The sequence below is a fragment of the Triticum dicoccoides genome, chromosome 3B (assembly GCF_002162155.2).
Source record: "Triticum dicoccoides isolate Atlit2015 ecotype Zavitan chromosome 3B, WEW_v2.0, whole genome shotgun sequence".
NCBI classification, from domain to species: domain Eukaryota; kingdom Viridiplantae; phylum Streptophyta; class Magnoliopsida; order Poales; family Poaceae; genus Triticum; species Triticum dicoccoides.
This window is the reverse complement of record NC_041385.1, coordinates 186,939,287-187,011,375: the sequence shown is the minus strand read 5'-3', so window position 1 is coordinate 187,011,375 and position 72,089 is coordinate 186,939,287. Positions and strand designations below refer to the sequence as shown.

Below are 72,089 nucleotides of genomic sequence, written 5' to 3'. Positions count from 1 at the left end.
TGATTAAGACTCAATGAGTTCTGGGGTTTGATCATGTTTTGCTTGTGAGAGAGTTTTTTAGTCAACGGGTCTGCAAAATTCAGATCCGTATGTACTTCACAAATCTCTAGGTCATATTGTAAATGCTGCTTCCACGCTCCACTTGGAGCTATTCCAAATGGTTGCTCCACTATACGTATCCGGTTTGCTACTCAGAGTCATTCGGATAGGTGTTAAAGCTTGCATCGACGTAACCCTTTACGCCGAACTCTTTATCACCTCCATAATCGAGAAACATGTCCTTATTTACTCCAAGGACAATTTTGACCGCTGTCCAATGATCCATTCCTGGATCATTCTTGTACCCCTTGACTGACTCATGGCAAGGCACACTTCCGGTGCGGTACACAGCATAGCATACTATAGAGCCTACGTCTGAAACATAGGGGACGACCTTCGTCCTTTCTCTCTTTTCTGCCATGGTCGAGCTTTAAGTCTTGACTTCATACCTTACATCTCAGGCAAGAACTCCTTCTTTGACTGATCCATCTTGAACACCTTCAAGATCATGTCAAGGTATATGCTCATTTGAAAGTACCATTAAGCGGTTTTTGATCTATCCTCATAGATCTTGATGCTCAATGTTCAAGTAGCTTAAACCAGGTTTTCACTTGAAAAACACTTTTCAAATAACCCTATATGCTTTACAGAAAATTCTACATCATTTCTGATCAACAATATGTTAACAACATATACTCATCAGAAATTCTATAGTGCTCCCACTCACTTCTTTGGAAATACAAGTTTATCATAAACTTTGTATAAACCCAAAATCTTTGATCATCAAAGCGCACATTCCAACTCCGAGATGCTTACTCCAGTCCTTAGAAGGATCGCTGGAGCCAGCATACCTTTTAGCATCCTTAGGATCGACAAAAACTTTCTGATTGTATCACATACAACCTTTCCTTACGAATACTGGCAAGGAAACTCGTTTTGACATCCATCTGCCAGATTTCATAAATACAGCTAATGCTAACATGATTCCGACGGACTTAAGCATCGCTACGGATGAGAAAATCTCATCGTAGTCAACTCCTTGAACTTGTGAAAAACTCTTCGCCACAAGTCGAGCTTCATAGACGGTGACATCACCGTCCACGTCCGTCTTCTTCTTAAAGATCCATTTATCTCAATGGCTTGCCGATCATCGGGCAAGTCCACCAAAGTCCATGCTTTGTTCTGATACATGGATCCTATCTCGGATTTCATGGCTTCTAACCATTTGTCAGAATTTGGGCCCACCATTGCTTCTCCATAGCTCGTAGGTTCAATGTTGTCTAGCAACATGCCCTTCAAGACAGGATTACTGTACCACTCTGAAGCAGTACGCATCCTTGTCACCCTACGAGGTACGGTAGTGACTTGATCCGAAGTTTCATGATCACTATCATAAGCTTCTACTTCAATTGGTGTAGGTGCCACAGGAACAACTTCCTGTGCCCTGCTACACACTAGTTGTAGTGACGGTTCAATAACCATATCAAGTCTCCACCATCCTCCCACTCAACTTTTCGAGACAAACTTTTCCTCGAGAAAGGACCCGATTCAAGAAACAATCCCTATTGCTTTCGGATCTGAATTAGGAGGTATACCCAACTGTTTTGGGTGTCCTATGAAGATGCATTTTATCCGCTTTGGGTTCAAGCTTATCAACCTGAAACTTTTTCACATAAGCATCGCAGTCCCAAACTTTTAAGAAACGACAACTTAGGTTTCTCAAACCATAGTTCAAACGGTGTCGTCTCAATGGAATTACGTGGTGCCCTATTTAAAGTGAATGTGGTTGTCTCTAATGCCTAACCCATAAACGATAGTGGCAATTCGATAAGAGACATCATGGTACGCACCATATCCAATAAGGTGCAACTATGATGTTCGGACACACCATCACACTATGGTGTTCCAGGCGGTATTAATTGTGAAACAATTTCCATAATGTCTTAATTGCGTGCCAAAGCTCGTAACTCAGATACTCATCTCTATGATCATATCATAGACATTTTATCCTCTTGTCACGATGATCTTCAACTTCACTCTGAAATTACTTGAACCATTCAATAATTCAGACTTGTGTTTCATCAAGTAAATATACTCAACATCTACTCGAATCATCTGTGAAGTAAGAACATAACGATATTCACTGCATGCCTCAGCACTCATTGGACTGCACACATCAAAAATGTGTTACTTCCAACAAGTTGCTTGTTCCATCTTACTGAAAACGAGGCTTTTCTATCATCTTGCCCATGTGGTATGATTTGCATATCTCAAGTGATTCAAAATCAAGTGAGTCCAAACGATCCATCTTGAATGGAGTTTCTTCATGTGTATACACCAATAGACATGTTTCGCATGTCTCAAACTTTTCAAAAACGAGTGAGTCCAAAGATCCATCAATATGGAGCTTCTTCATGCGTTTTATACCAATATGACTTACATGGCAGTGCCACAAGTAAGTGGTACTATCATTACTATCTTATATCTTTTGGCATGAAAATGTGTATCACTACGATCGGGATTCAATAAACCATTCCTTTAGGTGCAAGACCATTGAAGGTGTTATTCAAATAAATAGAGTAACCATTATTCTCCTTAAATGAATAACCGTATTGCGATAGACATAATCCAATCATGTCTACGCTCAACGCAAACACCAAATGACAATTATTCAGGTTTAATACTAATCTTGATGGTAGAGGGAGCGTTCGATGTTTGATCATATCAAACTTGGAAACACTTCCAACACATATCGTCAGCTCACCTTTAGCTAGTCTCCGTAGCTCTTTTATTTCGAGTCACTAACACTTAGCAACCGAACCGGTATCCAATACCCTGGTGCTACTAGGAGTACTAGTAAAGTACACATTAACATAATGTATATCCAATATACTTCTATCGACCTTGCCAGCCTTCTCATCTACCAAGTATCTAGGGTAATTCTGCTCCAATGATTGTTCCCCTTATTACAGAAGCACTTAGTCTCGGGTTTGGGTTCAACCTTGGGTTTCTTCACTAGAGCAGCAGCTGATTTGCCGTTTCATGGAGTATTCCGTCTTGCCCTTGCCCTTCTTGAAACTAGTGGTTTCACCAACCATCAACAATTGATGCTCCTTCTTGATTTCTACTTTCGCGGTGTCAAACATCGTGAATATCTCAAGGATCATCATATCTATCCCTGGTATGTTATAGTTCATCACGAAGCTCTAGTAGCTTGGTGGAAATGACTTTGGAGAAACATCACTATCTCATCTGGAAGATCAACTCCTACTCGATTCAAGTGATTGTCGCACTCAGACAATCTGAGCACAAGCTCAAGGATTGAGCTTTTCTCCCTTAGTTTGCAGGCTAAGAAAATCGTCGGAGGTCTCATACCTCTTGACATGGGCACGAGCCTGAAATCCCAATTTCAGCCCTCAAAACATCTCATATGTTCCGCAACATTTCGAAAACATCTTTGGTGCCTCAACTCTAAACCGTTTAACTGAACTATCACGTAGTTATCAAAACGTGTATGTACGATGTTCGCAACATCCACAAACGATGTTTGGGGTTCAGCACACTGAGCGGTGCATTAAGGACATAAGCTTTCTACTGTCCGCATAATCGCTATTATCAACTTTCAACTATATTTTCTCTAGGAACATATCTAAACAGTGGAACCTAAGCGCGAGCTTACGACATAATTTGCAAAGATCTTTTGACTATGTTCAGGATAATTAAGTTCATCTCATGAACTCCCACTCAGATAGACATCCCTCTAGTCATCTAAGTGATTACATGATCCGAGTCAACTAGGCCGTGTCCGATCATCACGTGAGACAGACTAGTCATCATCGGTGAACATCTTCATGTTGATCGTATCTACTATACGACTCATGCTCGACCTTTCGGTCTCTTGTGTTCCGAGGCCATGTCTGTACATGCTAGGCTCGTCAAGTCAACCTAAGTGTTTCGCGTGTGTAAATCTAGCTTACACCGTGAACGTAAGAATCTATCACACCCGATCATCACATGGTGCTTCGAAACGACGAACTTTCGCAACGGTGCACAGTTAGGGGGAACACTTTCTTGAAATTTTAATGAGGGATCATCTTATTTACTACCGTCGTTCTAAGCAAATAAGATGCATAAACATGATAAACATCACATGCAATCAAAAAGTGACATGATATGGCCAATATCATTTTGCTCCTTTTGATCTCCATCTTCGGGGCTCCATGATCATCATCGTCACCGGCATGACACCATGATCTCCATCATCGTGTCTCCATGAAGTTGTCATGCCAACTTATTACTTCTACTACTATGGCTACCGGTTAGCAATAAAGTAAAGTAATTACATGGCGTTGCTCAATGACACGCAGGTCATACAATAAATAAAGACAACTCCTATGGCTCCTGCCGGTTGTCATACTCATCGACATGCAAGTCGTGATTCCTATTACAAGAATATGATCAATCTCATACATCACATATCATTCATCACATTCTTCTTGGCCATATCACATCACATAGCATACCCTGCAAAAACAAGTTAGACGTCCTCTAATTGTTGTTTGCATGTTTTACGTGGCTGCTATGGGTTTCTAGCAAGAACGTTTCTTACCTACGCAAAACCACAACGTGATATGTCAATTTCTATTTACCCTTCATAAGGACCCTTTTCATCGAATCTGATCCCACTAAAGTGGGAGAGACTGGCACCCGCTAGCCACCTTATGCAACAAGTGCATGTCAATCGGTGGAACCTGTCTCACGTAAGAGTACGTGTAAGGTCGGTCCAGGCCGCTTCATCCCACGATGCCGTCGAAACAAGATTGGACTAGTAACGGTAAGCATATTGAACAAAATCAACGGCCACAACTACTTTGTGTTCTACTCGTGCAAAGAATCTACGCAATAGACCTAGCTCATGATGCCACTGTTGGGGAACGTAGCAGAAATTCAAAATTTTCCTACGTGTCACCAAGATCTATCTATGGAGAAACCAGCAATGAGGGGAAGGAGAGTGCATCTACATATCCTTGTAGATCACGGGCTTTCTTCCTCCTTCTTTATAGTCTGCAGTTCAATCTGCCAAGTCCGATTCATCTTTTTCCAATACTGCGAGCCAAAGGCACGCTGCTATTTAGTCACAGTCACATGCTCACCCTTGACAAGCGGAAGCGTTCAAGAGAACGGGGTTGAAGGAGTCGTACTCGTCGTGATCCAAATCACCGGAGATCCTAGTGCCGAACGGACGGCACCTCCGCGTTCAACACACGTACAGCCCGGTGACGTCTCCCATGCCTTGATCCAGCAAGGAGAGAGGGAGAGGTTGAGGAAGACTCCATCCAGCAGCAGCACAACAGCGCGGTGGTGGTGGAGGAGCGTGGCAATCCTGCAGGGCTTCGCCAAGCACCGCGAGAGAGGAGTACTTGGGAGAGGGGGAGGGCTGCGCCAGAACTTGGGGTGCGGCTGCCCTCCCACCCCTCCACTATTTATAGGTGGTGGGAAGAGGGGGCCGGCCCCCCTAGATCCCATCTAGGGTTGGGGGCGGCGGCCAAGGGGGGAGGAGTGCCTCCCAAGTCAAGTGGAGGCCCTCCCCTTTAGGTTTTCCCCCTTCCCATGCGCATGGGCCTTGGGGGTCTGGTGCCCCTGGCCCATTAAGGCTAGGGAGCCCCCCTACAGCCCATGCTACTTTATTGGACGTGGTGGAACAATTTCCGGACCTCCGGACCCCTCCGGGATCCTCCGGAACCTTCTGGAAGCTTCCCGGTACAATACCGGAAAAACCCAAACTTTTCCCGGAACCCAAACAACAACTTTCCATATATAAATCTTTACCTCCGGACCATTCTGGAACTCCTCGTGACGTCCGGGATCTCATCCGAGACTCCGAACAACATTCGGTAACCACATACAAACTTCCTTTATAACCCTAGAGTCATCGAACCTTAAGTGTGTAGACCCTACGGGTTCGGGAGACATGTAGACATGACCGAGACGTTCTCCGGCCAATAACCAACAGCGGGATATGGATACCCATGTTGGCTCCCACATGTTCCACGATGATCTCATCGGATGAACCACGATGTCAAGGATCCAATCGATCCCGTATACAATTCCCTTTGTCTAACGGTATAGTACTTGCCCGAGATTCGATCGTCGGTATACCGATACCTTGTTCAATCTCGTTACCGGCAAGTCTCTTTACTCGTTCCGTAACACATCATCCCGTGATCAACCCCTTGGTCACATTGTGCACATTATGATGATGTCCTATCGAGTGGGCCCAGAGATACCTCTCCGTCACACAGAGTGACAAATCCCAGTCTCGATTCGTGCCAACCCAATAGACACTTTCGGAGATACCTGTAATGCACCTTTATATACACCCAGTTATGTTGTGACATTTGGTACACCTAAAGCATTCCTACGGTATCCGGGAGTTGCACAATCTCATGGTCTAAGGAAATGATACTTGACATTAGAAAAGCTTTAGCATACGAACTATGATCTTTGTGCTAGGCTTAGGATTGGGTCTTGTCCATCACATCATTCTCCTAATGATGTGATCCCGTTATCAACGACATCCAATGTCCATGGTCAGGAAACCGTAACCATCTATTGATCAACGAGCTAGTCAATTAGAGGCTTACTAGGGACATGGTGTTGTTTATGTATCCACACATGTATCTGAGTTTCCTATCAATACAATTACAACATGGATAATAAACGATTATCATGAACAAGGAAATATAATAATAACTAATTTATTATTGCCTCTAGGGCATATTTCCAACAACATGACCGTCGAGGATGAGGGTGACGGTGTTGCCACAGCTATAGAATTTGAGAACATGGGTGATCCTATCCAACTTCCAGACCAGAATCCGGCCACATTTGAAGAGTTTATATTCAAATGCATCAACAAATTCGGCATCGACCAACTCACAAGCAGGTGGAGGAAGATGTGATTGAGCATCAGTGGGCAGTTAAAGGGGACAACAATGTTGTGATGTAATATTTGAACCTTTTAAAATTTGAACTAGCGCTGCATTCGGCTATTTGAACATCTACACTCTATGTATGCGGTTATTTGATCATGCAGACTTAAAAAAATGAGGGAGGCCATATGTATGTAGCTATGATTGATTGATGGCCTCCTGCATCCGTGTCCACGGACTGCCCCCCTGTCTGTGGACAGATGTGGGAGGAAATTGTGGGTTGCCATTGGGGATACCCTTAGGCCCCATAGGACCAGTGCAGCAGAACAACAACCGCCGCCGATGAAGAGTAGCGTAGATTGAAATGATTCAACTTGAAAACACATAAATGTAGACGAACTACGACCAGCTCCGAGCAAATCCACAAAGGAAAGATCTGCCAGAAACACACCTCCACATGCCAACCAATGATGCTAGACACACCATCGGGATTCGAACTAGGTAGGGAGAACCCTATTCCATCTTCAGGGAGCCGCCATAGTCTCATCTTCCTGAGCAGGAAACTGACCCTAATAAAATCGAAGGATCATCTAAAAACAAAGCCCTCCCGCCGGCAAGGACCAGAATCCACCATGCTACCATCGCCCTAAGGCCACCAGAGACGAAATAGACCGGTGAGAGGCAGACTTTTCTCAGGGAAGGAGATGGCTGCAGTGAAGCAGCATGCATGCTGAGAAGCAAGCTACTTGCGCAATTTGTGTCGGTTCCGAAGATGATGTTGCCAGCTATACAACTTTCCAATAGAATTTCATTTGGTTGAATCTGGATTCTAATTCCAAGTCTTATGTCTCGCTGATAATGGGATTTAACAATAGAAATTATTTTTTGTTGCAGACCGTTGCATGAAAACAATTTTTTTCCTACACCCACGCAAGATCTATTAAGGAGATGCAAAGAAACAAGAAGGGAGAGCGTGTCTACGCACTCTCGTAGACCGTAAGCGAAAGCGTTTAACAACGCGGTTGATGTAGTCGAACTTCTTCGCGCTCCAACCGATCAAGTACCGAACGTTCGACACCTCCGCGTTCTGCACACGTTCAGCTCGGTGACGTCCTCTGCCTTCTTGACCAGCAAGACAACGAGGTAGTGGATGAGTTCCGGCAGCATGACGGCATGGTGACGGTGATGGTGAAGTGATCTCCGCAGGGCTTCGCCTAAGCACTATGAAAATATGACCGGGGGTGTAAATGGTGGAGGGCGGCGCCGCACACGGCTAGGCAATTGTATGTTATGTGCTAGGCGCCCCCTCCCACATATATATAGGTGGGAGGGAGGGGTAGCCAAAGGAGGCGCCCAAGTAGGAGGAATCCTACTTGGAGTCCCTCCCAAGCTGCGCCCCCTGCCTTATATAGGTGCGGGGGAAAGGCAGGGGAGGGTGGCGCCCCCCCTTTCCTTTCTCCCATGAGATGGAAAGGCAGGAGGGGCTAGCGGTGTCCGAATACCATCGTCCTATATATCAATCTTTACCTCTCGACCATTTCGAGACTCCTCGTCATGTCCGTGATCTCATCTGGGGCTTCAAACAACATTCGATAACCAAATCATATAACTCATATAACACTATATCGTCAACGATTGTTAAGCGTGCAGACCCTATGGGTTCGAGAACTATGTAGACATGACCGAGACACCTCTCCGGTCAATAACCAATAGCGGAACCTGGATCCCATATTGGCTCCTACATATTCTACGAAGATCTTTATCGGTCGAACCTTATGACATCATACATAATTCCATTTGTCCATCGGTATGTTACTTGCCCGAGATTTGATCGTCAGTATCTTCATACCTATTTCAATCTCATTACCGGCAAGTCTTTTTACTCGTTCGGTAATACATCATCGCATAACTAACTCCTTAGTTATTTCTTGCAAGCTTATGATGTGTATTGCCGAGAGGGCCCAGAGACACCTCTCCAAAACTCGGATTGACAAATCCTAATCTTGATCTATGCCAACTCAACAAACACCTTCGGAGACACCTTAGAGCATCTTTATGATCACCCAGTTACGTTGTGACATTTGATAGCACACAAGGTATTCCTCCGGTATCCGGGAGTTGCATAATCCCGTAGTTGAAGGAATAAGTATTTGACATGAAGAAAGCAATAGCAATAAACTAAACGATCATTATGCTAAGCTAACGGGTGGGTCTTGTCCATCACATCATTCTCCTAATGATGTGATCCCGTTATCAAATGACAACACATGTCCATGGTTAGGAAACCTTAACAGCTAGTCTAGTAGAGGCTTACTAGGGACACGGTATTTGTTTATGTATCCACACATGTATTTAAGTTTCCGATCAATAAAATTCTAGCATGAACAATAAATCTTTATCATTAATAAGGAAATATAAAATAACAACTTTATTATTGCCTCTAGGGCATATTTCCTTCAGTCTCCTACTTCCACTAGAGTCAATAATCTTGTTCACATAGCCATGTGATTTAACACCACTAGTTCACATCGTCATGTGATTAACACCCATAGTTCACATCACCATGTGACCAACACCCAAAGGGTTCACTAGAGTAAATAATCTAGTTCACATCGCCATGTGATTAATACCCAAAGAGTACTAAGGTGTGATCATGTTTTGCTTGTGAGAGAAGTTTAGTCAACGGGTCTGTCACATTCAGATCCGTATGTATATTTGCAAATTTCTATGTCTACAATGCTCTGCATGGTGCTACTTTAGTTAATTGCTCCCACTATCAATCGTATCCAGATTGAGACTCTAAGTCATCCTATTTGTGTCAAAGCTTGCACCGACATAACCCTTTATGACGAACTCTTTATCACCTTCATAACCGAGAAATATTTCCTTAGTCACCGCTGTCCAGTGATCTACTCCTGGATCACTATTGTACCCCCTTGCCAAACTCATGGCAATGTACACAACAGGTCTGGTACATAGCATGGCATACTTTACAGAACCTATGGTTGAGGCATAGGGAATGACTTTCATTCTCTCTATATCTCCTGCCGTGGTCGGGTTTTGAGTCTTACTCAACTTCATACCTTGCAATGCAGGCAAGAACCCTTTCTTTGACTGATCCAGTTTAAACTTCTTAAAAACTTTGTCAAGGTATGTGCTTAGTGAAAGTCCTATAAGCATCTCGATCTATCTCTATAGATCTTGATGCCCAATACATAAGTAGCTTTACTGAGGTTTTTATTGAAAAGCTCTTATTCAAGTATCCTTTTATGCTATCCAGAAATTCTATATCATTTTCAATCAATAATATGTCATCCACATAAAATATCAGAAATGCTACAGAGCTCCCACCCACTTTATTGTAAATACAAGCCTCACCAAAAGTCTGTATAAAACCATATGCATTGATCACCTCATCAAAGCATATATTCCAACTCCGAGATGCTTGCACCAGTCCATAGATGGATCGCTGGAGCTTGCACACTTTGTTAGCATATTCAGGATCGACAAAAACCTTCTGGTTGCATCATATACAACTCTTCTTTAAGAAATCCATTAAGGAATGCAGTTTTGGCATTCATTTGCCAGATTTCATAATCATAAAATGCGCAATTGCTAACACGATTCAGACGGACTTAAGCATCGCTACGGGTGAGAAAGTCTCATCATAGTCAACCCCTTGAACTTTTCGAAAACCTTTTGTGACAAGTCAAGTTTTGTAGACAGTAACATTACCATCAACGTCAGTCTTCTTCTTGAAGATCCATTTATTCTCTATGGCTTGCCGATCATCGGGCAAATCCACCAAAATCCATACTTTGCTCTCATACATGGATCCTAACTCAGATTTCATGGCCTCAAGCCATCTGTTGGAATTGGGCTCATCACAGCTTCTTCATAGTTCGTAGGTTCGCCTTCGTCTAGTAACATGACTTCCAGGACATGATTACCGTACCACTCTGGTGCATATCGTTCTCTGGTTGACCTACGAGGTTCAGTAGTAACTTGATATGAAGTTTCATGATCGTTATCATTAGCTTCCTCTCTAGTTGGTGTAGGCATCAAAGGAACGGTTTTCTGTTATGTGCTACTTTCAAATTCGAGAGAAGGTAGAATTACCTCATCAAGTTCTACTTTCCTCCCACTCACTTCTTTCGAGAGAAACTCCTTCTCTAGAAAGGATCCATTCTTAGCAACAAAGATCTTGCCTTCGGATCTGTGGTAGAAGGTGTACCCAATTGTTTCCTTAGGGTATCCTATGAAGACGCACTTCTCCGATTTGGGTTCGAGCTTATTAGGCTGAAGCCTTTTAACATAAGTGTCGCAACCCCAAACTTTAAGAAACGACAGCTTAGATTTCTTGCCAAACCACAATTCATACGGTGTCGTCCCAATGGATTTAGAAAGTGCCCTATTTAACGTGAATGCGGCTGTCTCTAATGCATAAACTCAAAATGATAGTGGCAAATCGATAAGATACATCATAGAACGCACCATATCTAATAAAGTATGGTTATGATGTTCGGACACACCATTACGCTGTGGTGTTCCAGGTGGCGTGAGTTGTGAAACAATTCCACATTGTTTCAAATGAAGGCGAAACTCGCAACTCAAATAATCGCCTCTGCGATCAGATTGTAGAAACTTTATTTTCTGGCTACAATGATTCTCCACTTCACTCTCAAATTCTTTGAACTTTTCAAATGTTTGAAACTTGTGTTTCATCAATTAGATATACCCATACCTACTTAAGTCATCTGTGAAGATCAGAAAATAACGATACCCGTCGCTTGCTTCTACACTCATCGGACCGCATACATCAGTATGTATTATTTCCAATAAGTCATTAGCTCGCTGCATTGTTCCGGAGAACGGAGTTTTAGTCATGTTGCCCATGAGGCATGGTTCGCAAGTATCAAATGATTCACAATCAAGTGATTCCAAAAGTCCATCCGCATGGAGTTTCTTCATGTGCTTTACACTAATATGACCTAAACGGCAGTGCCACAAGTATGTTGCACTATTATTATCAACTTTGCATCTTTTGGCATCAATATTATGAATATGTGTATCATTACAATCGATATTCAATAAACCATTTACATTAGGTGTATGACCATAGAAGGTTTTATTCATGTAAATAGAATAACAATTATTCTCCGACTTAAATGAATAATCGTATTGCAATAAACATAATCTAATCATGTTCATGCTCATCGCAAACACCAAATAACATTTATGTAGGCTCAACACTAATCCCGAAGGTAGAGTGAGTGTGCGATAGTGATCATATAAATCTTGGAAACACTTCCAACACACATCGTCACCTCGCCCTTAACTAGTCTTCGTTTATTCCGCAACTCCTGTTTTGAGTTACTATTCTTAGCAACTGAACCAGTATCAAATACCTAAGGGCTACTACGAATACTAGTAAGGTACACATCAATATCTTGTATATCAAATATACTTTTGTTCAATTTGCCATCCTTCTTATCCGCCAATTCTTTGGGGTAGTTCCGCTTCTAGTGACCATTCCCTTTGTAGTGGAATCACTCAGTTTCAGGCTTAGGTCCAGTTTTGGGCTTGTTCATGGGAGTGGCAACTTGCTTGCCATTATTTTTGAAGTTCCAATTCTTTCCATTTGCCCTTTTTCTTGAAACTAGTGGTCTTGTTAACCATCAACACTTGATGCTCTTTCTTGGTTTCTACCTTCACCGATTTTAGCATTGCAAAGAGCTCAGGAATCATTTTTGTATCCCTTGCATATTATAGTTCATCACGAAGTTCTAGTAGCTTGGTGATAGTGACTAGAGAACTCTGTCAATCACTATCTTATCTGGGAGATTAACTCCCACTTGATTCAAGCGATTGTAGTCCCAGACATTATGTGCACATGCTCACTGGTTGAGCTATTCTCCTCCATCTTGTAGGCAAAGTACTTGTCAGAGGTCTCATACCTCTCAACACGGGCATGAGTCTGGAATACCAATTTCTGCTCTTGGAACATCTCATATGCTTTGTGGAGTTCAAAAACGTTTTTGAAGTCCTGGTTCTAAGCCGTAAAGCATGGTGCACTAAACTATCAAGTAGTCATCATATCGAGCTTGACGAACGTTCATAACGACTGCATCTGCTCCTGCAATAGGTCTATCACCCAGCAGTGCATCAAGGACATAATTCTTCTGTGCAGCAATGAGGATAATCCTCAGATCATGGACCCAATCTACATAATTGCTACTATCACCTTTCAACTTTATTTTTCTTTAGGAGCATATAAAAAATAGGGGAGCTATATCGCGAGCTATTGATCTACAACATAGATTTGCAAATACTATCAAGACTAAGTTCATGATAAATTAAGTTCAATTAATCAAATGACTAATGAACTCCTACTTAAATAAACATCCCTCAAGTTTAACTAAGTGATACGTGATCCAAATCAACTAACCCATGTCCGATCATTAGGTGAGATGGGGTAGTCATCAATGGTGAACATCTCTATGTTGATCATATCTACTATATGACTCACGTTCGACCTTTCTGTCTCCAGTGTTCTGAGACCATGTCTGTACATGCTAGGCTCGTCAAGTTTAACCCAAGTATTCTGCATGTGTAAAATTGTCTTACACCCGTTGTATGTGAACATAGAGTCTATCACACCCGATCATCATGTGGTGTCTCAAAACGATAAACTGTAGCAATGGTGCATACTCAAGGAGAACACTTTTATCTTGAAATTAAGTGGAGGGATCAGCTTATAATGCTACCATGGTTCTAAGCAAAATAAGATGCATAAAGGATAAGCATCACATGCAATCAAAATATGTGACATGATATGGCCATCATCATCTCGTGCTTTTGATCTCCATCTCCAAAGCATCATCATGATCTCCATTGTCACCGGCTCGACACCTTGATCTCCATTGTTGCGTCGTGGTCGTCTCGCCAACTATTGCTTCTACAACTATTTGCTAACGCACAGCGATAAAGTAAAGCAATTACATGGCGTTCGCATTTCATACATTAAAGAGACAACCATAAGGCTCCTGCCGGTTGCCGATAATTTACAAAACATGATCATCTCATACAATAACGTATATCACATCATGTCTTGACCATATCACATCACAACATACCCTGCAAAAACAAGTTAGACGTCCTCTACTTTGTTGTTGCAAGTTTTACGTGGCTTCTATGGGCTTCTAGCAAGAACCGTTCTTACCTACGCAAAAACCACAATGAATGTTTCATCAAGTTTGCTGTTTTAACCTTCTTCAAGGACCAGCCATAGTCAAATTAGATTCAACTAAAGTAGGAGAAACAGACACCCGCCATCCATCTTTATGCAAAACTAGTTGCATGTCAGTCGGTGGAACCGGTCTCATGTACCTGGACATGTAAGGTTGGTCCGGGTCGCTTCATCCCACAATACCGCCGAATAAAAATAAGACCTTGGTAGTAGGCAACATGACTATCACCGCCCACAACTCTTTGTGTTGTACTCGTGCATATCATCTACGCATAGACCCGGCTCTGATGCCACTGTCGGGGAACGTTGCATAAAAACAAAAAATCCTACGCCCACGCAAGATCTATCAAGGAGATGCAAAGCAACGAGAGAGGAGAGTGTGTCTACGTACCCTTGTATACCATAAGCGGAAGCGTTTAAGAACACGGTTAATGTAGTCGAACTTCTTCGCTCTCCAACCGATCAAGTACCGAACGTACGACACCTCCGCGTTCTGCACATGCTCAGCTCGGTGACATCCTCCACCTTCTTGATCCAGCAAGACGACAAGGTAGTAGATGAGTTCCGGAAGCACGACGACTTGGTGAGAGTGATGGTGAAGTGATCTCTACAGGGCTTTGCCTAAGCACTATGAAAATATGACCGGGGGTGTAAACGGTGGAGGGGGGCGCCGCAGATGACTAGGCAATTGTTTGATATGTGCTAGGCGCCTCCCTCCCACATATATATAGGTGGGAGGGAGGGAGGAGCAGCCAAAGGAGGCGCCCAAGTAGGAGGAATCCTACTTGGAGTCCCTCCCAAGCCGCGCTCCCCCTGCCTTATATAGGTGCGAGGGAAAGGCAGGGGAGGGTGGCGCCCCCCTTTCCTTTCTCCCATGAGAGGGAAAGGCAGGAGGGGCTATCCCTCCCCCTTTCCTTCCCTTAGGGCCTGCTATCCAAAGAAGGGGTGCACCAGGGGCTGGTCTATCCCCCCTTGGCCCATTAGGCCCATACACTTACCGGGGGTGTCCAGAACCCCTTCCGGTGGCCCGATGACTACCCGGTGCACTCCGAAACTCTTCCTGTGTACGAATACCATCGTCCTATATATCAATATTTACCTCTCAACCATTTAAAGACTCCTCATCATGTTCGTGATCTCATCCGGGGCTCCAAACAACATTCGGTCACCAAATCATATAACTCATATAACATTATATCGTCAACAAACGTTAAGCGTGCGGACCCTACGGGTTCGAGAACTATGTAGACATGACCGAGACACCTCTCTGTTCAATAACCAATAGCGGAACCTGGATGCCCATATTGGATCCTACATATTCTAAGAAGATCTTTAATGGTCGAACCTTATGACAACATACGTAATTCCCTTTGTCCATCTTTATGTTACTTGCCCGAGATTCGATCGCCATTATCTTCATACCTAGTTCAATGTCGTTACTGACAAGTCTCTTTACTCGTCCCGTAATACATCACCTCGTAAGTAACTCCTTACTTATTTGCTTGGAAGATTATGATGTGTATTACCGAGAGGGCCTAGAGATACCTCTCTGAAACTCGGATTGACAAATCCTAATCTCGATCTATGCCAACTCAACAAACACCTTTAGAGATACCTATAGAGCATCTTTATGATCACCCATTTACGTTGTGATGTTTCATAGCACACAAGGTATTCCTCCGGTATCCGGGAGTTGCATAATCTCATAGTTGAAGGAATAATTATTTGACATGAAGAAAGCAATAACAATAAACTGAACGATCATTATGCTAAGCTAACGGGTGGGTCTTGTCCATCACATCATTCTCCTAATGTGATCCTGTTATCAAATGACAACACATGTCCATGGTTAGGAAACCTTAACCATCTTTGATCAATGAGCTAGTCTAGTAGAGGCTTACTAGGGACACAATATTTGTTTATGTATTCACACATGTATTTAAGTTTCCGATCAATACAATTCTAGCATGAATAATAAACCTTTATCATGAATAAGGAAATATAAAATAACAACTTTAGTATTGCCTCTAGGGCATATTTCCTTCATTTCTACCCCGCTATAATTTTGAAATGTAATAATTATTAAGGGCGTGTTTGGTTACCTGTTTGAGCATGAATTTCGGCCTTCTTGCATGTGTGGCCTTGATGAGCCTGGCTGAGTGAATATAGGAGCCTGCCTGAGCAGAAACACATTCACGGGTGTTTGGTTCCAAGCCTATGCTACTCAGATGCAAACTTTTGATGTCTAGTTACATACAAGACATGCGGTGTTGTAATATCTTGTTGTAGTGGTGAGGTCTAGCACACACACACACTCATCGTAGGCCTAACATAGCAATTTCAACAAGCGTTAGCCAAACAATTTAACAACCATAGTCATGATAACGACAGTCTTAAACAAACATGCCCCTAGGGGTTAATCACACATACTCTTGAACAAAAAATCACAACTAAGAAAACACATTAACAAACTGGCACAAGTGCCTCGTCGTGCTTCTTGCACATGACCACCACCTCGCTATCGAAAAGGTCGAAGGCATCTGATCTACAGGAGTCAGCATCTTCAAGGTGATGAGGTATCTGATCTACAGCTGGTGAGCTACGGTGAAACCAACCGACCCTTTATTAAGGGTGAGCCTATCATTGACCGTCCAAAGTGTGATTCTGCTGGCACAACCGATGTTCGCCCTCATAACGACTTCTGGTGGGATGATGTGCATGTACTTGCTGAAGTCATAGGGGATCGGCAGACACTCCAACTTAGTTTCTTGAATGACCTTGCAGAAGTGTGATGGATTTGACTCCTCGTGGAAATGACTGTAATTCCTTGACCTGACAGAAGCCTCTCAGCAGCGCAACCCTCCAACACCTACTTTTCCTTTGATCAGTTGCCTTGTACCGCCACCTTGCTCTTTGAGTAGTTGTCCTCAGCAATATTGCCGAGGACAAGCTTCTCAGTAGAGTACTGCATTGAACAACTGAACAAGATCAATGGATATTTTATAGAACAATCTAACCCTAAATTGACATGGTAATCGACCAAAATCTGACCCTATATCGACATGGTAACTCACCAAGATCTGATCCTATATTGACTACATATGTACATGGGTAGTCAACAAAATCTATATGTATGTCAACACCCAAATCTGACGGGACTTAAACACCGAAATGGATCCGTGGACTCCCAAATCAATCCCGTAACTGACACCATAAATGGACACCGATTTGTCATAGACTTAAACTTCCAAAACCTCTTGATGCATCTCAGTCTGACCGATTCATTCCTTTCGGTCACACCGAGTTCATTAAGTTGATCTAGGTTTCAATCTTGGTGCAACCGATTTGAACACTTCGGTCTCACCGAGTTGCAGTAACCGCTTGTGATTCTACATCTCGGTGCCACCAAGTTGTTCCACTCGGTCTCACCGACAGGGTCTGGATATATGTACGGACGGGTCCAATTTTTGGAAACTTCTCCGAAAACCCTTCGCCCGCGCTATCTAGCTCTGCCGACCCAGGTCTCCGGATCGTCGCCTCCATCGCCAGCGTCCTCCTGCCGCTAGTCTCCGCCGCCATCAACGAGATCTCCTCTGCAATTGTCGCTGTAGCGAAGTCACAACCAAGTTAGGGTATGAGTTCAATCCTTTGTTCTTTCTTACTCCAATTCTTAGCACAAAGATAATGCCATGATTCTTGCCACGATCGAAACTATTCTATCCAACAGAAACTCCCTTTAGATTAGTTTTGATTCAAAAATTTAGGGTTAGGTTTCCGCCGAGCTCATCTCGGACCGACCGAGTTGTAGAAATCGGTCCCACCGATTTGGCCTAGGCCATTGCACTGTGATTTTCGTTCTGACTGAAACTCGCAAATAGGTGTGATCGAGTTCAAAACTTTGTGAAACCCTAGCAATATTGGTGTCACCGAACTGCGCCTCGGTCTGACCGAGTTCACCAGTTTAGAAACTGAATGTTGCTTCGGTGTCACCGAGTTCAGCAAATCGGTAGCTCGGAAATGACTTCAGTAGAAAATTAAAACTAAGTTTTTGGGTCATTTGTTTTGCAAAAACTCTGCACTTTGTGATGCTCATCCACTCTATCTCATCTATATCTATTCACAGGGTCAACTTTCAGTTTGCAGCATGTCTGACAACAGTGACAACTAGAATATGTCAGAGGAACAGGTTCAGATGAGTGAGGGCACTAGTCCCTTTGAGAGTAGTCAAGATGATGGGAGCAGAAGCACTCCTAGTAACATGCCCAAAGCTGCAACTAGGCAGAGGAAGAAGAAGACATCTGAGTCTGAGGATGAAGATTTTGATTGATGAAGAAGTCTCTTCCAAGAGGAAAGGAGACAAGAAGGAAACTCACACTGCTACTAAGCCAGGGTTGAAGACAAAAGCTCCTGCTAAAAGAGTCCCCATGTCCAAAGCCAGAGCCTCAACCCAAGAGACCATGGTGTTCACTCTTGAACCTAAAGAGGACAGTGAGGGCAAGAAAAGGAAGGAGAGGGTCAAGAAGATAACGGCCAGAGTCATTGGGAGATCTGCCATGATCAGAGACCAGGAAGAAGATGAAGAGAAAGAGGCACCTCCTGCCAAATCACAGAAACTGATGGGGGATGCAATCAGATCAGGGTCTGCTCCTTCAAAGCCCAAACCTGCCCCCAAGGCTGCTACTCAAGCTCCAAAGAGATCCACCAAAAACATATCTGCTGCTGAGAAGAACAAGGCCCGAGTGCCTGAAAGGGAAGAAGAAGAAGATGAGAAAGTGCTCAGAAAGTTGAAGCCAAAGATTCCTGATCATGATGACACTCACCCTGTTGCTGAAAACATGAAGCTCAGGAAGGATGCAGGTCTCAGGCTATGGAGGAAAAATGACCCATATGCCATCAGAAGGAGAACAACTGTTGACTACATGTTCCACACAAAGGAACAACAAGACTTCTATGAGATTGTGCTGCTTGACAAGAAGCCAATAGTTAGTGACATGAGATGGGACGACTGGGAATACATTGATAGCAACGAAGATCACTTCCCAGGAGTCCATGAGAGCTTCAGATTGACAAGTGTTGATGCATTTGTTGGCCAGAAGTTAACTGAATGGAATGATCAGTTGATCATATAGTTCTACTCCACATCACACTTTTACCCTGATGGTAAAATTGTGTGGATGGGTACCAAGTACCAATCAACTGTGGCTGAGTGGGCAAAGCTGATAAATGCCCCAAAAGAGCGTGATGATGATACAGATGTGTATGCTAAGCCAAGGAAGGGACATGACTCCATGGCTCATATGTACAAGGAAATCCCAGCCGCTGCCTTGGACACCCACAAGTTTGGGTCTGTCTATTATCTGTTGTCAGGTCTACCAACAATCAACACAATTCTCAGACACACCTTGCTGCCCAAGTCTGGAGATGACAAGATGATTAGAGGGCATTCAATTAATCTGCTGCATATGTTTGATGTGCCTGAAAAGTTCAAGGTGATGACATTGATTGTTGAGACAATCAAGAGGTCTGCTGCAGACCAGAATAGATCATGTGGCTATGCTCCACAAATTCAGATGCTCATTAACTCCAAGATGGGCAAGAGCACGTATCTTCTGGATAAGGAACATCTTCCCCTGCTGCCAGAGATTGAAGATTATGTGGTTGTCATGGATCCATCCCATCCCACATCTATGCAGGCTCAAGAGAAGAAAGAGAAAGCTAGAGCTGAGAAGGCCGCCAAGATTCCAAGTGAAGAAGAAGCCTCTCAAGTATTCCTGAAATCCCAACAAGATCAACTAGGCTATCTCATTCAAGAAACATTGAGGATTGAGAAAGGGTTGGAAACCCTGACTCAGAACCAGGAGAGTCTAGAGAGGATCTTTGAGACTGAAATTCATGACTTAGATGTGAAGGTCACAGAAATTCAGTCTACAGTGGAGAAGATCCAAGAAGAGCTTGAAGACAGGGATGAGGGATCTACTACAGATGCTTTTCAGCAAGTCCCAAGGGGACCTAGGTCATCATCTATGCCAGTTGTAATAGATCCTAGACCCACAGTGTGAGCACCTGCAGCTACAACTTCAGTTGCTCCTCCAGTTGCAACTCCACCAGCTCCTCGGACCTCTTCAGATGCATTCATCACAGGACTCCTCTCCACGCCACCTTCAAACTCCGGCGCTCCCGGAGATCGTGCTTAGAGCCGCATAGCACTATGCATTTTCAAGCTTTTTGGTAACTTGTTGCCAAAGGGGGAGAAAGTGTATAGATCATAGGCTTCGAGAGAGAGAGAGAGAGAGAGTGCTTGCTTCTTTTGCCTCTTTTTGCTACTCCATTTGCTTTGCTTGTTTAAACAATGTTTTATTCTTGTGTGTGAGATACCTCTATGATCATATCATACTTTAATGCTTGTGCTTAATGATGATATCCTTATCTTATCTATGATCATTCATATCTTATTTTGGTGATGAGTGCATATTCCATATTCTATCATTTTGAGTGCTCCACCAAGATGTATGTGACATGGAAGAGTGACCCATAATCCTAATTGGTTGTGCATTTGCATTCAAAAGAAAATTTAAATAATGCACAAATTTAGGGGGAGCTCTTTCTTATCACACACTTCTCAAAGCAACGATGTACTTCATTTATATTATCATTTGTCGAAGCTTTGATCTATATGTTGTCATCAATTAACAAAAAGGGGGAAATAAAAAGTGCAACTAATCCTCGGGTGGTTTTGGCAATTCATAACAACATATAGCTCATTGAACTAATATCTTTTGAGATCAACATTTCAGAAAGTTCAATGATTGGTATGGCATGGACTAGAGATGTGCACCCCTCAAAATGCTAAGGACACATATTGGCAAAAGCTCAAGACTCTACATTTTCATTTTAGTGATCCAAGATCACATTGAGTCTATAGGAAGGCCAATACTATTAAGAGGGGATGAGGTGTTGCTTAATGGCTTGCTTGCTCAAAATGCTTAGTGTTATGCTCCAAAACCCCTCAACCACTTTCTCATTTCCACAGATGTCCTAAACCTAAAGTCAAACTCGGCCCCACTGATTTGATCTATCCGGTGGAGGAAATATGCCCTAGAGACAATAATAAAGTTATTATTTATTTCCTTATTTCATGATAAATGTTTATTATTCATGCTAGAATTGTATTAACCGGAAACATAATACATGTGTGAATACATAGACAAACATAGTGTCACTAGTATCCCTCTACTTGACTAGCTCGTTAATCAAAGATGGTTAAGTTTCCTAACCATAGACATGAGTTGTCATTTGATTAACGGGATCACATCATTAGGAGAATAATGTGATTGACTTGACCCATTCCGTTAACTTAGATCTTGATCATTTAGTATGTTGCTATTGCTTTCTTCATGACTTATACATGTTCCTATGACTATGAGATTATGCAACTCCCGTTTACCGGAGGAACACTTTGTGTGCTACCAAACGTCACAACGTAACTGGGTGATTATAAAGGAGCTCTACAGGTGTCACTGAAGGTACATGTTGGGTTGGCGTATTTCGAGATTAGGATTTGTCACTCCGATCGTCGGAGAGGTATCTCTGGGCCCTCTCGGTAATGCACATCATTATAAGCCTTGCAAGCAATGTAGCTAATGAGTTAGTTACGGGATGATGCATTACATAAAGAGTAAAGAGACTTGCCGGTAACGAGATTGAACTAGGTATTGAGATACCGACGATCGAATCTCGGACAAGTAACATACCGATGACAAAGGGAACAACGTATGTTGTTATGCCGTTTGACCGATAAAGGTCTTCGTAGAATATGTAGGAGCCAATATGAGCATCCAGGTTCCGCTATTGGTTATTGACCGAAAACGAGTCTCGGTCATGTCTACATTGTTCTCGAACCCGTAGGGTCCGCATGCTTAAGGTTTCGATGACAGTTATATTATGAGTTTATGAGTTTTGATGTACCGAAGGAGTTCGGAGTCCCGGATGAGACCGGGAACATGACTAGGAGTCTCCAAATGGTCGAGACGTAAAGATCGATATATTGGACGACTATATTCGGACATCGGAAAGGTTCCGAGTGATTCAGGTATTTTTCGGAGTACCGGAGAGTTATGGGAATACGTATTGGGCCTTATTGGGCCATACGGGAAAGAAGGAAAAGGGCCTCAAGGGTGGCTGTGCCCCTCCCCTTGGTCTGGTCCGAATTGGACTAGGGAAGGGGGGCGCCCCCTTCCTTCCTTCTCCTTTTCCCTTCCTCTTTTCCTATTCCATATGGGAGGTGGAATCCCACTAGGACTAGGGAGTCCTAGTAGGACTCCACACTTGGCGCGCCCCCTCCTAGGGCCGGCCTCCTCCCCCCTTGCTCCTTTATATACGGGGGCAGGGGGACACCCCATGACACACAAGTTGATCTTCGTGATCGTTCCTTAGCCGTGTGCGGTGCCCCCCTCCACCATATTCCACCTCGGTCATATCGTTGCGGTGCTTAGGCGAAGCCCTGCGTCGGTAGAACATCATCATCGTCACCACGCCGTCATGCTGACGGAACTCATCCCCGACACCCTGCTGGATCGGAGTCCGGTGATCGTCATCGAACTGAACGTGTGCTGAACTCGGAGGTGCCGTACGTTCGGTACTTGGATCGGTCGGATCGTGAAGGCGTACGACTACATCAACCGCGTTGTCATAACGCTTCCGCTTACGGTCTACGAGGGTACGTGGACAACACTCTCCCCTCTCGTTGCTATGCATCACCATGATCTTGCGTGTGCATAGGAATTTTTTTGAAATTACTACGTTCCCCAACAGTGGCATCAGAGCCAGGTTTTATGCGTTGATGTTATATGCACGAGTAGAACACAAGTGAGTTGTGGGCGATACAAGTCATACTGCTTACCAGCATGTCATACTTTGGTTCAGCGGTATTGTTGGATGAAGTGGCCCGGACCGACATTACGCGTACGCTTACGCGAGACTGGTTTTACCGCCGTGCTTTGCACACAGGTGACTAGCGGGTGTCTGTTTCTCCAACTTTAGTTGAACCGAGTGTGGCTACGCCCGGTCCTTGGGAAGGTTAAAACAGCACTAACTTGACGAACTATCGTTGTGGTTTTGATGCGTAGGTAAGAACGGTTCTTGCTCAGCCCGTAGCAGCCACGTAAAATTTGCGACAACAAAGTAGAGGACGTCTAACTTGTTTTTGTAGGGCATGTTGTGATGTGATATGGTCAAGATGTGATGCTATATTTTATTGTATGAGATGATCATGTTTTGTAACCGAAGTTATCGGCAACTGGCAGGAGCCATATGGTTGTCGCTTTATTGTATGAAATGCAAACGCCCTGTAATTGCTTTACTTTATCACTAAGCGGTAGCGATAGTCGTAGAAGCAATAGATGGCGTAACGACAATGATGCTACGATGGAGATCAAGGTGTCGCACCGGTGACGATGGTGATCACGACGATGCTTCGGAGATGGAGATCACAAGCACAAGATGATGATGGCCATATCATATCACTTATATTGATTGCATGTGATGTTTATCCTTTATGCATCTTATCTTGCTTTGATTGACGGTAGCATTTTAAGATGATCTCTCACTAATTATCAAGAAGTGTTCTCCCTGAGTATGCACCGTTGCGAAAGTTCTTCGTGCTGAGACATTACATGATGATCGGGTGTGATAGGCTCTACGTTCAAATACAACGTGTGCAAAACAGTTGCACACACGAAATACTCAGGTTAAACTTGACGAGCCTAGCATATACAGATATGGCCTCGGAACACGGAGACCGAAAGGTCGAGCGTAAATCATGATCAACATAGTGATGTTCACCATTGAAAACTACTCCATCTCACGTGATGATCGGACATGGTTTAGTTGATTTGGATCACGTGATCACTTAGATGACTAGAGAGATGTCTGTCTAAGTGGGAGTTCTTAAGTAATATGATTAATTGAACTTAAATTTATCATGAACTTAGTCCTGGTAGTATTTTGCAAATTATGTTGTAGACCAATTGCTCGCGTTGTTGCTTTCATATGTTCATTTTGATATGTTCCTAGAGAAAACTGTGTTGAAAGATGTTAGTAGCAATGATGCGGATTGGATCCGTGATATGAGGTTTATCCTCATTGCTGCACAGAAGAATTATGTCCTTGATGCACCGCTAGGTGACAGACCTATTGCAGGAGCAGATGCAGACGTTATGAACGTTTGGCTAGCTCAATATGATGACTACTTGATAGTTTAGTGCACCATGCTTAACGGCTTAGAATCGGGACTTCAAGGACGTTTTGAACGTCATGGACCATATGAGATGTTCCAGAAATTGAAGTTGATATTTCAAGCAAATACCCGAGTTGAGAGATATGAAGTCTCCGACAAGTTCTATAGCTAAAAGATGGAGGAGAATCGCTCAACTAGTGAGCATGTGCTCAGGTTGTCTGTGTACTTCAATCGCTTGAATCAAGTGGGAGTTAATCTTCCAGATAAGATAGTGATTGACAGAATTCTCTAATCACCATCACTAAGTTACTAGAACTTTGTGATGAACTATAGTATGCAAGGGATGACGTAAACGATTCCCGAGCTCTTCATGATTTTGAAATCGACGAAGGTAGAAATCAAGAAAGAGCATCAAGTGTTGATGATTGACAAAGATCACTAGTTTCAAGAAAAGGGCAAAGGGAAAGAAAGGGAAACTTCAAGTAGAATGGCAATTAAGTTGTCACTCCCGTGAAGAAGACCAAAGTTGGACCAAAGCCTGAAACTGAGTGCCTACACTGCAAAGGAAATGGTCACTGGAAGCGGAAATGCCCTAAATATTTGGTGGATAAGAAGGATGGCAAAGTGAACAAAGGGTATATTTGATATACAGGTGTTTGATGTGTGCCTTACTAGTGTTTATAGTAGCCCCTGAGTATTTGATATTTGTTCGGTTGCTAAGATTAGTAACTCGAAACAGGAGTTACATAATAAACAGAGACTAGTTGAGGGGAAGTGACGATGAGTGTTGGAAATAGTTCCAAGATTGATATGATCATCATCACACACTCCCTATATTTTCGAGATTAGTGTTAAACCTAAATAAATGTTATTTAGCGTTTGCATTGAGCATGAATATGATTTGACCATGTTTATTGCGATACGGTTATTCATTTGAAGTTAAAGAATAATTGTTATTCTGTTTACATGAATAAGACCTTCGATGGTTATACACCCAATGAAAATAGTTTGTTGGATCTCGATCGTAGTGATACACATATTCATAATATTGATGCAAAAAGATGCAAAGTTAATAATGATAGTGCAACTTATTTGTGGCACTGCCGTTTGGGTCATATCGGTGTAAAGCGCATGAAGAAACTCCATAAAGATGGATTTTCGGAATCACTTGGTTATGAATCATTTGATGCTTGCGAACCATGCCTTTTGGGTTCTCCGGAACAATGGAACAAGCTACTGACTTATTGGAAATAATACATACCGATGTATGCGATCCAATGAGTGTTGATGCTCGTGGCAAGTATCGTTATTTTCTGACCTTCACAAGATGACTTGAGCAGATATGGGTATATCTACTTGATGAAACATAAGTCTGAAATAGTTGAAAGGTTCAAAGAATTTCAGAGTGAAGTGGAAAAATGATCGTAACAAGAAAATAAAGTTGCTGCGATCTGATCGCGGAGACGAATATTTGAGTTACGAGTTTGGTCTTCAATTAAAACAATGTGGAATAGTTTCACAGCTCACGCCACCTGGAACACCACAACGTTATGGTGTGTCCAAACATCGTAACCGCACTTTATTGGATATGGTGCGATCTATGATGTCTCTTACTGATTTACCACTATTGCTTTGGGGTTATGCATTAGAGACAACTGCATTCACGTTAAAAGGGCACCATCTAAATCCGTTGAGACGACACCATATGACCTGTGGTTTAGCAAGAAACCCAAGTTTCGTTTCTTAAAGTTTGGGGCTGCGATGCTTATGTGAAAAAGTTTCATCCTGGTAAGCTCAAACCCAAATTGGAGAAGTGCGTCTTCATAGAATACCCAAAGGAAACTGTTGGGTACACCTTCTATCACAGATCCGGAGGCAAGATATTCGTTGCTAAAAATGGATCCTTTCTAGAGAAAGAGTTTCTCTCGAAAGAAGTGAGTGGGAGGAAAGTAGAACTTGATGAGGTAACTGTACCTTCTCCCGAATTGGAAAATAGTTCATCACTGAAATTAGTTCCAGTGATTCCTACACTAATTAGTGAGGAAGCTAATGATGATGGTCATGAATCTTCTGATCAAGTTACTACAGAACCTCGTAGGTCTTCCAGAGTACGGTCCGCACCAGAGTGGTACGGTAATCCTGTTCTGAAAGTCATGTTACTAGACCATGATAAACCTACGAACTATGAGGAAGCGATGATGAGCCCAGATTCCGCAAAATGGCTGGAGGCCATGAAATCTGAGATTGGATCCATGTATGAGAACAAAGTGTGGACTTTGGTGGACTTGCCCGATGATCGGCAAACCATAGAAAAATAAATGGATCTTCAAGAGGAAGACGGACGTTGATAATAGTGTTACTATCTACAAAGCTCGACTTGTTGCAAAAAGGTTTTTGACAAAGTTCAAGGTGTTGACTACAATGAGATTTTCTCAACTGTAGCGATGCTTAAGTCTGTCCGAATCATGTTAGCAATTGCCACAATTTATGAAATCTGGCAAATGGATGTCAAAACTGCATTCCTTAATGGTTTTCTTAAAGAAGAGTTGTATATGATGCAACCAGAAGGTTTTGTCAATCCTAAAGGTGCTAACAAAATATGCAAGCTCCAGCAATCCATCTATGGACTGGTGCAAGCATCTCAGAGTTGGAATATACGCTTTGATAAGTTGATCAAAGCATATAGTTTTATACAGACTTGCGGTGAAGCCTGTATTTACAATAAAGTGAGTGGGAGCACTACCGCCTTTCTGATAAATATATGTGAGTAACATATTGTTGATCAAAAATGATGTAGAATTTTTCTGGAAAGCATAAAGGAGTATTTGAAAGGAGTTCTTTAAAAGAAAGACCTCAGTAAAGCTACTTACATATTGAGCATCAAGATCTATTGAGATAGATCAAGACGCTTGATAAGATTTTCAATGAGTACATACCTTGTCAAGATTTCGAAATAGTTCAAAATGGAACAGTCAAAGAAAGAGTTCTTGCCTGTGTTGCAAAGGTGTGAAATTGAGTAAGACTTAAATCCCGACCATGGCAGAAAATAGAAAAGAGAATTAAAGTCATTCCCTATGCCTCAGTCATAGGTTCTATAAAGTATGCTATGCTATGTAGCAGACCTATTGTATACCTTGCTCTGTATTTGGCAAGGGAGTACAATAGTGATCTAGGAGTAGATCCCTGGACATTGGTCAAGAATATCCTTAGTAAGGACTAAGGAAATATTTCTCGATTATGGAGGTGATAAAAGAGCCCGTCGTAAAGAGTTACATCGGTGCAAGCTTTTACACCGATCCAGATGACTCTAAGTCTTAATCTGGATACATATTGAAAGTGGGAGCAATTAGCTAGAGTAGCTTCGTGGAGAGCATTATAGATATAGAATATTTGCAAAATACATACGGCTCTGAATGTGACAGACCCGTTGACTAAGCTTCCCTCACGAGCAAAACATGATCACACCTTAGTACTCTTTGGGTGTTAATCACATAGCGATGTGAACTAGATTATTGACTCTAGTAAACCCTTTGGGTGTTGGTCACATGACGATGTGAACTATGGGTGTTAATCATATACAGATATGAATATTGGCGTTAAATCACATGGCGATGTGAACTAGATTATTGACTCTAGTGCAAGTGGGAGACTGAAGGAAATATGCCCTAGAGGCAATAATAAAGTTATTATTTATTTCCTTATTTCATGATAAATGTTTATTATTCATGCTAGAATTGTATTAACCGGAACATAATACATGTGTGAATACATAGACAAACATAGTGTCACTACTATGCCTCTACTTGACTAGCTCGTTAATCAAAGATGGTTAAGTTTCCTAACCATAGACATGAGTTGTCATTTGATTAACGGGATCACATCATTAGGAGAATAATGTGATTGACTTGACCCATTCCGTTAGCTTAGCACTTGATCGTTTAGTATGTTGCTATTGCTTTCTTCATGACTTATACATGTTCCTATGACTATGAGATTGTGCAACTCCCGTTTACCGGAGGAACACTTTGTGTGCTACCAAACGTCACAACGTAACTGGGTGATTATAAAGGAGCTCTATAGGTGTCTCCAAAGGTACATGTTGGGTTGGCGTATTTCGAGATTAGGATTTGTCACTCCGATCGTCGGAGAGGTATCTCTGGGCCCTCTTGGTAATGCACATCACTATAAGCCTTGCAAGCAATGTAGCTAATGAGTTAGTTACGGGATGATGCATTACATAACGAGTAAAGAGACTTGCCGGTAACGAGATTGAACTAGGTATTGAGATACCGACGATCGAATCTCGGGCAAGTAACATACCGATGACAAAGGGAACAACGTATGTTGTTATGCAGTTTGACCGATAAAGATCTTCGTAGAACATGTAGGAGCCAATATGAGCATCCAGGTTCCGCTATTGGTTATTGACCGGAAACGAGTCTCGGTCATGTCTACATTGTTCTCGAACCCGTAGGGTCCGCACGCTTAAGGTTTCGATGACAGTTATATTATGAGTTTATGAGTTTTGATGTACCGAAGGAGTTCAGAGTCCCGGATGAGATCGGGGACATGACGAGGAGTCTCAAAATGGTCGAAACGTAAAGATCGATATATTGGACGACTATATTCGGACATCGGAAAGGTTCCGAGTGATTCAGGTATTTTTCGGAGTACCGGAGAGTTACGGGAATACGTATTGGGCCTTATTGGGCCATACGGGAAAGAAGGAAAAGGGCCTCAAGGGTGGCCGCGCCCCTCCCCTTGGTCTGGTCCGAATTGGACTAGGGAAGGGGGGCGCCCCCTTCCTTCCTTCTCCTTTTCCCTTCCTCTTTTCCTATTCCATATGGGAGGTGGAATCCTACTAGGACTAGGGAGTCCTAGTAGGACTCCACACTTGGCGCGCCCCCTCCTAGGGCCGGCCTCCTCCCCCCTTGCTCCTTTATATACGGGGGCAGGGGGACACCCCATGACACACCAGTTGATCTTCGTGATCGTTCCTTAGCCATGTGCGGTGCCCCCCTCCACCATATTTCACCTCGGTCATATCGTTGCGGTGCTTAGGCGAAGCCCTGCGTCGGTAGAACATCATCATCGTCACCACGCCGTCGTGCTGACGGAACTCATCCCCGACACCCTGCTGGATCGGAGTCCGGGGATCGTCATCGAGCTGAACGTGTGCTGAACTCGGAGGTGCCGTACGTTCGGTACTTGGATCGGTCGGATCCTGAAGACGTACGACTACATCAACCGCGTTGTCATAACGCTTCCGCTTATGGTCTACGAGGGTACGTGGACAACACTCTCCCCTCTCGTTGCTATGCATCACCATGATCTTGCGTGTGCGTAGGAATTTTTTTGAAATTACTACGTTTCCCAACATCCGGCGCCACCGAGTTCACTTGACATAGCCATATCCACAAACCCTAATCAGTTCAGTCTCAACGATAAGGATCTCAGTCTCACCGAGATGGGAATGCAAACTCTCTGTTTTCCTTCATAACGTTTCGATCTAACCGAAGTGAGCGATCGGTCCCACCGAGTTGGCATTGCAAACTCTTTGTTTCCTTTTCGTAATGTTTCGGTCTAACCGAGATGAGCGATCGGTCCCACCGAGTTTGCCTGACCAAGTCTCTGTTTGCTTATTACTGAAATCGGTCTCATCGAGTTCATGTGATTGGTCTCACCGAGATGAGGTTTTGCCCTAACCCTAGCACATCGGCCTCACCGAGTTTATGTTGTCGGTCCCACCGAAATGCCTAACATTCACATTTTGAACCAAGTCGGTCTGGCCTAGTTTAACCATTCGGTCCCACCGAGTTTGGGAATTTTGTGTGTAACGATTAGATTTTGTGTGGATGCTATATATACCCCTCCACCTCGTTCTCCATCTGTGAGAGAGCCATCAGAACGTGCCTACACTTTCACTACTCATTTTCTGAGAAAGAACCACCTACTCATGTGTTGAGACCAAGACATTCCAATCCAACCACAAGAATCTTGATCTCTAGCCTTCCCCAAGTTGCTTTCCACTCAAATCATCTTTCCACCATAGCCAAATCCGTGGGAGAGAGAGTTGGTGTTGGGGAGACTATCATTTGAAGCACAAGAGCAAGGAGTTCATCATCAACACACCATCTATTACCTTTCGGGGAGTGATGTCTCCTAGATTGGTTAGGTGTCACTTGGGAGCCTCCGTCTAGATTGTGGAGTTGAACCAAGGAGTTTATAAGGGCAAGGAGATGGCCTACTTCGTGAAGATCTATCCTAGTGAGGCAAGTCCTTCGTGGGCGATGGTCATGGTGGGATAGACAAGGTTCTTCTAAAGGAAATATGCCCTAGAGGCAATAATAAAGTTGTTATTTATATTTCCTTATGTCATGATAAATATTTATTATTAATGCTAGAATTGTATTAACCAGAAACTTAGTACATGTGTGAATACATAGACAAAACATACTGTCCCTAGTATGCCTCTACTTGACTAGCTCGTTAATCAAAGATGGTTATGTTTCCTAACCATATACATGTGTTGTCATTTGATGAACGGGATCACATCGTTAGGAGAATGATGTGATGGACAAGACCCATCCGTTAGCTTAGCATTATGATCGTTACAGTTTCATTGCTACTGCTTTTATTCGTGAGTTATACACGTTCTTCAGACCATGAGATTATGCAACTCCCGAATACCGGAGGAACACCTTGTGTGCTATCAAACGTCACAACATAACTGGGTGATTATAAAGATGCTCTACAGGTTTCTCCGAAGGTGTTTGTTGGGTTGGCATAGATCGAGATTAGGATCTGTCACTCTGTGTATCGGAGAGGTATCTCTGGGCCCTCTCGGTAATGATCATCACTATAAGCCTTGCAAGCAATGTGATTAGTGAGTTAGTTGCATGATGAAGCATTACGAAATGAGTAAAGAGACTCGCCGGTAACGAGATTGAACTAGGTATGTTGATACCGATGATAGAATCTTGGGCAAGTAACATACCAATGACAAAGGGAACAACGTATGTTGTTATGCGGTTTGACCGATAAAGATCTTCAAAGAATATGTAGGAACCAATATGAGCATCCAGGTTCCGCTATTGGTTATTGATCGGAGATGTGTCTCGATCATGTCTACATAGTTCTCGAACCCGTAGGGTCCGCACGCTTAACGTTCGATGACGATTTGTATTATGAGTTATGTGTTTTGATGACCGAAGTTTGTTGGGAGTCCCAGATGAGATCACGGACATGACGAGGAGTCTAGAAATGGTCGAGACATAAAGTTTGATATATTGGTATATTCGGACACAGGAAGTGTTCCGGATAAAACCGGAGTGCTGGGGGTTACCGGAACCCCCTCCGGGAAGTTATTGGGCCTCATGGGCCTTAGTGGAGAAGAGAGAGGGCCGGCCAGGAGGTGGCGCGCGCCCCCTTGCCCCAATCCGAATTGGACAAGGGGAGGGGGCGGCGCCCCCTCCTTCCTTCTCTCCTCCTCCTCCTTCCCCCCTTCTCCAACTTGGAATAGGAAAGGGGGGGGCGAATCCTACTAGGTTTGGAGTCCTAGTAGGACTCCCCCCCATGGCGTGCCTCCCCTCTTGGTCGGCCTCCTCCTTCGCCTCCTTTATATACGTGGCCAAGGGGCACCCCATAGACACACAAGTTTCTCTTAACCGTGTGCGATGCCCCCCTCCACAGTTGCACACCTCGATCATACCATCGTAGTGCTTAGGCGAAGCCCTGCGGCGGTAACATCATTATCACCGTCGCCACGCCGTCCTGCTGACGGAACTCACCCTCGTCCTCAACTGGATCAAGAGCATGAGGGACGTAATCAAGCTGAATGTGTGCTGAACGCGGAGGTGCCGTATGTTCGGTACTTGATCGATTGGATCACGAAGAAGTTCGACTACATCAACCGCGTTATTGAAACGCTTCCGCTTTCGGTCTATGAGGGTACGTGGACATACTCTTCCCTCTCGTTGCTATGCATCACCTAGATAGATCTTGCGTGATTGTAGGAATTTTTTTGAAATTACTATGTTACCCAACAACTTCTTCGTGGACTCTTCTTGGGTGGAGCCCTCCGTGGACTCGCACAGCCGTTACCCATCATGGGTTGAAGTCTCATCAACGTGGACGTATGATAGCACCACCTATCGGAACCACGCCAAAAATCTCCGTGTCTACATTGCATTTGCTCCCTCCAAACTCCTCCCCTTTACCTTCATATGCAATGATTTACATTCCGCTGCTATACTCTTAGAATTGCATGTGTAGGTTGATTGCTTGACTTGTGTTAAGTTGCTAAAATCTTCCAAATCTTAAAATTGGGAAAAGGCTAGATTTTTATTTGGTCAAGTAGTCTAATCACCCCCTCTAGACATACTTTAGATCCTACAGACGTATACCCACATTGTACATTAAGTTGAACCATGCTAGTTCACATGTAAAATAAACTAAAGGAGAACTTCAAAATGCTAACTTTGTCAAAAGGTTCACTATTTGCAACGGAAGAAAGGTTCACAACAACAATAAATGACCACAATACATAAAAGGTTGGCAATGTGAGATGTTCGGATCCGGTGGGCATTAGAGGGATGTGTTGTTGAATTGGTGATTGGGGTGAGGCTAGGGTTAGGGTTCAAGAAAAGGATAAAATGCATGTGTGTGTGTGAGTGAGTGAGTGAGTGAGAGAGAGAGAGAGGTGATGAGAGGAGAGGTGGAGGAGGAGACTTACCCTTGGAAGGAGGTGAAGTTGACTGTGATGCTGATCGGTGTCTGAACAAGATTACATAGGAGAAATAGGAGGTTCTGAAAAAATTGGGGCTGGGGAAGAGAGGAGTGGAGAAAGAGGTGAGTCAGCTCACCGAGAAGTCTCGCCAGCAACAGGGAAGCCGGGCAACATGGGGACAAAGTGGAGGCGAGCAGGGAAAAAGGAGGTAGAGGAAATGTGTCAGGGTGGGAGGTTATAGGAAATCCAAAGGAATGACAACTGAAAGAAGCAAATCTGTTTTAGCTTTCATACCCCTCTATTGAATCGTATATTGAATTCCTGCACCCAATTCCGGAATAGCCAACCATGACGATTTCATAAATCAAAATTGAATTCCATGAACTCTAACCCAAATTTTGGGTGCCAAATGAGCTTTGAATAAATGTTGCTTCATTTAGAATGGACTTGTCTTAAATGTTGGTATCATCCTGTACATGTATAGCGGGTTCCAGCCAACATGAATCAATCTTAACCATTGGTATACTGAGCTGATAGTACTTTACTCATTAAGTAGTAACGGGTTAGTAGGTGTTTGCAAACTTAAGTTCAAATATCAAAGAAGGTGTTGGTATTGTCAAAGGAGAGGAAGTGTTGCTGAGAGGATGGTAATATTGAAGGGGATGACGCGTTGAAAGTTTACATCAGTTCTGTTACTAAGAAATTTTTGGACCACATGTTGAGAACTGGATTTTCATGAATGAGATGAAAGTTATGAAATGCTATGTTACGGTGGATGATAATGTTACTTTAGAGGTTGAACTCCCGGAACATGAGGTAATAAGCTCGGGCATTCCGATGGAGCATAGTTAGCCCTTTTTTCGGATCATTTTCCCACTATATTCCACCATAATTTTTGGGAGGTCATTAATGGCAATCTTCTCGCATGTTTTTGGATTTCCGCAAAGTTACATTTCCTATGTATAGTTCGAATTATGTATGAGCCACCTAAAGGTCAAAATATTTTCAAAATAGCAGGCCCCAATCGGGGTAAGGTAGTGGTTGAACGTCATTCAACCAACATAGACGATGGCTTTGAGCAGGGCTATACACTGGAATGTGTAATTATTTTGCATGACACTATTCATGGGTAACACACTACGAAGATGGGTGTGGTTATTTTCAAAATTGAATTTGACGAAGCTTATGATAAGGTGTGATGGTATGTTTTGGAGCACGACAGGTGAATGAACTTTTTTTCCTTATTTGGAGGGCTTGGTCAACAACTTTGTCAAAGAGGGCAACACTGCCATTAAGTTAAATGAGCCAATGAGGAGGGTTTTTTAGCACTCTTATTCACCACCTAGTAGATAAAAGAATATGATTTACAATGCAATGCTGACAGAAGTCTTTTATGGATCATCTTTTGGCCATAGTAGCTTATGTGGAACAAATATAAGAGTGTTTGAACAACTATCTAGGTTAATGATTAATTTACACAAAATGGAGCCATGCAGTTTTGGAAAAGCTAAGGAGCATGAACTCAAGTATACCCAAATTTATGGCAACGGGTTGAGTGCATTCCCCTTTAAATACCTTGAAATTCCAATACCCTCCGAGAAGCTTCATAACCGGGAACCGAAGGCAATAAAAAAAATCCTCTTGAGAATGGTCCTATTATTGGTGGTCCAAGAGCCTTTCCTATGGTAGTCATCTAGTCTTGATTAAGTTAGTACTGAGTAGTCTATCCTTTTTTATGATCCCAATTTTGGAAATCCTGGAAGGGGTTCAGAAGAATCTATATTTTAATCATTCTCTAGCTTCCTTTGGCAGTAGGATTAGCATAAGAGCTATACCATTTAACACAATGGGAATTTTTGTGTACTCCTAAGCAGCAAGGTGGCCTAGGTATTCAAGATTTATATATCAAAAGGAAGTGTCTATTTAGTAAATTATTTTTTAAACTATGAACTGGTGGTGGAGTTTGGCAGTGGCTCTTGCAAAACAAGTACTTGGGGTCAAAAACCACTAACGTCAATTAAAGACAAACTAAATGATCCATATTTCTAGAAGGTCCTCAAATAGATGATGTTTTCTCATTCATTTTGGTTTGTTTCATATGGGGAATGGAAAATCAATGAGATTTTTGCAGAGGACAGTGGATAGGGGACATGCCCGTTTTGACTAGGTACCCAAGTTCATTTATTAATGTTTGTTATGAAGACGTCATGATAGTCATTTTTATTTTGAGTGGAAACCCTAGAGGTTGACTTCGTTAGCCTCTTGGTAGTCATAATTTATGAAACTGAAATGAAATCGTCCTCAAGATTCCATATGCGTAACTATCTTAGAGGAGGAGTTAATTAAGTGGTCCCCACATACCACCGGATTTAATTTCTTGTTGGTCTCGTGGTGGCCCGCGAGCCTTGTTTGTTGGGCATGCCCGGGTATAATGACACCTCACCTCCCAAGTCCTAGTTAACTCTCTTGCATTCTTCTTTCAAGATATTCCTTTGTATCAAAGTCCTCTATTTCCCGTCGTGGTATGCATGATAAAACCATATATGCGCTTCTTGATGTCATATCTGGTCCTTATGCCTCCAGTCATATTTGCTGTCATTGTTCCTTCCAAGGATTATACAACATCTTTGTGGTGGTCTATTAATGTACGTTCCCTGGCCCCCTTTTCTCTTATTCTATGTTGGGATGTCTAATCTTGTCGTGTTTCTCGCGTGCTTAAACCTTGCGAGGTTGTCATAGTATTGTCCGTTCTATTGCATTCTACAATTGTATTTTACTTTGCCTTTCATCGACATGATTCTTTGGGGCACTTTCCTGCTGGAGTGGCTCAACCCCTGAGAAGTTTCACCTGGACCATTTTCTCCTGGATCTCATATTTGATCGTTGCATCCTTAGTGAAGGAATATCTAGTGATATGAAGGTTGCGACATTGGTAAGAACTACACTGTACCTTGGTCGGTCTTTTCTTTCTTCATGCTGGCTATTTAATCTTGTCAGATTACCATCTTTGGCCCATATGGAATATACATATGTCATTGACCATATCCTTTCTCTTCTAGCGTTAAGCTATTAATTGTTGTTTCTATCAAATGGAAGGCATCAAGTGCTTATTTGCCGAGTAAGCCCTTGTGCTTTTCTTTTGTTTGTCCTCGTGTGCCATAGTTCTTGATGATTCCTCATACAACGAGTATGATGAAAACAAAGGCATATAACTCACAAAGTTACTGTCATTCAGATGAAATCCACATGTGGCAATGATGCCTGCAAAGAAAACAACCAGTTGTGAGAAGAACCTTCACCAGTATTGATCAAATGCTCGACCACTCTTTGTAAGCTAGTGCCAGATGCATCGAGACAACAACCATTCCAAAAGGGGTGACTCTACGAATCATACATCCCCTGCAGTTTGAAGTATAAGACATATTTTGATGGTTCAACATGTCATACGTAGGTAATTATTGTTAAGCCAGATGCCAAAGAAATAAATTCAGCTTTGAAGGAACACGATTTTCCAAAGTTGCACCCCATCCTTAGAGATACGGTCATTATTGGATGATCCCACTGATTCCTCCAACCAATTACCCCTACTGCATTTAGTTTGTAACAATATTTTGTAGGCTGACTGAACAGTAACCATACCCTTTTTTTCTTTGCTCCAAGACCAAAATTTCGAGATACATCGCGTGCAAAGCGATATGGACAACATATCATTGGCATCCATGGAAGAAAATATTTTGTGCCATCTCCTCCCTCCAGCATGCGGACGTCTCATAAATGAGTTCACAGACAACTTGAGGGCCATCAATAGGTGGAATAGTGATCAACTGCATAGAGCTCTCCTGCGGGACCTAGTTGTGGCTCCAAATGTCAGTGATTGCACTATCTTCTATTCTCCTAATAGGGTTCTATGCTAGAACATCTCAACCCTCCATAAGTGATCTCCACACATGCGATGGATGTATACCCAAATTTGCATCATAAATTTTGGTATGCAGGAATTAAACACTTTCCAAATTCTTGCATATAAGCACGCCCCATGCCTATCTAGCCTACAAATAAAGTTGAAAAGTTCCAAATCACAAAACCCAATACCTCCCATGAATCTTTGTCGAGTCATAACATCCCAAGATACACATGCTACTTTTCTTGCTCCCCATTTACTTCCCTACCAGAACTTTCAAATGACAGAATTTATATGCTCACACAACTCCCTTGGGTGTTTGAAACATGCCATGGAGTACACTGGTATGACTTGGATAACAGATTTAACCAAAACCTCCATGCCTCTTGCAGATAAAAGTTTATCTAGCCACCCTTGGACCTTTTTGCAAATTATGTCCTTGAGGAATTTAAAAGTAGCATGCTTGGATCTCCCCACATCATGAAGGCACGCCTAAGTACTTTTCACTGAGGGATTCATTTGTGACATTCAGTTAGACCTTTACCTCCTCTCTAAAAGATTTTGGTTATCCATTATGAAAAAACTAAAGATTTTTCAAGGTTAATTCTCTGACCTGAAGCATTGAAATATGTATCTAATAGGTGTGATAGCTTCGCCGCCCCTTCGTGACTAGCTTTTTAAAAACAACTATCATTTGAAAAAGGTAAATGGCTCACTGCACAGGTTCCTCCACTTTGCTTCCACACACATTCAATGACTGATCATTAGCTTTGAGGAGGCACAAAAGCGCCTTTTTTGCCAACAAGGAGAGATAGGGTGAAAGAGGATATCCCTGGTGGATACCTCTTGATGGTTTGAATCCATCTAGTTTTTTTGCCATTAACATAACCGAGAAAGAGACTGCCCACCATACCCATCACTACAGAAATCCACTGATGATTGAATCAAAGTTTCTCCGTGATTGTCTGAAGATAATACCACTCCACCCGGTCATATGCCTTCATCATGTCTAATTTGAGAGCACACAACCTGTGGTTCTTTGCCTTATTTATTTTCATGAAATGTAAACATTCATAAGCAGAAATTATATTATCAGCAATTAAACGTCCTGCCCAAAGGAAAACTACTCCTCTGAAATGATTTCTGACATAATTTGGTTCAAGCGGTTTGCAATGACTTGGAGGATATCTTGTATAGGACATTACAAAGGCTTGTTGGACGAAACTATGACAAAGTGGAGGGGTTAACTACCTTTGGGATGAGCACGATAATGGTGCTATAGACTCTGCACTATCAACCCCTTACACTATGCACAAAACGACATTAGTAACATCATCTTCACACATGTCCCATTTTTTCTATTTTTTTGAGATGGATACATATTTGGACACACAGATCTTAAAGAAACATTTGAAAAAGAGCTACTCTCACCTCCTCTCGGAAGTAAGGCATTGTGAGAACTAAGTTCATAGCCTCTGTAACCTTAACTGGAACCACTTAGATACACCCTCTGTCTGGAAAAGATTTGCATCGAACTTAGTAAACAGAACTTCCATCTAAATTGTGACTTCTACCAGACCATTCACATTAGCAAGGCTTTCAAAAAGGTTTCTCTTTCTCCTCTTATTAGCTCTGTAATGAAAGAAGTACATGTTTTATCACCCGATCATAACCATTCGTTTGCGAGCTCCCTATCTCCACATGATCTCCTCCATGTGGTAGAGTCACACCAGGTTTTCATTGATCTTTAATTCTAGGTGGTCAAAATCAACACTACCAACTCTATTCCTTAGTCGGTCCAGCTTGAAACCAGGGGTGGACCTGCACCCGTGGCAGCTTGGGCTTTAGCCCGGTGCCCCGATGCTTAGGTCCAAAACTACAATAGATGGTCTTTAAAATGTAGAAAGAAACACCTATAGAGTAATAAAGCCCACATACACGACCCAGCCTAGGGCTCAGCCCAAACCGAACATCCGAACCAAGGTCAGTCCATTTATGTAACACCCCAACAATAAAACTTTAGATGACCTACAACTTCGTATATTTTTCCGAGATCTCGTACCACATATCTATTTTTTGATATTCTATCATTTACTTAATCAGTTTTAATACTCCCTCAGATCCAAATTAATTGACGCAATCTCTGCACAATGTAAAATGGACATTATATAGAGGTTGTGTCAATTAATTCAGATCGGAGGAAGTGCTCGTTTTATGTCATGAAACTTGGATACTCTGTTTTTAAAACCGAAGAAATGAGGGTGCATTCATCGTTTATTTGTAGAACTATAGATATGATTTTGAGATGTGCACGATCCGTCTCATTTGCTTTCCAATATTTAGTGTGTGTGTTTTTTCATTTGTGCAGTCACCATTTAGATAGCCAACAGATTGTACTCCCTGTCTAAATACTAACCAGACCTCTACCACCTTTGTGCCCCGGCCGTCCTCTTCCTTCCGACGGGACACGCTATAAATACACGCCCTCGCGCTCCAGAGCTCCCATCCAAAGCACTACACAGTGTGGCATTCCCTCTTTTTGCTAGCCTCATGGCCTTCAACCAACCAGCCATAGCCATGGGTCTCCTCGTTGCCTTGGTGCTTGCCGCCATGGCGCAGGTGGCGTACTGCGCGGGTGGTGGCACCACCCAGAACTACCGCGAGGCGCTGGCCAAGAGCATCCTCTTCCTCGAGGCCCAGCGGTCCGGCGTGCTCCCCGCCAGCCAAAGGGTCGGCTGGAGGTCCAACTCCGGCCTCCATGACGGGAAGGCCAACGGGGTATGCAACTGCCTATTGCAAATCTCAAATCTGGGTGCAACTAATTAATCTGTGTACCAGTATACATTAACTTCTGCATTTTCCAACTCAGGTGGATCTCACGGGCGGCTACTACGACGCCGGCGACAACGTCAAGTTCGGGCTGCCGATGGCGTTCACGGTGACCATGATGTCGTGGAGCGTCCTCGAGTACGGCGGGCAGATGCAGGCGGCCGGCGAGCTCGGCAACGCCCTGGAGGCCATCAAGTGGGGCACCGACTACTTCGTCAAGGCGCACCCGGAGCCCAACGTGCTCTACGGAGAGGTTCGTCCTGCTTGCTTTTGAAGCACTCGAGTGCATGCACGTCGGGTTTACGTGGTCATATGCGTAGTCGGTAGCTGACCAAGTGTACGCATCTCGAATGGATTCTTGTGCAGGTGGGAGACGGTGACACCGACCACTTCTGCTGGCAGCGGCCGGAGGAGATGACGACGAGCCGTCAGGCGTACCGCCTCGACCCCCAGCGCCCGGGGTCCGACCTCGCCGGAGAGACCGCCGCCGCAATGGCCGCGGCGTCGCTCGTGTTCCGCCGCTCCAACCCGGGATACGCGAACCTACTCCTGCAACACTCCAAGCAGGTTTGTCTATTCTAAACTAACAACATGCACAGATGAAATGATCCGGTAGCTGGTCCTAATGTTTCTTGGCTCCATTGGTGGATGGCTCAGCTGTTTGATTTCGCCGACAAGTACCGGGGAAGGTACGACGCCAGCATCCCTGTGGCGAGGAACTATTACCAGTCAGTCAGCGGATACAGCGTAAGCAATCAGATCAGATGGAGACTCCGCCATGCATGTTCAACATTTGGCATCCCGTCAGGTCGCTAATCCGTGTGGTGTGGTTTCAGGACGAGCTGCTGTGGGCGGCGGCGTGGCTGTTCCAGGCGACCGACGACCGGCGCTACCTGGACTACCTTGCTAACAACGCCGACGCGATGGGCGGCACGGGCTGGTCCACCGCCATGTTCAGCTGGGACATCAAGTACGCCGGCGTGCAGGTCCTCGCCGCCAAGATCCTGCTGCAAGGCAGAGCCGGCGCGCACACCGCCGTGCTGCAGCGGTACCGGCAGAAGGCGGACTTCGTCGTCTGCGCGTCCCTCGGCAAGCAGGGCTACGGCAACGTCAAGCGGACGCCCGGCGGCCTCTTGTATCACCAGCAGTGGAACAACCTCCAGTACGTGACCAGCGGGTCGTTCCTCCTGGCCGCCTACTCCGACAGCCTCGCCGCCGCCAGGCAGGGCGTCGTGTGGTGCCCGGCCGGAGCGGCGTCGCCCGCGCAGATCATGGCGTTCGCCAAGTCCCAGGTGGACTACATCCTGGGGAGCAACCCGAGGGCGACGAGCTACATGGTCGGGTACGGCTTCATTTACCCGCTGGAGGCGCACCACCGCGGCGCGTCCATCGTGTCCTTCAAGTCCAACCCGTCGTTCGTGGCCTGCAAAGCCGGGTACAAGATCTGGTATCCCCGCAAGGGCAGCAACCCGAACCTGCTCGACGGCGCCATCGTCGGCGGGCCGGACGAGAACGACAACTTCGTCGACGACAGGAACAACTACCAGCAGACCGAGGCGCCCACCTACAACAACGCGCCGTTCATGGGCGTGCTCGCTCGGCTCGCCGCCGGCGGCCGGTTTGGCCGGTCAATTCCAGATGGTACGTCGTTTGCACCCAATTTTTCAGAAGTTATTATCTCAGGGTTTAAGCATCATTTGATTCGTGACTCTTTTCTTGCAGGGCTTGACAACCAGACCTCAGTAGCGCCATCGCTTTCTGCTGGTAATAATCTACCCAACATCATGGCTTTCAAGATTCAGTTCAGTAACAGAGTTTTCGTCATTTTTACCACCCAATCCGAGAGACGACTAACTCTTGATTCTTCACCATGTGTGCGTTGCAGCGGCCGATCAAGGTGAGCACACGTCGCCGATTGTGATCGAGCAGAACGCGACGGCGTCATGGACGGAGAAGGGCCGGACATTCCACCGGTACGCGGTGACGGTGACCAACAGGTCGCTGAACAAGACGGTGCACGAGCTGTACCTCGGCATCGCCGAGCTCTACGGCCCGGCGACGGGGCTCGACAAGAATCGGTATGGCCACGTGCTCCAGGGCACGGCCCCATCAGTGCCCGCCGGCGGGAGCGTCACGTTCGAGTACGCCCACGCCGCGCCGCCGGCGAGCGTCTGGGTCACCGGCTACAAGCTCGTCTGAACTGAAACCAATGGTAGTCAGCTTGTCAGGTTACAATTACAATAGGGAAGTTGGAGTGATGGGGCTAGTGACAATCTCTCAGTTATCCTCCACATTCCGTTATAATAAGCTAAGCTAAGCTCGTAGGAGTAACTAGTGACTGCGTGTTATCGTGGTGAAAATGTAAGAGGAATGGTATTGTTGCGCTATAAAGTATAAACCAATTGGATTATAATTAAAAAGAATATCCATTTCAATTTTTTTTCATTTTTTTAACAAGAAGCTAATCCAAATAAAAACTATACAGCAGAGAAATTGTACAACAAAGACACTGCTACTGCCAAAAGCTTTGGATATTTGGATCTACTAATCGCCAAAAGCTTTGTATTTATTTCGCTGTGCTCTGTACTGAATCAACTGAAGTACAAATTTGATTGAATGCCTTTAAAAATGAAATCGTTTGTAGTGTTCCAAATACCCCAGGAAGTTAAAGTGATGAGCTCAAGGAAGAATTGCAGATAAGCTATGCTTTAAGTTGATTAAGCTGTCCCTCAATGTCACAGTGCATCGGTGTCCAAATTCACATGAGATAAAAAAAGAGATCCTTGTCCTCCGTCCCATAGTGTCAAAAACGCTCTTATATTACGGGACGGAGGGAGTAGAACACAAGTGCAGTCTGCAACAAAGAAAAATTTCCTCTGCAGGAGTGCACTGGTATTCAATCTATTTTGGATTAGCAGCCAAAAAAAAAGATCTACTTGAGCTGGCAGCGGGAATTCCGTAGCCATTTAATTGCAGGAATGACAGTGGCCACTCCAATCAGCAACTTATAAGTTTTTGAAACCTTAAGGCCTCGTTTGATGGAAGAGGTTTGAAGAGGATTACAAGGGAATATGCCCGCAGGGCCCAGAATCCCCAGAAAACCCCATCAGCCCATTTGATTCACAGGGATTAGATGGGCCAAACCACTCCAACCCCGGCCAATCCCCCCCAACCCACGCGGCTCAGCAACCTCTCGTAGCCCCTCGCGGAACAAGATTCCGCCGGCTCGCAGCTCATTCTTCTCCGCCCATAGCAGCAGCTCCTCCAACGGGAGACGGGAGGAAAAGGGACTACTAGCCAAACTCCTCTGAAATATGTTGATTGGAGGGGGATTGCTGATTCAAAGGGATTTGAGGGGATTGGGTGGAAGAGAGGGATTCACCCAATCCTCTAAAATCCCCTTCCCCTATGGGGCTGGAAATCCCTCTATGTCAAACAAGGCCTAAAGAGAAACTTACGACAGCAATTTAACTCTTCGAAACCTAAAGGAACTTATGAGTAGTTAAACCTAAGGAAACTTCCCTTCTTTCTTTCTCTTGTTGCAAACCGTAAGTGCATTCTGTGAATGTGATCATGAGCATCAAGCAGTATGCCCAGCCCGGCCGTTGATGGTGGACACTGTGATCATGAGCACCAAGCAAGTACCCCCAACCAGAACTCACAACAGGAAGGGCATACTGTGAAAAGCCGGCTGAATAACATTCAGTTGGGTACAACCAATTGGCCTCATAATAGGATAGGTGTTTTGTCATTTTGTTCTATTTTCCAGCCGGTTGTGGCTATGAATTTACTATGTTTTCTTTTTTTCTCTTTGCTCCGTTTGCGAGCTGTACCTTGATTGCAGACCTTGTTACTTGTTTGACTCTTTTTAATAATATAGCCGCATGCATCTTTCAGATGCAAAGGCCGGGGGTAATCCTCCTTTTTCAAAAAAGAAAACAACCAATTGACCTTAGAATAAGGGTAGTATAGATCAACTCATTCTTGGCTAACAAAGAGCTCTCGGCAAGCCACAAGTTTCAGACAACAGGTGTTTCTGTTCTTACATGTTCAGTGAGAAATTAACTGGACATTAAACAGGCAACTATTTTCCTTTTTTTCCTGTGGTCTGGTGCAGGAGCAGAGAGGGGTTGAGAGAGCAAAACCTGCAGGCTATTCTTCAGAGTCTCATCACGCCGTACTAATAAAAGGAAAGCGCAACAAGGAGCTTATTATTTCATCAACTGTATTTCTATTATTATCTAAAAAAAACTGTATTTCTATGATGTATGCAAATTCGTACAAACGAAAATTATATATATGGACAGAATCAACAATATAGAGTGATCAATGAGGAAACAGAACAAAAACATATACTAGTCTATAATAGTATTCTGGTACTCCTACTTCATTTTCCAACAATGGTTACTGGATCATTTGTACAGATCGTCCTCATCCTCATCAGCTGCTCTTGTTCTTACAAGTTCAATTCAAAATTAATCGGACATTAATCAGGCAATTATTTTCCCATTTTTAAAATTTTCCCATGGCCTTGTGCAGGAGGGGTTGAGAGAACGATGGTAGTTTTGTGTAATTGAGGGTTCAGTTAACGGTTAGGCTAGTTTTCAGAGTCTCATCACTGCCTACAAATACAAGGAGTTTATTATTTCATCAACTGTATTTTTATGATGTATGTAAATTCTTACAATGAAAATTACGTACATGGAAAGAATCAACAAAAACAGAGTCTATAATATTCTGGTACTCCTACTTCATGTTCTAGCAATGGTTACTGGATCACTTGTACAGATCGTCTTCATCCTCATCAGCTGCCGCGGAGGTGTGGACAGCAGCTTCTGCCGCGTGTGGCTGCGCCGGGAAGCGGAACTCGGTGCCGAACCCCCTAGACTGTTGCAGCGTCTGCGCGAAGGCCTGGTACTTCCTGATGTCGGCGTCGCTCACGCTCCTCCTCGCATGCTTCATTGACTCCTCGAAGTGAACCGCCTTAATCTGAGCCACCTCGTCTTCCCGCCCGCCGTCCACCTCCATGGTGTCTTTCCCCATCCTCTGCCTCTCCATGTCCTTTTCAATGTCCTCCCTGATGGCGTACTTGCACGCCCGCTGGCAGATCTCCGTGATGTCGGCACCGCTAAAGCCGGCGGTGAACCTTGCAAGCGCGCCGAGGTCGACGTCCTTGGCCACGGGAGACTTCCTGAGGCAGGCCTTGAAAATCTGGTGCCGCGAGGCCTCGTCCGGCAATGGGATGTAGATGAGCTGGTCGAGGCGGCCGGGACGGAGCAACGCCGAGTCAATAATGTCCGGCCTATTGGTGGCGCCGATGATGAACACCGTCTTCTTGGCGTTCATGCCGTCCATCTCGGTGAGCAGCTGGTTCAGGACCCTGTCCGCCGCACCGCCGGCGTCGCCCACCCTGCCGCCCCTCTGGGTCGCGATGGAGTTGAGCTCGTCGAAGAACAGCACGCACGGCGCAGACTGACGCGCCTTGTCGAAGATCTCGCGCACGTTGGCCTCGCTCTCGCCGAACCACATAGTGAGCAGCTCTGGCCCCTTAATGCTGATGAAGTTGGCCTGGCACTCATTGGCGATGGCCTTCGCCAGCAAGGTCTTGCCGCATCCTGGTGGCCCGTAGAAGAGGACGCCCTTGGACGGCGACATGCCGAACTTCTCGAATTTCTCTGGGTGCTCGACCGGGTACTGGACGGTCTCTTGTAGCTCCCTCTTGACGCCGTCGAGGCCACCGATATCGGTCCAGCTGACGTTGGGCACCTCGACAACGGTCTCACGAAGCGCGGACGGGTTCGTGCCCACGAGAGCCGTCTTAAGGTGGCCATTTGTGACGGCCATGGAGTTCAAGATCTCGGCATCAATGGTGTCGTCCTCTAAGTCAATCACGTCCATCTTCTCCCTGATACACTGCAGCGCCGCCTCGGTGCAGAGCGCGGCCAAGTCGGCACCGACGTAGCCGTGCGTATCCTTGGCAATCACCTGTAGGTTGACGTCCTTGTCCAGCTTCATGTTTTTTGTGTGGATGCGGAGCACTTCGAGACGCCCGACCTCGTCCGGCACGCCGATGTCGATCTCGCGATCGAACCTCCCGAAGCGCCTCAAGGCAGGGTCGATGCTGTTGGGACGGTTCGTGGCACCCATGACGATGACGTGCGCGCGGGCCTTCATGCCGTCCATGAGCGTCAGCAGCTGGGAGACGATGCGCCTCTCGACCTCGCCGTGAGTCTTCTCCCTGTTAGGCGCAATGGAGTCGATCTCGTCGATGAAGATGATGGAGGGCGCGTTCTTCTCGGCCTCCTCGAAGGCCTTCCTCAGGTTGCTCTCGCTCTCTCCGGCCATCTTGGACATTATCTCCGGGCCGTTGATGAGGAAGAAGAAGGCCCCGGTCTCGTTGGCCACCGCACGGGCGATCAGAGTCTTGCCCGACCCGGGAGGGCCGTAGAGGAGGATGCCCTTGGGAGGCTTGACGCCAATGGACTTGAAAAGCTGCGGATGCCTGAGTGGCAACTCGACGAGCTCTCTGATCAGAGTCAACGGTTTCCCCATGCCACCCACGTCGTCGTAGCCGACATCGTCCAGCCTCTCCTCGTCCTCCCGCTTGACGGGCTCGCCCTCGCAGAATATCTCCGTGTCGGGCGCCACGATGCAGTAGTCCGCCGCGGGGTCGATCTCCATGACCTTGAACTCGACGCTCCGCATGCCGCCGCGCACGAGGAAGAGGTCGCCCTTGTGGACCGGGCGGAAGGCGTCCACGAAGTAGGGCTTGAGGTAGGCGTCGAAGAGGTTGCCCGTGATGCCCTCGACGGTGTCGTCCAGAGGGAGGATGTGCACGCGCTTGCCGAACTTGGCGTCGTGGCACAGGTGCACGGACACGACGTCGGCGATGCGCACGCGCAGGTTGGAGCGGGCCACCTTGTTGATCCTGAGCTTGTGCCCCTCGCAGGTGTCGTCGGGCAGTGCCATGCAGACCGTGTTGTGGCGGCGTTTGCCCTTGAGCAGCACGATGTCACCTTTGTATATGGAGAGCTTCTCCATGGTGTCGGGGTGGAGATTGCACACGGAGTTGTCGTCGTTGGTGGTGGCCTCCTCCACCACCAGCCGGTTCGCCGCCTTCTTCGACGTCGCCGCGGTCGCCATCGCCTTCAACTCTCGTTGGTCGATGGACTTGCTGCGTCTCTTGTGTATTACTACTCTCGTTGGATGTTGTCGAGCGCTGATTTGCGTTGGTGTTGTGGTGAGCTGAAGACGTGGGGTTCGCACCCTTTATTGAAGGCACGGCCGACTCCGGTTGGAAGGCCCGTACGCTCGCATCTCAGTCCGAGCCCCGATCTTCGTTCGCGTCATATTCGGAAAAAAGTTCTGTGCAGACCGGCTGCAAAACAAATCTTGTGCATAACAGACGGCCACTGCGTCCTACACCCGCATCTTTTATTATTGATTTTTTTATATTCAAATTCCTTGACAAAAAAAGATCTATAGAACAAGACCAATTTGAATATATTTGAACTAGTTCAAATTTTACTATTTTAAAAAATTGAAATACCATATTTCCGAAGATCCATATTTCAGTATTTCTTTTGTGAAGTTGTTTTTGTTCAAGCATTTCCGTTTCATTTATATGTCAAACATACGAGCTTATTTAAACAAGTATTTCTCTTTAAATGAGTGAAATTAGGTCCTTCAAATAATTGAAGCATGTCTTCTCAAATGAAACTAGTGAATTAGTATTTTTCAAATGAGTGAAATCAGTTTTCCAAAATGAGTAAATAAGTTTTATTTGAATGATATTTTCTAAACGAGTTAAATAGTTTTAAAATTGAAATATTATTTGTGAAACTCCTTATTTCAGTGTGTATATTGTGAGTGCAATGTGTATTCTAAAACTAGTGAAATGAGTGAAATTGATCTTTTGTAACGAGTGAAATCACTTTTTTGAAGCAAGTAAAATAGAGTATTTCAATTGAGTGAGTGTAATGTGTTTTTTGAAATGAGTGAAATTAGTTTCTTGAAAGAAGTGAAATGTACTTTCAAATATATATTTTGTGTTGAGTGAAATCAGTATTTAAAAATGAGTGGAATATAGTACTTCAATTGAGGGAGTCTAATGTGTTTTCTGAAATGAGTGAAAATCATTCTTTTGTAAATGAGTGTAATGTGTTTTCTAAAATGAGCAAAATAATATTTTTGAATTGAGTGAAATCGGTGGTTTGAAGTAAGTGAAATATGTATTTTGAAATGAGTAAATCATTTGTAAATGAGTGAAATATGTATTTCAAATTAGTGAAATAATTTGTTTCAAATGATTGAAATCGTTTTTTTAATGAGTGAAATCGGTGTTTTAAAACTCATTTGAAATATATTCAAGACTGCTCTTGTTTTAAAAATCTTATCGTTGGGAATTCAAATATATATTCAATAATCAGTTTTTTGTTTAAAAGATATCGTTGTATTAATATCTCACAAGAAAAAAATGTTAGTAGTTCTCAATTGGTGAAGAGGACCGTGAGAGTATCCACAACCGAACCCTCTATACCCGCTCCAAATGCCAAGACAGGTTGTCCTGTCAGTGTCCAGACAAAAAATTACCACCCAACCAGCCTCTTTGTATACCCGGCCCAAATGCTGAACTGGTCGGCCCTCCCGATATCCAGCCCAAATCAGAGGTGGATATGAGGACGATTGGACGCACCACGACGTAAGATACGACCCACTCTGGCCCACCCGACGCCACATAAATAGGACCTTATATATGCAATCTGGCAGAAACTCTACCCGCATTCCACCACTCCGCTCCCCTCTAGTCCACTCTGTTCGCCGACAAGCTCCCGTCCAGCGATCTCCTATCTTCTCCGGCATGGCGGGCAGCGGATCCGAGTCCTACACCTTCAGATCCATTGAACCAGAGCTCATCCCACACGACATCGAGGAGGAGATGACCATTCCCCTTGCGCTCTACCGCTCCTGAGAGGAGGCCGCCCAACGACATCACTCGGAATCTTTTCGTTGGGAATCCATTGCGTCGGCCCAAATGGCGCATGGATCTGGCGAGAGGTGTGTTGCTGCTGCCTCACCAGAGGCGGTCCGGTCCGTCTGGCGTTCGAATGCGCCGGCGGATGCTCAACCGCTTCGTTGGTGCGCCAAGGCAGATGTGAACGCATGGGCGTCGTCTGATGAAAATATGGCAGCAAGCGCGGGAGGCGGCGGCAGCCTCGCGGCAGCGGATGTTGGCGAGGCGGACACTAATGGAAAAAGTGCTAGCCCCAACTTACGTTGGCGTCGCGGCATTTTACGTCCGCGCCAGCACTATTTTTTCTCAGATAGTGCCGGCGTAGGCCAAATCCGTACGCCTGCTTTACAAGCATAGTGCTGGCGTTGCTTGTTTTGTAAACGCCACAAATCTATTGGCCCATATACACTCACCATTTGGAAAAAGTTAAATACACTACGAGTGCCTCGACTTGTCCAGCGTGGTCACTTTGGTGCCTAAACTTGCAAAATACATGAAACTGTTGTTGTAACTTGTTCGAGTGTTCAAATACGGTGCCTCCATCCGTATTCAGGCCTAGGCACTACCCACTTGCCGTGGCATTGACCCACATGTCAATGATTGTGAGTGGACCATATTGATTGTTTTATAGAAAACTCCATGTACTTTAACTGAATTTTGCAAAAGCATCTCACATTTTATTTAAATATGATGAATTGCATTGATCCCACCTGTCAGATTGGGTTCCCACGTACGTGGATAAAATAGTACTAAGAACAAAAACAGGGTGCGCCAGAACGAAACAAGTACCTGGGCACGCATCATGCGTCCATGTGTTAATCAATACGCAGATATGAATGAAACACGTATTATCATGCAAAAAAAAAACTTCGATAGTAGTCCTATTTGCAGTATGGAAATAGATTCCTATTTATAAAAAGGATACTGCATGAATAATAATTAACCGAAAGAGAAAAATAAGTTGCCTTGCCGGAATTTGAATTCAGGAGCTCAGAATGGCGCTCTTCTGGGCCCGCACAAGGTTTCCTTTCATTTATTTTTTCAATTTCATGATTAGTTCTTGATTATTTTCCCATTTGAAAAGAAATATAAGAAAATATTACAACTGCAGTAAACTTTAAAAAGTGTTAGTGCATTTGAAAAAAAAATATTCAACATACTTTTGGAAATTCTCACATGTATTAAGAAATTGTAAACTTGTTTTTGAAAAATGTTTGTCATGCATTCAAAAAATTTACAACATCTATTTCATAAAATGTTGAACATGTATTAAAAATTTATTGTGTAAAATTATTCTTACATTTATACAAACACGCTTAACATGTTTTAACATATTTATAGAATTTACTGTTTTTAGACAATCATTTTTAATACACACTGAATTTTTTTTCAAAATACAAAATTACACAAAAATAAACATTTGCACAATATTTTATAATATATGTTGAACTGTTTAAATCCACATAAATTTAGAAAAAGTTCATGTTTACCTCTTCGAACTACACAATGATAAAAATAGAATAAAGATTTAAGGCACTCGCGGCAAGTGTGGCACATATGGCAACATATGGACAAAGACACCGTATATGCACCATGTGACAAGTTATAGCACCATTTTTGCGTATTTTACAAGTTTAGGCACTAAACTGACCGTAATGGACAAGCTAAGGCACTCGCTGTGTATTTAACTCATTTGGAAACCACTAGTGACGTTGGTTTTCTTTGCATGCCATAGTTATTTTGTTAGTGTTGGCGTTCTTTTTCTTTGCACGCCATAGTATATAATTATATTACGCTTTTTTGTCATCATTATTTTTACCTTTTTATCATTTTAGGAATTTTATTTTTTACCACCAGTTCAAATTTTGAGTCTTTTATTTTGTCAAGTCTTTCATTAATTTTAGTCTTTCTTATTTGGCATGTGATAGCTATGGCGTTGCCATTTTATCCGACGCCAACAATAACCTAGTAAAATACCTAAATCCATCGCTTGCTCTCATTTTGCACCCCACCCGGCCCGGTCGTAGACACAACTCCCCCTGGGCCAAAGTCGCCGCCGCCCCACCACCACCCCTCACCGGCACCAAGGTTAGATCCACTCCTCCGTTCGCGCGGACAGGCCAAACTGACGGAAATTGTAGTGATAATCATCCGATTGCTATTGTGTCTCCCGACTGTTGGCGGGTCTTAGCTAGTTTAATAGAAATTTATAGAATGTGTTATGTATATTCTTCAAAGTTATCATTTTAGTTTTCTTTACACATTTATGTACAGGTTGACCGGTATATGTAAATCAACTTTGCATACATAAGTTATTCTTATATATGATAGTATGTGTATGTATAGAAGTCAGTTTGCTATATCTTATTTATCAAAATAGATTCATAATGTTATCTATTCTACTTAATTAACAAAATCATGTCTTTCCGACACATGCACTATTCACTATAAACATATCTGATTCTGTTTTGATACAGCTCACGCCAAGTATTTGATAATGAAACTTTACAAATCATATCTTTCCAACACATGGACTATTTTACATTCCATATTATCTTGATCGTATATATACGCGATGTGTTTGTAGGTCATGGCCAATTCTGGAGGCAACAACGAGTCGGTGTGCGATGTGGACATGGTTAACAATGAATTCTTAAACACTTTTGAGTATGTCATCAAGAGCGTGCAAGGGGCAAATGATGATATAAAGGGGGAGATTAAAGAGCTATGCAAGGATGTTGTTCGGCTCGTACGGGAGACTAATCAGCTTAGGGACGAGAGGGATAACCTCGTCGAGGGTTGGGATAAACTGAAGGAGGATAGGAGACGCCTCAGAGGTGAGAGGCTTGACCTGAAGATGGACATAGATCATTTCAGAAGAGGAGGAGCGGCGGATAGAAAGAAGTTGATCCAGCTGGGCATACTCCTTGTTGAAGATTAGTTTTTTGAGTAGCTAGCTAGCCCATCTTATTAGTTGATGATGATCAAGTAACTAGAGTACTTGAGTGAACTTTTGTGAAGTTTAATATCAACTTGTTGAGTTCATGAGCCTCTTTATGTAATGATTATCTATTAAGTAAGTACCTAGTGTTGATGAGTATGTTGTGTTCAGTAGTACATATTAAGTAGCTAGTGTTGATGAGTAAAAAAAATTAATACCAAAAACACCATTTGCTGGCGTTGGACGAGCAGGCACGCCAGAGTTATGATGAACTTAGTGCTGGCGCTGGACTGGTTATACGCCAGCACGGTGTAGGATACTGTTGACGTGTCCTCAAACGCCACCACTACATTTTAGCAATGGCGCCATATTAGTGACGGCGTGTGTCTACATCGGCACCCCGTATGTTGCACTCTTCGGCACCCCGTATTAGTGGTCGGCTTTTCTCCACTAGTGGGAGTCGCATTCTTCGGCACCCCGTATGTTGCACGACCACCCTGGGCGCCGCAACCGCGTCGTGGTGGACATCGCCGGCTCTTCCTGGACGGATCCATCATCGATGTCACGTGTCCATGGCAACGTGCAAGCGACGAGCTTCGACCGGGATGAGTAGAGCATCGGAGACGGCTTCGTCTTGAGTCCCGTGAGCCGGTCCATGTTCCATGTCCTACTCTACCTCGCCGGCGACCGGAGCAATAGTTTGAGGGCCGCAGCCGGCCGCTGTACATGGGCACGGTGGAGCCAGACGAGCTTCACTTAGATTAGGTTTCATGTTGCATGTAATAATATGTATTTGGTGTTTTGAAATTATGTTTGTGGTTGTGGAATCATTTTTTATAAGATGTCCGATCAATGTCCACGGACGCACCGCGGTTGGGGGTCGGATTTTGGTGTTTGTGGTTGTACATGCTTTAAGTGTGCATGCAATACTTGATATAGTGGAGACATAGTCAGATATTTGTCAGGAAGTGTCAGCTGTATATAGAAATGCATTGCACGAACGAATCTTTCCCACTTTATACGCTCAAGGCCTGCACGCATCTGAATGTCAAGAGTCAACGATGGATTCTCCACCATTAGGTACCCTTGCCGTTAGAAAAACTTTTTTCAAATCGTATTACATTTGCTTTTTTAGAGAAAAGACGAGCGCCCGACTTTATAAATAAAGCCACCGGGGAAAGTCAAACACCAAGACATAACACCACATAAGTTTAACAGAATAAGACTAAGGACTACGGGTACAAGGCATCCAGCCTATCATGGCACGCAGGCCAGCATAACGAGCAGCCAAACCACTTAGGGATCCGTCCTTCTGGGGCGCCGCAGCAGGGAAGAAGCCGTAGATTTCATTTTAGATAGCATATCGTCGAAAGCCTCTAGGTCCCCTTCCTTAGTCAATGATCTCCACTGCTGCAAAAAGACATCGGCTTTAAATAAGAAACTCACTGGGTTAGCCGGGAAAGTGTGTTCAATAGTGAACTTATTTCTAGTAGTCCATAGCGACCAACAGATCGCAGCCCAGCCCACCATGAAGACCCGCTTAGACCGGCCTGCTAGCAAGTTAATACAACGCCGTAAATCCTCAAAAGAAGAGGGGTTCCAATCAACACGAAGCCAAAGCCTAATGCAACTCCACATGAATTTAGCCAAAGAGTAATGAAAAAAGATATGTTCGGTGTTCTCAATAGCACCACAAAGCTGGCACCTGTCAGAGCCCGGCCCGTTCCTCTTCTTAATCTGATCAGCCGAGGGGAGTTTACGACGAAGAGCTTGACAAAGGAAGATTTTAATTTTGGGAGGAATGCGGGCAGCCCAAATATACTTAAACTTGTCAGTGCGGCCGCCAGAAATAAGCTTAGAATACGCCGATTTAACAGAGAAACGCCCCGAGGAGGAATGGGGCCAAACAACGGAATCCTCTTCCTCCGAGGGAAAATAGGTAAGCCCAAATATTTGAGAGGAAAAGACCCAAGAGAGCAATTCATGAGATGTGCCACCCGCTGCGCTTCCGAATCAGGCACCCCAGTAACAATGACCTCGCTCTTAGAGAAGTTAATTTTAAGGCCCGAAAGGGCCTCAAAGCAAAGAAGAAGAAATTTCAAATTCGTGAGAGATTTCTCATTAAGTTCGATCATAATGATGGTATCATCCGCATATTGGAGGTGAGTAATGCCATTAGGGATGAGGTGGGTGCTCATAGGCGAGATGTGACCAGCAGACGCAGCACGCGACAGGATGTGAGACAAAGCATTGGCCACAAAATTAAAAAGTAAGGGGGACGCCGGATCTCCTTGTCTCAAGCCTCTACCATTCGCAAAAAAATTACTAGTCTGACCATTGACAGCCACTGCCGTGTGGCCACCAGTGATGAGCTGCATCAGGCGGTGAACCACCGAGCCAACGAAGCCTTTAGCCAACAAAACTTGCCGGAGGAAGTTCCAGCTCACCGAGTCATACGCCTTTTCAAAGTCAAGTTTAAGAACCACAGCCTTGGTGTTCTTACTACGAAGGTCATGAATTATCTCATGCAAGCAGAGCACCCCATCCAAGATGAATCTCCCCTTAATGAACGCCGATTGGAAAGGACTGATGACCCGATGGGCGATCAGGGAAACCCTAGTAGCCATGCCCTTAGCAGGGAGCTTAGCAAAGTTATTAATTAGAGCAATGGGCCTAAATTGGGAGATCAGGTCAGCGCCTTTGACCTTGGGGATGAGGGTGAGTACTGCGTAGTTAAGTCTCGATATGTCTACGGTCCCCAACCAAAACCCTTGAATGATAGCCGTAATGAGGCCTTTTAACTGAGGCCAGCATTACCGAAAAAAAGGAATGGAAAAGCCATCAGGACCTGAAGCCGCATTAGAGTTGGCAGTGTGGATTGTCTCAAAAATTCCCTCTTCTGATGGAGGGATCAGCAAACAGTCATTTTCAGCGATTGAAAGCTGTTCGAGAGGGGACCAGAAGGACGAAGTCAGCTTAAGACCCAAATCAGGTTTAGCCGCTAAAAGGTTAGAGAAGAAATGAACAACATGACGCATAATCACTGAAGGGTCAGAGACCCTGACGCCGTCGATAATAAGGCTATCAATGATGCATCTCCGATGTCTACCATTAGCAATGGCAAAGAAGTAGGCCGTGGGTGAATCACCCTTTAAGGTCCAATTGATTGTGCCTCGCTGTTTCCAGTACACTTCCTCCTGCCTATGGATGCCCAAAAGAACCTCTTCTAAGCCATACCGGATTTGCCATTCGTCCGTGGATAGCCCAGAATTATCCGCGCGCTCGTCCAGAACGCCAATTTGAGCAACCAACCTAGCTTTGTCCCGCCTTGACTCAGCATAGTGGTTTTTGGACCAACCTCTAAGGAATCTACGGAGGAAATGGGAGCATTGATGCCAGTCATCTATCGGGCCAAAAGAACGGCGAATAGAGGAAAGGGAAGAAACAATCTTTTACTTCAATATTTCATTGAAACCCTCCACTTGTAGCCAGGAAGCATCGAACTAAAACCTCGGGAAACCAACTGGGCGCTCTCCATCATCAAGAATCATGGGGGTGTGATCAGATCCCACACAAGAAAGGGCTCTGAGACTAACACGGGGAAATAAAGAATCCCACAAAGGACAGACAAAAACCCCATCGAGAACAGAGCGGATGGGGAAAGCTTGATGGTTAGTCCAAGTGTATCGGGCTGCAACCCTAGGAATCCCACGAATAGCCGTGTCCCTAATGAAAGCATTGAAAGCATCAGCCAGAGGCCAAGAGAAATTGGAGGAGCTCTTGTCAGACGGAAAACGCAACAAGTTAAAATCGCCCCCAATCAGGAGAGGGAGCTGGCAGGATTCTATTTTATTACTAAGCTCGTCCAAGAAAACATAAGACATAGCGTGGTCAGCCGAACCATAAATCACCATGATTTCCAGTAAAGAATTGAGAGATCTATGGGAAACCACTGTGCTAGCCCAAAAAATGCCATGGTCGAAAGCGACAAAGTCGAACATATCTTTTTTGGAGCCAAGAAGAATACCACCCGACTGGCCAACAGAAGCCAAAAGTTCCAATTAAATCTATCTATCCCAGCAATGGCTGATAATTCGCTAGAGGAGAAAGAAGATTTGATAGTCTCAACAAGGCCAATAAAATCCACATTTTCAGACCGCACCAAGTCTTTAAGCTGGTCCCTGCGCCCCCTAGCGCCGAAACTGTGACACCCCAAAATTTTGACCTTGTTTTATTAATTAAAATTTTGCCAGGAAATTAAAACTTTTATTTTCTGGGCTCCTTTTTTATTTTTGAACCTTTTTCTCCCTTGCTATTATGGAGTTTTTCCCCAAAGTGAAAACTTTTCAAATATGTTATTGGACTTGTTTAACCTCTCAAGAAAAACTTTTCTTTTATTAGTAGAACTAATTACATAATTAATTTGCTTGATCTTTATTTTCTTGAAAAATGGTTTTCCAAGGTTATATGGCCATATTTGAACTACAACCATTTGATAAATTCACTTAAAATTCCAACCAAAATTTGGAGATGTCAGGTGATGTTTTTAAATCACTTTTATGCAAAAATATCTTTTATTCATGAAATATTTTGAGCTCTACACCCATTTTTCTTCTCTGGTCCAGTGGGCAATTTTGCACTACAACTCATTTAAATACTTCTTTCTAGCCTCCACCAAAATTATGGGATGCTAGTAGTAGCTTATGATTCAACTTTATGCAAAAATCCAGTGATGTTCTTTGAAAAATTTGAGTGGATCATCCTCATCTTCATTCTGGTGCAACTTGGTGATTTGTACTGCAACCACCTTCTAACTTGCTCCTTTACCCTTGAGCTTGCTCCTGCTTGTAGTGCACTTTGCCAAACCCTTAAGTCCAGGAGAGTGGACCCATTGGATGATTCTAAGTGCTTGCAATCATGCCCTCTTCTTTCTGTCAAAAACTGAAGTTTTGCAAAACTTGCACTAACAAGTTTCTCCTTTTAACAAACTAACTTCACCACCCTCTCATGCATCCAAGGAGACACTGATCTGGAGAATTTGGCCACTCTAAGAAAAGCCTAGGTGCCTGTGACATTTTGTCAAACACCTGGAGTGCATGGACAGAATTGGCATGAGTGTTTGTTTGCATTGTGAACTTGGCCACCTGACCTAACCACCATGTCCATTTACCTTCTGACTAACCCTATCCTAGCCCTGTTTCTTGCCAGCCTCACCCGCGACCTCTATCATGCACTGGCATTTCGTCGAACACATCCCGGGCGTGCTCTGGGCGCGCCCAGAGCGTGCGTTTGGCACGCACGTGCGCCCGAGCCGCCGCGTCTCGCCTCACACCCGTTCTGGCCTTGGGCAACCACAGCCAGCACGCCACGTATCCTCCTGCACCGCCACGCCACCCCGACCACCCCTGGCACTCTACAGCGCCGCCGTCAGGGCACTCTTGGCGGCACGCCGGCGTCCGCAGTGCGCCTCTGCCACGGTTGGTGCCGCCCGAGCCACCCCGGCTCGCCACCTGCCCCGGGGAGCTGCGCAAGCTTATACCCTCGCTCGTCGGCTAGCTCTCGTCGCCTCCACGTCGCCCTGCAAGCTACAACACGTCGGTTCGCCGACAACCTTATCCTCGGCCGCGGAACCGCCATGGCCACGCTATATAAGAAGCACCCGAGCTCGTCCAGGCCTCGCGCAGCCTCTCTCACCCCCTCACCGACCCACCCATAGCAGTAGGAAGACCAGGGGAGTCGTCTTCTTCCTCTCCGGCGACTCCTGCCGCCGCCACTGCCCCGGCCACTCCGGCACCACCAGAGCCTCCCCCTCTCCACTCTCTTCACCAGGAGCTCTCCCTCCCTCTCGTGAGTGCACCCCCACGCTCAATTTTGGTCGGGAACCACCATAGCCCCAGCCCCCAAATCCAACCGAGGCCGCCATCCGCCGCGAGGCTCGTCGCTGACGACTCCCTCCATCCCCGCCACTCCCTCGACCACCGGAAGAACCACCCTAGTCTTGCGGATCCATCCCCACCCTCGAGGGCCCGCGAGGAGCCGCCAAACGCCGGCGACGATCGCCGGAGCCCCCGCCTCTGTTCGGCCAGAGGAAGAAGAGGGAAGGGGACTGGTCAAATCTGACCAGTGGGGCCCCTGGACCCACTGTCAGCGACCCAGCCCATCTCCACACGTCACTACAAGAAATATGTCAACTTATGACCTTTTCTTAGTGACCCCAGCTGAATTGGTCGTAAATTCACGGCCATTTCACTTGGAAGGGCTCAAACCCTGAAATTGCTTACACCAAATGGTCATAAAGTAGACAAGAGGCCCCGAACGCCTTATTTCTACCCGATTACGACCAATATAAATAGTCATGAGGTTGTGAACGTGGATGCATTGGTACTTATTGCTATGACTAGCGCCACCTCATCAGTTTTGCCTATGTGGCATGTCCATGTGGCAGTTTTTGCCCTAGGTTGTGAAGCAACCTATATTTCTGTCATTCCCAAAATTCCCAAAAAAATCTCATGAATTCTTTGGGTCATATCTTCGTCAAATATGTAAAAACCTTCCTTGCCTAGTTCAAAAATAATTCAAATATATTCATTTTCCTATTCTGTTCAGAGTAACAGTTTGTGAAGGAAGTACCACTTTGGCATGTCCAAATAGTATCCATTTTCTACAGTGCTTTCCTATGCCCAAATAACCATCCTCCACCAAATGCCAGCTCAATCCATTCATTATTTTGAGCCGAGCTTCAACATTCGTATTTATGTCCAGTGTGGTGGTTTGCAAAGCAAGTACCAGCTAGCCTCCTCCTTTTGAGCTGAAAATTTGTTAAGACGGTCTTCTTAGTAACTGATCATCCTCAGCCAAAACTCACGCCCATTAGCCATGTACATTTCCCGTACCGCTAATCAAACACTTGGCTGCTAATTCATGTTTGAGCACCGATCGGTCTCCTCGTGAGAATCTTATGTTGTAGTTTTCTTCCTAGCACCTACATGGGGAGTGCCCAACCCACTAGACATGTCTAGGCCACCCAGAACACATGGAAACGCCACGGTCACGCGGTGACCACGCGGCGGGCATGCGAGCTTACGCGCTCTAGAGTTCGGGCCCTCGGCCACCGTCCAAACCTCGATGTCTCTCCATAAAACCATGTATTTCTGATTAAATAGATACTTATTTACCTAGAAATTATTTTTGAAAAAAATAAAGAGCAAACTATGAGGCAGCTGCAGTTCAAATTTGCGCCGCTTCCAGCTGAATCGGCGGAAATTTGTCTTTTTCACGAGTGGTGGATCAAAACAATTTACACCCAACCATTTTGTCAATTGTGCATTAAATATGACCTAGTATTTTATAAAAATGATCTGGTCCAATTTTCCAACAATTATTTGGTAGTTCCTTCACAAAAAAACCTCCTTTTGGGCACTCGAAAAATGGAAAATGGTTTTTTCGTCCAACGAAAATGAAAACTTCCTTAGGCAACATTGTTTGCCATTCTAATATGCACCCTTGTGCACAATATGAGATCATTTGAACAAACTATGCCATGAATGTGGCCATAAGATTGATCATTTGGCTTGAAAGCCATTGATCTCCACACTTGATAGCTCGTTTCTGAGAACACTTTTTAAAAATAATTGCCGTATTACAAGTTTGTTATTTTTCCTGGAAACTTGTCCACATATAATGACACAATGCGAAGGTTTTCCAATTTTTTGATTTTTTTGGAATTTTTTATGACCGTTTCAAAATGCGGTCAAAACGACGGGAATGACCGTTCCTAGCTAGTGGTTTAATCTTGGAATTTTTTTGATGTTTCTATGATTAAATAGATACTTATGTACCTAGAAATGATTTTTGGAAAAAATAAATAGCAAACTACGAGGCAACTACAGTTCAAATTTGACCCGCTTCGAGCTAAATAGACGGAAATTTGTCTTTTTCACGAGAGGTGGATCAAAACTTTTTTCACCCAACCATTTGGTCAATTATGCATTAAATATGGCCTAGTATTTTAGAAAAATGATATGGCCCAATTTTGCAACAATTATTTGGTAGTTCCTTCACAAAAAACCCTCCTTTCTGGCACTCGAAAAATGGAAAATGGTTTTTTCGTCCAATGAAAATGAAAACTTCCTTAGGCAACATTGTTTGCCATTCCAATATGCACCCTTGTGCACAATATGAGATCATTTTTTGAATTTTTCATGTGAAAAAGTAGAAAAAAAGAATGCTCAGGGATTCTTTTTTGAAACATAAATTGTCTTTTTGATGAGAGGTGAATCAAAAGCATTTTACATTTTAAGATTTGGTCAATTGTACATAAAATGTTGTCTTATAGTTTTGGAAAATGGTGTGGTGCCATTTTGAAAGAAATATTTGGTAGATTCTTCACAAAAAAAGAATTTTGTCACTCCGAAAATAGAAAATGATTTTCCCCCTAAAAACTCATTTCTCATAACACTTTTAAAAGATATTTGTCTTATTCCAATTCCAAGTTTGTTAGTTTTCCTAAAAAACTAGGTCACATTTGCTGACACAATGAGAATGTTTTTATTTTTTTGAATTCTCATATCATAAAACTGTTTATATGATTCAACATCTTATTTTTAATTGATTAAGACCAATTTAGATGGTCATAACGTGTACTGGGCTCTGATTGGTCCATGAGCATGTCACGCGGATCGTGCCTTCAGCGCCGTCGGATGCTCCTCTCCAGATCCAGATCCGACGGCAGCCCTTTCTCCCTCACCCCCTCTTTGTCTGAAAAAAAGGAAACTCCCTCCCGCACGCGAACCCTAGCATCGTCTCCCAACCCCTCTCCAGATCCAGATCCACCACCCCTCTCCCTCTCCCCTCTCCGCCTCGCCTCCCCTCTCCCTCTCCCCTCCTCACCTCGCCTCCCCTCGCCGCCGCACCACCCATCGCCTCCCGCACCCCCCGCCCGACCTTCTCCCCCTGCCCTCCCCTGCCCTCCCGTGTCCCCATCCCGTCGAAACCCTAAGCGGCGGCAGCCGCCATGGTGAAGGGACGCACGGGGCAGCGCGTCAGGCTCTACATCCGGGGCACCATCCTCGGCTTCAAGAGGTGAGCAGCCCCGTTCTTGGCTATGCTCTTGCCGGATCTGGAGATTCATTTCATGGTGAGATTGGGCGGCGCGCTGATGGCGATGTGGGGGTTGATCTGCAGGTCGAAGTCGAACCAGTATGAGAGCACGTCGCTGGCGGAGGTCGAGGGGGTGAACACCAAGGAGGACGTGGCGTGGTCAGGTGTCGCCGCGACGGAAGAAGCCTCCTCCGCTCTGCTCTGCTCGCCGGTACGGACTCCCCCCAACCCCTTCCTCCCGCCCTGGCCGACCGGCCGAGGTTCCGATCGGACCCCCTCTCGTGCTTCAGGGACACGGCGCGAGAAGCTCTTCGGTCAAGCTTAGCTGTCAAGGATTGATTTATGGATGATTCCTTTGGGAACCTTGTTTAAGTTACAGTCTTGACATAGTAGCTCTTACTACCTGTGTGGCAATCATATTGTGTTTGAATGTAGCATAGTATCTGATTATGGTGTTTTTTTAGGTATTTATCTTCAGAAAAGGGATGTGTACAGTATTAGTATTTCCAGGAATCTGATTATGACACCCTGCTATCATGCACCCCTAAAACACATGAATTTGTTTTACCTTTCCCCCTTCGTGGTTACTAGTTTTGGACTTAAGGACACACATGCATTAGTCGTTAGTATTCACGTTTTATTTCTTTTTGCAGGATAGTTAGTATTCACTTTGTTGTTCTGCTTTATACCTGTGGTTAGTCTACTTACTGTTTCTGGACTTGAGGGCACACTTGTGTTGTGTGGTGGTATTTTTACTTTTCTGTTTGGTTTTATACCTGTCCATGGTGCATATATGAATGTCCTGAAATCAAATAACCTTCATAGGATAGGAAATTGGTAGTTTAGCTCATATAGATGATCTTATAGTGAACATCTTCAGTTGTTTGATGAATGTTGCTGCCATTTATCGCTGCATCTATGTTCATTCTAGATTAGTAGCTCCTTGGATCTGTGCCCATGCATTGTATGCTCTTCTTTCCATATATGTGCTGCATTTCTATATGGCAATGAGCTTACCCTCTGTTGTCCTGTTTCCATGGCGCGCGCAAACTGTGCAGTGCTGCTGTGGCTCCTGGTGGCAGTGAGCGTGAAGCTGGGGCGGCGCCACATCGCCCACAACGCGGTGGAGCTGATGGAGAGGTGTCTGGCCAAGGACGACTTCCCTGAGTACTATGACGGCAAGACGGGGCGGTACATCGGGAAGCAGTCGCGCAAGTTCCAGACGTGTTTGTTTAAGGCTGTTGCTTTGCTCTGTGTGATTTTACTCTAGCATGTGTGTTGCATTTTGTCCTGCACCTTGAGAATGACTAGGATTTATGTTATAGAATTCCAAGTGTAGTCGCAATATATAACATGCCTAAAGTATATGGACTTGTGCAGTGTGTCCATCGAGAGTAGATAGACTATTTCTTTCATGATTCATCTATATATGCTGCTCTTATATGCAAGTTTGTATCTGGATGTCTTATGCATGACAAAAGTTTGTGAAATGCAATGTTTTTCTGTTGTGGTCTGTTTGATGGGGATTGATGCACATGTAGGTCATATCTCTGTGTGTTTGGACCGAGGGAACAACACTAGCTTATTAGCTTACTTTTCATCAAGTACTAGTATTAGTTGAGATGTAGATGGACTGTTTCTTTCATGATTTTATCGATATAAAGTTGTTTACATGTTTTTTATCTGGATGTCTTATACATGACAGAAGCTTGTGATTTTATCTGGATGTCTTATACATGACAGAAGCTCCTTCGCCTCCAGATCCGGCGGCCGGTAATGGCGCCGTCGCCTCCGCACCCGCACCCGCAAGCAGCGCCGCCCCTCTGAGCCGCTCTCCACGCATCACGGAGTCTCCGTCGCCGTCGCCCTCCACCCCATGGCTGCCTCGACCACGCCCCCTACCCACCCGAGGTACGATGCAGCGGGTGCATAGCCTCTCTTTCTCAGTGATACGTGCTGCACAACCCTAGCGGAATTTGATTGATCCATGCTGCTGCTGCTTCAAATACGCTGTTAGCTGTTTGCTTCAGAGATCCATGTTGTTAGCTGTTGTTACTCAAATACGCTGCATATAATAATATCACCGTCGGTCAGAATACTCACTGCTATCACCTAGCACTAGCAGTGAGTGAGTGAGGTCGGCTATAATCAGTTTACCAGTGACAACAACCATGATTTTGTCTCTGATATTATCATCGGACACACTCTCTCTCTAGTCTAGTTTGATGCCGAGTCGTAAAATTAATTTGTTTTCAACACAAGCTTCTGCTCTTCGATGCCTACAGGTTGATGTTGAAGACCTATAGAGTTTACTTTGGTCATTATATATATATATATATATATATAATCATGTCTGAACCTGAACTGTACATGGAGGCTTGGTTGCATTCGTGGGATGCTGAGTATTGGGGTATATTTAACTTTACAAGTTTCAACTTATTCTGTCATCTTTATTTTGGTTCCCTGTAGCTTGGAGTGCCTTGGGTTTCACTTAACATGTGTGTACATGTATGGAACAGAGGAAAAAAGTAAGAGGGCAATTCAATTTTAGAGAGAAAGAGAGAGAGAGATGCGTACATGTATGGTTCAGGCAATGATTTATACATGTATTCTTGGACTGCACCATGGATGAGCATGTCTTGTTCAACTAAAAGAATTTATTAATTGAAAAGAACTAACTCCAACAAGTGATACGTGCAGGTACTTGTGGTGAGAAGCAACCTCCGGCTGATCGTCAGGGTCATGGCGCCCCCTCACCCCGTGCATTTGGCGCCTTGCAGCGGGGACTTGGATTGCATCTGGAAGCTGCTTGCGTGGGGAGCTGATCGGCTCCAAAGAGACTCTGCTGGGGGAGAACTAGATCCCTGCCATGGTCTTGCCTTACACATTGTTGGTCTGCTTAATTTTGTGCTATGAGGTCGCTGTCAATAGTGTCCCTTCCAAGTTATCTTACATATTTCTGCTTCATTCTATGGTTTTATTGATAGTAGCTCATTAGTCCCATGGTTATGTAGGTTTACCTAGTTTATTATTGATGTCTTTTCTGCAGTTTTGTTGGTTAGCTTTACTCTTTTCCTAATTACCATGCTTGTAATATTTGTTGATGAACCAATAGTTTTAAGGCATTTGCAGTAGCTTCCGTTGTGATTTATGATAGTCAGCTGTACAATGCTCATTTTGCTGCTAGTGTCCATTTCACAGTTTTATTTACTATGTTTTGGCCTAGTTTTGTTCACGTGTATAATAAGCATCTTGAATGCTCATTTAGCAGTGTATTAATAACACTGCTAGTTTTGTTCACGTGTATTCAGATTAATACACCGTGTTATTAAACTGCACAATGCTCATCCTGTTGGCTACTTGTCGATGTTATCCGCATAACTATAGGCTGCCATGTCTTTTCCACTTTTCTTTTCGCTTTCTGTAATGCTAACTTGACGGTAACCCTATAGTTTGTTGGCTGTTGCAACCCAGCAGCGGCGCTTCCATTTTAACGCATGTACTAGTGTGCTAAAACTTCATTATTCTGTTATTTATTGTTAAATATGTTGTTAGATCTACTTCTATTTTGTTCCTAAATATTTTGTTTTGTAACGTGCAGATGCTGGGCTTTAATGTTTCTTCGTGAGCATCAGTAAAAAGAAGTCGGAGGAAGAATAGTTCTTGCTCATTGGAGCTAGTTCTGAGAGTAATGGAGTCCTTTATGCTGCTCCTATTTGTATGTGTGTTATGTGATGTAGCAGAATCTGGCTCCTGTGATTGTACACTTGTGGAGCTTGTTATCTGATTGTAAACTTGATGCTGATCACATTTGTATGTGTGTTATATGATGTAGCACTTTGATGATTGATAATATTTGAAGTATTTCGTGTGTTTTCTGTGTGCCAATTTAAATAACAGGTATTTATTTGTGTGAAATAAAAAATAAAGAATATTGGGGACCCACCTGACTATAAAAAAAGAAAAAAAATGAAACTGTTGAGACAAAAAGGCCATGGGCCAAAAATAAAAAGGCTGCAATGTTGGGCTTGGTTCATGAAGCTGACAAAAAATTTCACAGGAAAAAAATATAAATGGGCTGAATTAATGGGCTCGGCCCATGTAGAACCCCCAATTGGACCGGGCTGATTTTAACCAACGACCTTTTCAATTCGTCGCAATTTTGCCACGTCAGATTGCCACGTCGGATCCGACATGGCCTGGGGAGAGAGCTAGCGACCAAAACAGAAGGTCATAGGATCAACGACCTTTTGTTAAAGGTCGCTATAGTCAGTTTACGACCGCCAGCTTTTGACCTTCTGTTTTTGGTCACAAAAAGGTCGTAAATAGAAATTTGTGACCTTTCAGTGACCAATAGTGGTGGTCACAAGTTGACATATTTCTTGTAGTGCGTGTTTAAGTGAAGGCGTACAACTCCCCAGTATGTTTCCCCTACACCGAAAACGTATTCCGTCTGAAGCGTTTTCTTTTATATCTTAAAAATAAAACAGATTTTGACCAAATCTTTGACTGGCTATAACTTTTTAAATTTAACTCCAAATGACTTAATTCTTTTTCCTACATCTTTCAAATTCTGTCTAGTTTATTTCAAGGTTTATTTAAAAAAATTTCAAACAACTTTTTTGTGCTGTTTTAAAATTGTGTGTTAATTCCAATATTTTCAAAATAGGATTTTGGAGAGAGGCAGAAAACTTTCAAAAATTTTGGAGAGCACCCCCCACCTCTCCACACCTTGAAGGAAAGCATTCTGAACCCCGACATAATATTTTTGGTGTATTCATTGACACGTTTATAACACCACCTCATTTCGGAGGACTTGTTATTTCATGTGATATGATCATTTGCATGGATGCATATTGGTGATTTCCATGCTGTTGGAAATGAACACACTTGTGATGGTAATCATCCTCATGTGCCTTGCATGCATGCTGGAAAGGAATCCGGGAAAGCTTCTGCCTTGGGTAGGCGTGAACTTGTCGCCGGTCTCCGTCAGGACGGTTATGTCCGGTATGGCATAGTAAGGTATAATGAGCGGTGATTCTGTTGGTTGAAATATATTTGTTATACATGTCATGCAGGAAATTATAAACATCCTGAGTCGACCGTAGATCGAGTCTTGTTCCAGTAACCCCCACACTTGTTTCGTGCTACCACTTGTCCCTGCCACAGGTAGGGTACGGTTCAGTAATTTGTCAATCCCTTTCTAGCACACACCGTACAGAGGGGCCGGGATGAGGGTACCATGGCCATGGATTAAAGCCAGTCATCCAGTCAGGGGGCATGGGTGTTTCGGTTGTAGCCGAGGGGGTAGCTTCCCCAGTTTTGCGCGCGGTATAAATTTTGTGATCCCATGCTAATCGAGGTTGTAGCCTCCCCACTTAGAGTTTTGCTTAACAGCGTCGTGGGTGATTCCAGACACCGGTAAGTTAAGCTGTTGTGTGCAAGTCGGGTGTGTTTTCATTTAAAAGACCGTAGACGGAATTAGTCTTGATGGACTAAAGGAATCCGTTACTCGTGGGTAAAGAGTACACCCTCTGCAGAGATTAAACCTATTCGAATAGCCGTGTCCATGGTTAAGGACTACAGTCTGGGTTGGGTCAAGTGTCGGTCTTAGTGTCGGTCTTCAGAGGAGAAACTACTAAACCAGAACGTGGATCATGACTGATGACTTGTGATAATTATGTTATGTTTATTATGGAATAACCCATTATATTATTTGAATTATTGAGTATCCGTGGGACGGTTCTACCTCCTGGATATTCAATGTAATTATTTATTTTATAAGCCCTTTATGTGGTGTCGCTGAGACGCCCGACTGTGGCATTGCTTGTTATTTACTTTTGATATAATCCCTTTCTGCGATGTCGCTCAGACGTCCTACTGTGGCACGCTTGTCATTTACTCTTCGATATAAGCCCTTTCTGCGATGTCGCTCAGACGTCCGACTGTGGCACGCTTGTTATTTATTTTGATATAAGCCCTTTCTGCGATGTCGCTCCGACGTCCGACTGTGTCACACATGTCATTTACTCTTCGATATAAGCCCTTTATGTGGTGTCGCACAGACGCCCGACTGCGGCATTTTATTTCCACTCCATTATTGCTTATTTGTGTTGCATATAAATAACCTGCATGCATGCATCAGAGATTTTATTTTATGACTGACGATGTGATCATAGAATATTTCAGCGCACGATTATCATTTATATTATACCCGTGTTCATAATGTTTGCGAGTACATTCAAAGTACTCACTGGCTTGTCCCTGGCTACTGTCTTGGCCAGATTTCTTGCTTGGAGAGGAGCGACACGATGACAGCCACGGAACCTAAGCAACGGTGATAGCAGCCTCATGAAGATAGGAGTTAACCTCGTCAGCTGTTCCTATTGGGAAATGGAGTCCCATAGACACCGATGATCCACAAACCGCTTCCGCCATCAACCTCTAGAAATCACTTGTTGTACTCATAGGCCAGAATGATCTTGTACTACACATTTTGTACTTTGCTTGGAATTTCTGTATCAATTTGGTGCCTCATCAGCTAACAGTAATCCTGGGGCTGGTGAGCACAACGACCATTTTTTGGAAATTAATACCCATAAAACCGGTCATGACAAACTTGGTATCAGAGCCAGGCTGACCATTGGCTAATCCTATCTTAGCCAGGTCGAAAAACCTAGGAAAACCAACCCACCAGACCCTAGCCAAAACCCCAGCCAAGTTTCCCGTGTAAGATAGCCACACAGTGACCCCGACACTATTGACAGTCGGTGCCCAACCTATCAACCTAGCATGTCGATCACGCACCAGTGACTGACAAATAATCTGTCTTATTCGCAAGCGTGCGAAGGGAGACTCCGTTCCCTTTTTCTATAAAAGGGCACGCTAGCCTCAACACAGCACAGCCCCGACCATCAACCAAGGTGCCTTGATGACCCCAGAAGTGCTTCGTCGCCTTTTGGGAACACACTCCAACGGGATTGTGGCCAACAATTCCCGAGATGGTCATCATCGCTACCCCGAGCGTGTAGCCCCTCAACCCCCTCCAGCAGATCATGAAGGTGAAAACCGTGGAGAAACCTCGACGTCCGCGGGGCAAGCCCGCTTAGATATGAACGAGGTAGACTGAGTCACTCGAGTAGTACCGAGTCTTAGTATGACCTCGCCTTGTATTCTTGTGACCCTGTATCGCCGTAAATAAATGTTGTCTGCTTGTGCGCTCCTGTTTTTAATAGTAGCCATGCATGAGTATGTTGATGTGCGATTGCATTTTTATCCCGGGCGTAGCTGCCAACCTTGACGACGCAAGTTTGTGCTATGAATAAATCTTTTGTTTCCAGCTCACAGGAAAGATATTTGCAAAACAACTCTTAACGAATCTCGAGGACGAGATTTTCTTTTAAGGGGGGTAGTGTTGTGACACCCCAAAATTTTGACCTTGTTTTATTAATTAAAATTTTGCCAGGAAATTAAAACTTTTATTTTCTGGGCTCCTTTTTTATTTTTGAACCTTTTTCTCCCTTGCTATTATGGAGTTTCCCCAAAGTGAAAACTTTTCAAATATGTTATTGGACTTGTTTAACCTCTCAAGAAAAAATTTTCTTTTATTAGTATAACTAATTACATAATTAATTTGCTTGATCTTTATTTTCTTGAAAAATGGTTTTCCAAGGTTATATGGCCATATTTGAACTACAACCATTTGATAAATTCACTTAAAATTCCAACCAAAATTTGGAGATGTCAGGTGATGTTTTTAAATCACTTTTATGCAAAAATATATTTTATTCATGAAATATTTTGAGCTCTACACCCATTTTTCTTCTCTGGTCCAGTGGGCAATTTTGCACTACAACTCATTTAAATACTTCTTTCTAGCCTCCACCAAAATTATGGGATGCTGGTAGTAGCTTATGATTCAACTTTATGCAAAAATCCGGTGATGTTCTTTGAAAAATTTGAGTGGATCATCCTCATCTTCATTCTGGTGCAACTTGGTGATTTGTACTGCAACCACCTTCTAACTTGCTCCTTTACCCTTGAGCTTTCTCCTGCTTGTAGTGCACTTTGCCAAACCCTTAAGTCCAGGAGAGTGGACCCATTGGATGATTCTAAGTGCTTGCAATCATGCCCTCTTCTTTCTGTCAAAAACTGAAGTTTTGCAAAACTTGCACTAACAAGTTTCTCCTTTTAACAAACTAACTTCACCACCCTCTCATGCATCCAAGGAGACACTGATCTGGAGAATTTGGCCACTCCAAGAAAAGCCTAGGTGCCTGTGACATTTTGTCAAACACCTGGAGTGCATGGACAGAATTGGCATGAGTGTTTGTTTGCACTGTGAACTTGGCCACCTAACGTAACCACCATGTCCATTTACCTTCTGACTAACCCTAGCCTAGCCCTGTTTCTTGCCAGCATCACCCGCGACCTCTATCATGCACTGGCATTTCGTCGAACACATCCCGGGCGTGCTCTGGGCGCGCCCAGAGCGTGCGTTTGGCACGCACGTGCGCCCGAGCCTCCGCGTCTCGCCTCACACCCGTTATGGCCTTGGCCAACCGCAGCCAGCACGCCATGTATCCTCTTGCACCACCACGCCACCCCGACCACCCCTGGCACTCTACAGCGCCGCCCTCAGGGCACTCTTGGCGGCACGCCGGTGTCCGCAGTGCGCCTCTGCCACGGTTGGTGCCGCCCGAGCCACCCCGGCTCGCCACCTGCCCCGGGGAGCTGCGCAAGCTTATCCCCTCGCTCGTCGGCTAGCTCTCGTCGCCTCCACGTCGCCCTGCAAGCTACAGCACGTCGGTTCGCCGGCGACCTTATCCTCGGCCGCGGAACCGCCATGGCCACGCCATATAAGAAGCACCCAAGCTCGTCCAGGCCTCGCGCAGCCTCTCTCACCCCCTCACCGACCTACCCATAGCAGTAGGAAGACCAGGGGAGTCGTCTTCTTCCTCTCCGGCAACTCCTGCCGCTGCCACTGCCCCGGCCACTCCGGCACCACCAGAGCCTCCCCCTCTCCACTCCCTTCACCAGGAATTCTCCCTCCCTCTCGTGAGTGCACCCCCACGCTCAATTTTGGTCGGGAACCACCATAGCCCCGGCCCCCAAATCCAACCGAGGCCGCCATCCTCCGCGAGGCTCGTCGCCGACGACTCCCTCCATCCTCGCCACTCCCTCGACCACCGGAAGAACCGCCCCAGTCTTGCGGATCCATCCCCACCCTCGGGGGCCCGCGGGGAGCTGCCAAACACCGGCGACGATCGCCGGAGCCCCCGCCTCTGTTCGGCCAGAGGAAGAAGAGGGAAGGGGACTGGTCAAATCTGACCAGTGGGGCCCCTGGACCCACTGTCAGCGACCCAGCCCGTCTCCACACGTGTTTAAGTGAAGGCGTACAACTCCCCAATACGTTTCCCCTACACCGAAAACGTATTCCATCTGAAGCGTTTTCTTTTATATCTTTTAAAAAAATGGATTTTGACCAAATCTTTGACTAGCTATAACTTTTTAAATTTAACTCCAAATGAATTAATTCTTTTTCCTACATCTTTCAAATTCTGTCTAGTTTATTTTAAGGTTTATTTAAAAAAATTTCAAACAACTTTTTTGTGCTGTTTTAAAATTGTGTGTTAATTCTAATATTTTCAAAATAGGATTTTGGAGAGAGGCAGAAAACTTTCAAAAAGTTTTGGAGAGCACCCCCACCTCTCCACACCTTGAAGGCAAGCATTCTGAACCCCGGCATAATATTTTTGGTGTGTTCGTTGACACGTTTATAACACCACCTCATTTCAGAGGACTTGTTATTTCATGTGATATGATCATTTGCATGGATGGATATTGGTGATTTCCATGCTGTTGGAAATGAACACACTTGTGATGGTAATCATCCTCATGTGCCTTGCATGCATGCCGGAATGGAATCCGGGAAAGCTTCTGCCTTGGGTAGGCGTGAACTTGTCGCCGGTCTCCGTCAGGACGGTTATGTCCGGTATGGCATAGTAAGGTATAATGAGCGATGATTCTGTTGGTTGAAATATATTTGTTATACATGTCATGCAGGAAATTATAAACCTCCTGAGTCGACCGTAGATCGAGTCTTGTTCCAGTAACCCCCACACTTGTTTCGTGCTACCACTTGTCCCTGCCACAGGTAGGGTACGATTCAGTAATTTCTCAACCCCTTTCTAGCACACACCGTACAGAGGGGCCGGGATGAGGGTACCATGGCCATGGATTAAAGCCAGTCATCCGGTCAGGGGGCATGGGTGTTTCGGTTGTAGCCGAGGGGGTAGCTTCCCCAGTTTTGCGCGCGGTATAAATTTTGTGATCCCATGCTAATCGAGGTTGTAGCCTCCCCACTTAGAGTTTTGCTTAACAGTGTCGTGGGTGATTCCAGACACCGGTAAGTTAAGCTGGTGTGTGCAAGTCAGGTGTGTTTTCATTTAAAAGACCGTAGACGGAATTAGTCTTGATGGACTAAAGGAATCCGTTACTCGTGGGTAAAGAGTACACCCTCTGCAGAGATTAAACCTATTCGAATAGCCGTGTCCATGGTTAAGGACTACAGTCTGGGTTGGGTCAAGTGTCGGTCTTAGTGTCGGTCTTCGGAGGAGAAACTACTAAACCAGAACGTGGATCATGACTGATGACTTGTGATAATTATGTTATGTTTATTATGGAATAACCCATTATATTATTTGAATTATTGAGTATCCGTGGGACGGTTCTACCTCCTGGATATTCAATGTAATTATTTATTTTATAAGCCCTTTATGTGGTGTCGCTGAGACGCCCGACTGTGGCATTGCTTGTTATTTACTTTTGATATAATCCCTTTCTGCGATGTCGCTCAGACGTCCTACTGTGGCACGCCTGTCATTTACTCTTTGATATAAGCCCTTTCCGCGATGTCGCTCAGACGTCCGACTGTGGCACGCTTGTTATTTATTTTGATATAAGCCCTTTCTGCGATGTCGCTCCGACGTCCGACTGTGTCACACATGTCATTTACTCTTCGATATAAGCCCTTTATGTGGTGTCGCACAGACGCCCGACTGCGGCATTTTATTTCCACTCCATTATTTCTTATTTGTGTTGCATGTAAATAACCTGCATGCA

At 44.4% G+C, this 72,089-nt stretch overlaps 2 protein-coding genes and 2 long non-coding RNA genes across 5 annotated transcripts; 3 read left to right on the top strand and 1 right to left on the bottom strand.

Annotated features, from left to right (window-relative positions):
- The first annotated feature begins 39,624 nt into the window (after window positions 1-39,624).
- On the top strand, window positions 39,625-42,335 carry LOC119281114 (endoglucanase 2-like). Its single transcript, XM_037561739.1, has 7 exons — window positions 39,625-39,861; window positions 39,953-40,165; window positions 40,279-40,479; window positions 40,570-40,659; window positions 40,749-41,553; window positions 41,635-41,676; window positions 41,798-42,335. The coding sequence occupies exons 1-7, from the start codon at window positions 39,634-39,636 to the stop codon at window positions 42,109-42,111; spliced, it is 1,893 nt and encodes a 630-aa protein (XP_037417636.1). The 5' UTR covers window positions 39,625-39,633; the 3' UTR covers window positions 42,112-42,335.
- Window positions 42,336-44,688: 2,353 nt separating this feature from the next.
- On the bottom strand, window positions 44,689-47,055 carry LOC119281113 (cell division control protein 48 homolog D-like). Its single transcript, XM_037561738.1, has one exon. The coding sequence runs from the start codon at window positions 47,053-47,055 to the stop codon at window positions 44,689-44,691; it is 2,367 nt and encodes a 788-aa protein (XP_037417635.1).
- Window positions 47,056-60,786: 13,731 nt separating this feature from the next.
- LOC119281112 lies at window positions 60,787-62,433 on the top strand. Its single transcript, XR_005138273.1, has 3 exons — window positions 60,787-60,947; window positions 61,050-61,176; window positions 62,024-62,433. It is a non-coding gene; the product is annotated as an uncharacterized LOC119281112 (long non-coding RNA).
- Window positions 62,434-62,450: 17 nt separating this feature from the next.
- Window positions 62,451-64,829, top strand: LOC119281111. Of its 2 annotated transcripts, none has more exons than XR_005138272.1 (3): window positions 62,451-62,876; window positions 63,666-63,837; window positions 64,567-64,829. It is a non-coding gene; the product is annotated as an uncharacterized LOC119281111 (long non-coding RNA). The 2 variants fall into 2 exon arrangements; XR_005138271.1 differs by having other exon boundaries at window positions 63,666-63,882.
- The last annotated feature ends 7,260 nt before the right edge of the window (window positions 64,830-72,089 follow it).

What these genes read in the sequence shown, in the direction of transcription:
- LOC119281114 (XM_037561739.1), top strand. Translation starts at nt 39,634, where the DNA reads ATGGCCTTCAACCAACCAGCCATAGCCATGGGTCTCCTCGTTGCCTTG. An exon ending in TCCTGCAACACTCCAAGCAG is followed by an intron (nt 40,480 to 40,569) that starts GTTTGTCTATTC and finishes TGGATGGCTCAG; the next exon opens with CTGTTTGATTTCGCCGACAA. An exon ending in TGGCCGGTCAATTCCAGATG is followed by an intron (nt 41,554 to 41,634) that starts GTACGTCGTTTG and finishes CTTTTCTTGCAG; the next exon opens with GGCTTGACAACCAGACCTCA.
- LOC119281113 (XM_037561738.1), bottom strand. Translation starts at nt 47,055, where the DNA reads ATGGCGACCGCGGCGACGTCGAAGAAGGCGGCGAACCGGCTGGTGGTG.